The sequence below is a fragment of the Heterodontus francisci genome, unplaced genomic scaffold (genome assembly GCF_036365525.1).
Source record: "Heterodontus francisci isolate sHetFra1 unplaced genomic scaffold, sHetFra1.hap1 HAP1_SCAFFOLD_43, whole genome shotgun sequence".
In the NCBI taxonomy this organism is placed as follows: Eukaryota; Metazoa; Chordata; class Chondrichthyes; order Heterodontiformes; family Heterodontidae; genus Heterodontus; species Heterodontus francisci.
This window is the reverse complement of record NW_027141852.1, coordinates 9,095,970-9,168,058: the sequence shown is the minus strand read 5'-3', so window position 1 is coordinate 9,168,058 and position 72,089 is coordinate 9,095,970. Positions and strand designations below refer to the sequence as shown.

The window sequence follows — 72,089 nt, the reverse complement described above, 5'->3', positions numbered from 1 at the left end:
GAAACTTGTTTCAGATCAGATTGGGAGACAGTGTGAAACCACTCCATTGTACTCATGTCTGAGATTCTGAGGACAGGTGACTGTTAGTGGAAGACATTATTAAGAACTAATTAAATGTACCTAGCAACAGCTAGGACCAATTATTATTTTACATGTTGGGGTGATGGCCATCCAGGGGTTAAAAGTAGGGATCTTGTAAGGTTTCAGTGTGCAGGAACACTAGAAGATCTCAGGGGTAAAGACTCAGATCATCAACCAAGTTCTCCATCTGACGAGGGATCTAGACTGGACAAAGAGGACCGTGACACTCTGAGACCAAGCTCGACCAGTCCCGAGAGCTGTAAAGTTATATTCCCCAAGTTTGTTAAGTATAATTTTACTTTCAATTATGAAGTACTATTTTACTCTCAATAAAAGTTCTGGACTTATTAATCAAGTATCCTGTTGCTTTAATTGGTTAAAGTCATGCCCAAAGTGATTGTCTGCAATAGACTTTCCAGAATTAAAAGATAAGTCTGCAAGGGTTGTGAATATTACAGCCCTGTTTAAAAAGAGAGATAAACCCAGGAACTACAGACCAATTAGTCTAATGTCGGTGGTGGGGAAACTTTTAGAGACAATTATCCAGGAGGAAATTAACTGTCACTTGGTAGAACATGGACTAATAAATGACAGCCAGTACAGATTGGTTAACAGAAGATTGTGTCTGAAATAATTAATGAATTAATTTCTTTGATGAAGTTTCAGAGAGAGTTGACGAGGGTGGTGAGGTTAATGCTACGTGTCTGGACGTCAAAATTGTGTTTGAAAAGGTACAATAAACTAGACTTGGGGCAGCACAATGGCACAGTGGTTGGCACTGCAACCTCAGAGCTCTCGCAACCCAGGTTCAGTTCTGGGTACTGCCTGTGCAGAGTTTGCAAGTTCTCCCTGTGACTGTGTGTGTTTCTGCTGGGTGCTCCGGTTTCCTCCCACAAGCAAAGACTGCAGGTTGATAGGTAAATTGGCTGTTGTAAATTGCTCCTAGTGTAGGTAAGAGAATGGTGGGGATGTGGTAGGGAATATGGGATTATGGTGTAGGATTACTATAAATGGGTGGTGGTTGGTCAACACAGACTCAGTGGGCCGTAGGGCCTGTTTCAGTTTTGCATGTCTCTATGACTTGCTAACAAAATTCAAGCAGATGGGATTAAAGGGGCAGTGGCAGTGTGGATCCAAAATTGGCTGCAGGGTAAAAAGTAGGGTGAATGCTTGTTTTTCAGAATGGAGGGAGTAATACAGTAATGTCCTTGTTGTTGCAATATGTTCAATGTCAGACCCCGAGCTGTCCGAGGGATGGGGCAATTTGTGATGTTCCTGTGGTTGCAATATTTGCAGTGTCTGACCTTGATCTGTCACAGGGACGTGGCATTTATGAGGTCCCTGTGGGGTGCTGTTTGTTTGGTGTATCACACTGACCTGTCCCAGAGAGCGGGAAGGTTGTGATGTCCTTGTGGGTTGCAATCTGTTCAGTGTCTGACTCTGATCTGTATCAGAGATGGGGCAGTGTGTGATATCCTTGTGCATGTCATACAGGCCCACTGGTGTGTGGTTCCATCCTGATGCCAAGAAACAGAGCCCCATCTCTGGGCAAAAAGTCTCACTTCTCAAAGGGTGTCTGGAGAAGACACAGTGGCGCAGTGGTTAGCACCGCAGCCTCACACCTCTAGTGACCCGCGTTTGATTCTGGGTACTGCCTGTGCAGAGTTTACAAGTTCTCCCTGTGACTGCGTGGGTTTCTGCCGGGTGCTCTGGTTTCCTCCCACAGCCAAAGACTTGCAGGTTGATAGGTAAATTGGCCATTGTAAATTGCCCCTAGTGTAGGTAGGTGGTAGGGGAATTGAGGGGATGTGGTAGGAATACGGGATTAATGTAGGATTAGTATAAATGGGTGGTTGATGGTTGGTACAGACTCGGTGGGCTGGAAGGACCTGTTTCAGTACTGTATCTCTAAATAAATAAATAAGAAGGCTGAGGCAGTAAACCTGGACAGTAAATCCGGAGTGGAGTCCTGGAGGCGGTTACCTGTGACTTATCAGGCAGTTTTCCAGCAACTCCTACAACAGAACTGGTAACAAACAGTACTGGTTTTTCCTTTCCTTTGGACAACAAGAGCAATGCTGAGAAGGGGTCCTGATGCTCAGGGTCTCCATACTGTTTGCCCAGGCCTGTGCCCTAGAGAGGACACTCCAGCTTCGTGGTTAAACATGAGCACAACCCGGGAATAAACAGTTACTGATTATAAGCTCTCATTCAATTGGTGTAGAGTATGAGCGCCAGGGGTTACTTCGGACAATGGGAGAGCTCTTAGTGTCTCATTGGACAGCTACCATTCACTCCAAGCTGGGCAGCCCCCAGTCAGTTAGGTGTTGTGAAGCCACGATCTGCTTGCTTCAATGGGTGCTTGGAGCTTAGAGAGTCATCTCTCAACAGGCGGATTGATAATCTATGCACCAAGAAAAACAAACTCAACAAAGAAGACACCAGTCCTTCGCATCACAAGCTGGAATGTGAGGACCATGTGTCCTGGCCTGACCGACAACCTTCTGCAGGTTGATGACACACACAAGACAGTTGTGATCGACAAGGAACTCACAATGCTCAATGTGGACATTGCTGTGCTGCAAGAAACTAGACTCGTTCAAAGTGGATCCCTCAAAGAGAAACACTACACCTTCTTCTGGCAGGGGAAAGCCCAAGAGGCAACTCGTGAGCATGGAGTGGGTTTCACAGTAAAATACACGCCACTTGAGATGAGTGAACCACCCACAGTAGGCTCAGAGAGACTTCTTACTCTTCACTTGTCAACAAGCGTGGGCCCAGTTAATCTCATGTGCATCTATGTCCCGACACTCACCTCCACCCCAGATGTCAAGGATCAATTCTATGTGACACTTGACACTGCCATCAGTAGAATTAAGGGGGATCGCAGTGACTGCAGCAATTATCGGAGCCAGCTACTCAGTTCCACTCACCTGCTCGATCCCTTTCCTCCTGCAAGTTCCTTTGCTTCAGGTATCCATCCAATTTCCTTTTCAAATCATTGATTGTCTCTACTTCTACCACACTCGTGGGTCAGGACATTACCACTCACAGCATAAAAAAATTCCACCTCACCCAAGGATGGGAAATATTTATATCTTCTATATTTCGCTTATTCCCTATCTCTACGAGAATAGAATGGCAGTCAACATGAAAGGGAACCCAAAAATCTTCGAGCAGTATATAAATAATAAGCAGGTAGTCATTGGTGAAGTGGGCCCCATTAGGGACAAAGAGGGTAATATATACTTAGAGCTGCAGGGCAATGTTAATCTAGTTAATAAGTACCTTGTATCAATGATCACTAAGGAAGTGGAATTTGACAAAATATCAGGAGAAGTGGAGAGTGTAGAGGCAATGGAGAGGGTACAAATTGAGAGAGGGAGGTACTGAAAAGGCTGGTTATGCTTCAGGAAGATAAATTACCTGTTCCGGATGGCTTTCATCCCAGATTGCGAAAGGAAATGTGGATGCAGATAACAGAAAGGCTTGCTATAATCTTCCAATCTTCCCTAGATACGGGGGAGGTGTCAGAGGATTAAACAGTTGCAAATGTGACACCCTTATTCAAGAAAGGGTGTAAGGACAGTCCGGCTAACTACAGGCCAGTTAGATTGACAGCAGTGGTGGGTAAGGTTTTAGAAAGAACAATCAGGGAAAAAATCAACAGTCACTTGGAGAGGTTTGAGTTAATTAAGGAGAGTGAGCATGGATTTATACATGGGAGTTCATGCTTGACTAATCTAACTGCATTTTTTGATGAACTAACAGAGAAGGGTTATGATGGGCATGCAGTGGATGTTGTTTATATGGATTTTAAGAAACGACACATAAAAGGATGATTAACAACATTGAGGTTCATGGAATAGGAGGGTCAGTGTCCAATTGGATAGAAAATTGGCTTAAGGACAGAAAACAGCAAGTCGTAATAAATGATTCATTCTCAGACTGGAAGGTTGTCGACAGTGCTGTTCCCCAAGGGTCACTGCTGGAACCACTGCTTTTTACTTGCGACAGATAAATGACTTGGATCTTGGAATATAGAGTAGAATCTCAAAATATGCCGATAACACCAAACTTGGAGAAGTGGCAAACAGTGAGGATGAAATGAACCACCTGCAACAAGACAGTGATAGGCTAGCAGAATGGGCAGACAGGTGCAGATGGATTTTAATAGTGACTAGTGTGAGGTGATGCATTTTAGCAGAAGGAATAGGGAGAGGCAATATATACTTAATGGCACAGTTCTAAAGAGTGTGCAGGAATAGAGGGACCTGTTCACTGAACAATGAACAACGTGAACAATTACTTCTTGTTGTGTGCTCTCAGATTTGTCACCTTCACTGTACTGGAGTGAGGTGACATCTACTGGCAGGAAGCAAGAACTGCAATCAAGCAGCAGAAATTCCATCGTCTGTCAGGGTGAAAGAAACATTGCAATGTGAGGAAATAGTGAATGGGTTTGATTGGGTTGGTGGAGACATGATTCCACTTGTGGTGGAGTCCAAAGCAAAGGCCAGAAATATAAAATTGTCATTATTAAAAGATATGAGGAATTCATGATAAATGTATTTCGGTAGTGAGTGGGTGGAATCTAGATAAAATAGAAAGTGAGATTGGGTGGACAGAAGCAGTGTGAAAGGATGGCTCAAACAAAAGGTAAACGCCCTGAAAGGTGAACTCTGTTTCTCTCTCCACAGATGCTGCCAGAGTTTCTGAACATTTCCAACACTTTCTGTTTTTATTTCAGAATTTGCAAGATGTTGCTTTGCTCTGAACAAAAAATGGATGGTAGGCTTTGGCTGACAGTGAAATTCCACAGGAGCTAATAGGAAGTTCTGATATCAGTGGCATGTTCATCTAGGGGTATGATCCTTGATTACGGTGAGTGATTAATTAATGTGTGAGAGATCCTGGGTTCAAATCCTGGACAAGTCCTTCTTCTTTGGCATTTTTAGTTTAAGGTCATTGATTGGTTTCAGCCTTGCAGAAGGCGGAATTGATTTCCATATGGAGCCTGCTCGAGGACTAGAGAGCTGGATTCAAAGAGCTTGATTAACTAAATGTACAGATAGCCAAGTGGGAATATAAAGTTGTTGCAGTAATTGGGACCTGACTCCAAAAACAACAGGACGGGGTTCTGGACTGGAATGGAATGGAATTCTTCAGTGTTTCTGTTGTTTGGCTTGCATTGACTCATCGATTTTCTTGTTTTTCACTTTGTCTATGCCTTTGAATAATTGTGGATCCTTCTTCAGATTGTCATCTTTCACCAGGTAGTTCTGACCTCTGATGATGATGATCGTAATGAGCTTCAACTCACTGATAGTTTTGGAACTGAACAGATTTCCTTTGCTTGAGTCTACAACATGGAACTCAGTCTGACATGTGGACCCATGGGAGGATTTGAATGCCACCCCTGCGTTGGTGAATACAGTTGCATCCATCCAATAAGAGACCGAGTAGAAGTGACAGTTCAGTCAGTCGAACATGAGACTTTTAATCTCAGGGTGGTGAGTTTGAGTGCCATTTTGTTTTTCCCTTTTTTAAGGCTTCATTAGCAGAGAGTAAAAGGAGTGTTTGAAATGAAATTCAGCAAAAGTATGAGAAAGTCTCACTTTGATTCGGGACTCATCTCTCTGCAGCATCTCGCTGTGAAAGATTGAACTTCATCTCATTTCATTCCCAGCTCGGGGTCAGTGCGGCTCAGTGGGACTTCTGGCTGTCTCCTGCTTCACAATCCATCAGTGCTGAGAAAGCAATGGGGAATATTATTCACGGCTCTGTAACCTGAGGACACCGATTTAAGGTGAATGGCAAAAGAACCAAAGGCAACATGAGGAAAAACTTCTTTTGCACAGCGAGTGGTTAAGATCTGATATGCACTGCTTGAGAGTGTGATGGAGGCTGATTCAACCATGGCTTTCAAAATGGTATAAGATAATTATCTGAAGTGGAAAAATTGCATGTTTTCATGGAATACATGAGTCTGTGGCATGAGCTGAGTTGCTCGTGCATAGAAGCAGCACAAGCACAATGAGCTGAATGGCTTCCTTTTGTTCTGTAACTATTCTATGATCGATGATTCTTTTCAGAGTGAAATCAACACTCACATACAAGAAACTGACAGGTACACTGTAAACTTCGCATTACCAGACAAGAAATTGACAGATACAGTGTGAAACCCACAGTCACGTAGCAGCAGTTGGCAGGTAACGTGTAAAAATCTTTCTTTCATATCCCAACTGCAAGGTACAAAGAAAATTAGGTACAAACCCAGGCTCACACTTCAAAGACTGAGAGATACAAAGCAAAACACATATTCACCTACAAGCACAGAGACGAAGACACACTCAGAGGAGGTGCAGATTAAATACACATGCATGTAACAGAAACTGATAGGGATAGAATCAAACCCTTTCTCACTTCTCAGAAACTGATAGATATAGACAAAAGCTGATCCTCACATACAAGTTGTTGAAAGATATGTGGTGAAACTCACAGAGCAATAGCAGAAACAAACAAGTACTGAATAATACCCACAGTCACAGACCAAAAACTGAAATATACTGAGTTAAACACCACTTTCTCACACCAGAAACTCATGGCTACAAAGTTAAGCTGACTCTATCCTCCCAGGCACTGACAGGTGCAAAAGAAAACACTCACGACGATTCCAGGTCATGAAATGTACGTAATAAAACCTTTCAGCTGAAAGAATAGCATTAATGACAGGTGTGATACCCAGAATGCTCAGCGGCCTAGAATCCGCCCTATCTGTGACAGGAGCGGGGCGCGCAGGCGCGGTAGAGAGCTTTGTCAGCAGCAAGATCTGCGGGTTCGGAGTTGGAGCGGGATATTCACAAAGTGCGAGAAGACTTTGCGGGCTCACACAGCTGGAGCAGGGCCTCAGGGCCACAATAAGATGGAACAATCCCATCTGTATCCCTGCGGATGGCGGTGGTGAAGCTTTTCCCGGTGAGGCTTCCCGCAACGGCGTCTATAAATGGATAAGAATTGGGGACTGGGCAGGGAGCGTCTCTAAATGAATAAAATTTGGGTACTGGTCAGGGAGCGTCTGTAAATGGATAAGAATTGGGGACTGGCCAGGGAGCGTCTGCAAATGGATAAGAATTGGGGGACTGGGCAGGGAGCGTCTCTAAATGAATAAGATTTGGGTACTGGTCAGGAAGCGTCTGTAAATGGATAAGAATTGGGGACTGGGCAGGGAGTGTCGATAACTGAATAAGAGTTGGAGACTGGGCAGGGAGCGTTTCTAAATGAATAAGATTTGGGGACTGGGCAGGGAGCGTCGATAAATGCTTAAGAATTGGGGACTGGTTCGGGAGCGTTTTTTTATTCGTTCGTGGGATGTGGGCGTCGCTGGCTCCATCTCAGCTCGAGTAATGTGTCCAGTTCTGGGCACCAGGCTTTAGAAAGGACATCAAAGCTTCTGAGACAGTTCAGAGGAGATTTACTAGAATGATACCAGAGATGAGGGGTGTCAGTTCTCTGGACAGGCTGGTGAAGCTGGGATTGTTCTCCTCAGAGTAGAGAAGGTTAAGGGAAGATTTAATGGAGGTGTTCAGAATCATGAAGGATTTTCATAGGGTAGAGAGGGAGAAACTGTTTCCACTGTCCTGGGGGTCAGTAACCAGAGGACACAGATTTAAAATAATTGGCCAAAAATGTCAAGGGGAGGTGAGGAGAGATCTTTTTACCCAGTAACTGATTCGGATTTGGAATTAATTGTCTGACAGGGTGGTGGAAACAGATACAATTATAACTTTCAGAAAGGAATTGGACAAATATTTCAAAGTGAAATTCTCCAGGATTATGGGGAAATAGGCAGGGGGTTGGACTAATTGCATCTTTTTGTCAGAGAGTCAGCAGAGGCACAATGGGGCCGAATGGCCTCCTTCTGTGCTGTATGATTCTATGAACATAAGAACGAGGAGCCGGAGTCGGCAAGTCAGCCACTCGAGCCTGCTCTGCCATTCAATACAATCATGGCTGATCTCATCACGGCAGTTCTTGTTTCTTGCCAGTAGATGTCACTTCACTCCAATACAGTGAAGTTTACAAATCTGAGAGAGACACAACAGGAAAGAATTGTTCACATTATCGTGAATGTGTGGGATTTAGAAATACTAGGAGTGGAGACGAGTTATTACTTGTCTGCTCGATCCCCATAGCCCTGTAAAATTATTTCCTTCAAGTGCCCATTCAAATTCCTTTTGTAATCCTCGATTGTCTCCATTTCCACCGCCCTCGTGGGCAGCGAGTTACAGATCATCACCAATCAGTGTAAAAAAGTTCTTGCGCACATTCCCCCTGTATCTCCTGTCCAAAACCTTCAATCTGTGTCCCCTAGTCCTTGTACCAATAGTTAACGGGAACAATGTTTCCTTGCCAATTTATTTAAAACTGTCATAGCCGAAAACACATCTATCAATTCTCCCCTCAATCTCCTTTGATGCAGGGAGAACAACCCTAGCTTTTCCAACCTAACCTTGTAACTAAAATCCTCCATCCCTGAGTTCATTCTGGTGAATTTCCTCTGCATCCTCTCAAGGACGCTCACATTCTTTCTTAAGTGTGGTAAGCAAAACTGGAAGCAACACGCCAACTGGGGCCGAACCAGAGCTTGATAATGGTTCAGCACAACTTCCCTACTTTGTACTCAATGCCTCTTTTCTTCAAGCCCAAGATCCCATATGCTTTGCTAACCAATCTCGCAATATGTCTTGCCATGTTCAAAGATTGATGCACATGAACCCCAAGTCCCTCTATTCCAACACACACTTTAGAACTGTGCCATTAAGTAAATATTGCCTCTCCCTATTCCTTATGCCAAAATACATCACCTCACACTTGTCACTATTAAATTCCATCTGCCACCTGTCTGCCCATTCTGCTAGCCTATCATTGTCCTGTTGCAGGCAGTTTATATCATCCTCACTGTTTGCCACTCCTCCAAGTTTGTTGTCATCGGGATATTTTGAGATTCTACTCAATATTCCAAGATCCAAGTCATTTATCTTTAGCAAAAAAGCAGTGGTTCTAGCACTGACCCTTGGGGAACACCTCTGTCGACTATCCTCCAGTCTGACAAAAAATCATTTCATAAGACTCCCTGTTTTCTGTCCTTAAACCAATTTTCTATCCAATTGGACACTGACCCTCCTATACCACGAACCTCAATTTTGTAAACCCCACTTTTATGTGGTACCTTGTCAAACGCTTCCTTAAAATCCATATAAACAACATCCACTGCATTCCCTTCATCAAGCTGCTCTGTTCGTTCATCAAAAATGCAGTTAGATTAGTCAAGCATGAACTCCCATTTATAAATCCATGCTCACTCTACTTAATTAACTCAAACCTCTCCAAGTGACTGTTGATTTTTTACCCTGATTATTCTTTCTAAAACCTTACCCACCGCTGCTGTTAATCCAACTAGCCTGTAGTTAGCCGGACTGTCCTTACACCCTTTCTTGAATAAGGGCGTCGCATTTGCCACTGTTTACTCCTGGCTCCTCCCCCGTATCCAGGGAAGATTGGAAGATTATGGCAAACTCTTCCATTATCTGCATCCGCATTTCCTTTCGCAACCTGGGATGTGAGCCATCCAGACCAGGTGATTGATCTACCCTAAGCACAGCCAGCCTTTTTAGTACCTCCCTCTCTCAATTTGTACCCTCTCCATTGACTCTACTCTCTTCACTTCGACTGATATTTTGTCAAATTCCACTTCCTTAGTGATCACTGATACAAAGTACTCATTAAGTAGATTAACATTGCCCTGCACCTCTAAGCTTATATTATCCTTTTTGTCCCTAATAGGCCTGACTCAACCTCTTACTACCCACTTATCATTTACATGCTGCTCGAAGATTTTTGGGTTTCCTTTCATGTTGACTGCCAGTCTATTCTCATAGAAATAGAGAATAAGCAAATATAGAAGATGTAAGTATTGCCCATCCTTGATGAGGTGGAACTTTCTTATGTTGTGGGTGGTAATGACTTGGCCCACGAGTGTGGTGGAAGCAGAGACAATCGATGATTTGAAAAGGAAATTAGATGGATACTTGAAGGAAAGAAACTTGCAGGAGGAAAGGGATCGAGCTGGTGAGTGGAACTGACTAGGTTGCTCCGGGGAGAGCCAGCATGGACGTGATAGGCCAAACGACCACCTTCCGTGCTGTAAATGACTCTGTGTTGTTTCTCAAATTCAATCCACTGGTGCTTGGTAAATAATTTCAAAGTAAATTGTGCAACTGGAAAATCAGAACCAAGGAAAGGGACGCATAAGGAAGCGAAATTGCTGAAACCCGGGATTGAACCAGGAATCTTTGGATCTTCAGTTTAACGCTCTCCCAACTGAGCTATTTCAGCCCTACATTAACAGTGGCTTGTTCTCCTTGTTTTGGAAGAAAATACATACATTCAAGTTTTCCAAAAAATTAAAGAACACAACATGTGAGTAATATTCCCCATTGCTTTCTCAGTACTGATGGATTGTGAAGCGGGAGACAGCCAGAAGTGCCACTGAGCCGCACAGACCCCGAGCTGAGAATGAAATGAGATCAAATTCAATCTTTCATAGTGAGATGCTGCTGAGAGGTAAGAGTCCTGAATCAAAGCGAGACTTGCTCATTTCAAACACTCCCTGTACTCTCTGCTCATGAAGCCTTAAAAAAGGGAAAAACAGAATGGCACTCAAACTCACAACCCTGCCATTAAAAGTCTCATATTCGACTGACAGAACTGTCACTTCTACTCGGTCTCTTATTGGATGGATGCAACTCCAACGCAGGGATGGCATTCAAATCCTCCCATGGGTCCACATGTCAGACTGAGTTCCATGTTGTAGACTCAAGCAAAGGAAATCTGCTCACTTCCAAAACTATCAGCGAATTGAAGCTGATTACGATCAACATCATCAGAGGTCAGAACTACCTGGTGAAAGAAGACACTCTGAAGAAGGATCCACAATTATTCAAAGGCATCGACAAAGTGAAAAACAAGAAAATCGATGAGTCAATGCAAGCCAAACAACAGAAACACTGAAAAATTCCATTCCATTCCAGTCCAGTTGTTTTTGGAGTCAGGTCACAATTACAGCAACAACTTTATATTCCCACTTGGCTATCTGTACATTTAGTTAATTACAAATTGTCGACAAGCTCTTTGAATCTAGTTGTCTGGTCCTCAAGCCAGCTCCGTATGGAAGTCAATTCCGCATTCTGCAAGGCTGAAACCAACAGATAACCTTAATCTAAACATGCCAGCAGACCAGGGCTCGTCCGGGACTTGAACCCACGATCTCTCGCATGTTAATTAACCATATTTCCTAAGCGAGAATCATGCCCCTAGACCAAGGAGCCACTGACAGGTCAGGCTTTATTAGCTGCTGTGGAATTTCACTGGAACCCCCCAGCCAATCATCCATTATTTTTCAGATCAAAGCAACATCCTGCAAATGCTGAAATAAAAACAGAAAGTGCTGGAAATGTTCAGCAGCTCTGGCAGCATCTGTGCTGTGAGAAACACAGTTAATGTTTCAGGGCACTCACCTTTTGTTTCAGCCAACCTTTCAGACTGCTTCTGTCCATCCAATCTCACTTTCTATTCTATCCACATTCTAACCATTCACTACGTTACTACATTTTTCATGAATTCCTCATTTCTTTTATTAATGACAATTTTGTGTTTCTGGCATTTGCTTCAGACACCACTACAAGTGGAATAATGTCTCCATCTACCCAATCAAACCACTTCGCTGCATCCTCACATTGCAATGTTTCTTTCACCCTGACAGACTGTGGAGTTTCTGATGCTTGATTGCAGTTCTTGCTTCCCGCCAGTAGATGTCACCTCACTCCAATACAGTGAAGTTTACAAAGCTGAGAGAGACACAACAGGAAATAATTGTTCACATTCTAGTGAATGTGTGGGATTTAGAAATACTAGGAGTGGAGACGAGTTATTATTGCACTCTGCTATAACATCTTTTATAATGGACTCCAGCATTTTCCGCACGACTGATGTCAGGCTTCTTTTGGGCCCCCTTATCTCGAGAGACAATGGATACGCGCCTGGAGGTGGTCAGTGGTTTGTGAAGCTGCGCCTGGAGTGGCTATAAAGGCCAATTCTGGAGTGACAGGCTCTTCCACAGCTGCTGCAGAGAAATTTATTTGTCGGGGCTGTTGCACAGTTGGCTCTCCCCTTGCGCCTCTGTCTTTTTTCCTGCCAACTACTAAGTCTCTTCGACTCGCCACAATTTAGCCCTGTCTTTATGGCTGCCCGCCTGCTGCCTGAATGCTGGCAACTGACTCCCACGACTTGTGATCAATGTCACACGATTTCATGTCGCGTTTGCAGACCTCTTTGTAGCGGAGACATGGACGGCCGGTGGGTCTGATACCAGTGGCGAGCACGCTGTACAATGTGTCTTTGGGGATCCTGCCATCTTCCATGCGGCTCACATGGCCAAGCCATCTCAAGCGCCGCTGACTCAGTAGTGTGTATAAGCTGGGGGTGTTGGCCGCTTCAAGGACTTCTGTGTTGGAGATATAGTCCTGCCACCTGATGCCAAGTATTCTCCGAAGGCAGCGAAGATGGAATGAATTGAGACGTCGCTCTTGGCTGGCATACCTTGTCCAGGCCTCGCTAACCGGTATATAATTCGCTGTTTTCTTTCTGCCTCTTTTTTTAAATAGTGGAGTTACATTAACTACCGTCCAATCCATTTGAACTGTTCCAGAGTCTACAGAATTTTGAAAAAAGACCAGAAATGCATCTGCGATGTCAAGGGCCACTTCCTTAAGTACTCTGGGATGTAGATTATCAGGCCCTGGGGATTTATCGGCCTTCAATCCCATCAATTTCCCAAACATTCCCTACTAATACTGATTTCATACAGTTCCTCCTTCTCACTAGACCCTATGATCCCCAACATTTCTGGGAGATAATTTGTATCCTCCTTTGTGAAGACAGATCCAAAGTATGTATTTAATTGGTCTGCCATTTCTTTGTTCCCCATTATAAATTCCCCCGTTTCTGACTGTAAGGGGCCCACATTTGTCTTCACTAATCTTTTCATCTACACATATCTATAGAAGCTTTTACAGTCAGTTTTTATGTTCTCTACTAGCTTACTCTCATACTCTATTTCCCCCTGCTTAATCAATCCTTTTGTCCTCCTCTGCTAAATTCCAAACTGCTCACAATCTTCAAGTTTGCTGCTTGTTCTGGCCATTTTATATTTCTCCTCCTTGGATCTAATACTTTCCTTAATTTCTTTTGTAAGCCACAGTTGAGCCACCCTTCCTGTTTTACTTTTGCACAGACAGGAATGAACAATTGTTGTAATTCATCCATGCGCTCTTTAAATGCTAGCCATTGCCTATCCACTGTCAACCCTTTAAGTAACGTTCCCCAATCTATCATAGCCAACTCACGCCTCATACCTTCATAGTTTTCTTTGTTTAGATTCAGGACCCGAGTCTCGGAATCAACTCTCTCACTCTCCATCTTAATGAAGAATGTTATCATATTATGGGCGCACTTCCCCAAGGGACCCCACACAACAAGATTGTTAACTAATCCTTTCTCATTACACAATACCCAGTCCAGAATGGCCTGTTCTCCAGAGGTGTTTTACACCTCTATCAATTCTCCACTCAATCTCCTTTGAGAAAGGCAGAATAATCCTAGCTTTTCCAACCTAACCTTGTAACTAAAATCCCCCATCCCTGGATCCATTCTGGTAAATCGCCTCTGCGTCCTCTCATGGACCCTCACATTCTTTCTGAAGTCTGCTGAGCAGAACTGGAAGCAACACTCCAATTGGGGCCTAACCAGAGTTTTATAATGGTTCAGCATAACTTCCCTGCTTTTGTACTCAATGCCTCTATTTATAAAGCCCAAGATCCCATATGCTTTGCGAACCACACTCGCAATATGACTTGCCTCCTTCAAAGATTGATGCACATGAACCCCAAGTCCCTCTATTCCAGAACACTCTTTAGAACTGTGCCATTAAGTATATATTGCCTCTCCCTATTCCTTATGCCAAAATACATCACCTCACACTTGTCACTATTAAATTCCATCTGCCACCTGTCTGCCCATTCTGCTAGCCTATCACTGTCCTGTTGCAGGCAGTTCATATCATCCTCACTGTTTGCCGCTCCTCCAAGTTTGGTGTCATCGGCATATTTTGAGATTCTACTCTGTATTCCAAGATCCAAGTCACTTACCTTTAGCAAAAAAAGCAGTGGTTCTGGCACTGACCCTTGGGGAACACCACTGTCGACTATCCTCCAGTCTGACAAAGAACCATTTAATAAGACTCGCTGTTTTCTGTCCTTAAACCAATTTTCTATCCAATTGGACACTGACCCTCCTATACCACGAACCTCAATTTTGTTAACCGCCCTTTTATGTGGTACCTTGTCAAACATTTCCTTAAAATCCATACAAACAACATCCACTGCATTCCCTTCATCAACCTGCTCTGTTAGTTCATCAAGAATGCAGTTAGATTAGTCAAGCAAGAACTCCCATTTATAAATCCATGCCCACTCTCCTTAATTAACTCGAACCTCTCCAAGTGACTGTTGATTTTTTACCCTGAATATTCTTTCTAAAACCTTACCCACCGCTGCTGTTAATCGAACTAGCCTGTAGTTACCCGGACTGTCCTTACACCCTTTCTTGAATAAGGGTGTCGCATTTGCCACTGTTTAATCCTCTGGCACCTCCCCCGTATCCAGGGAAGATTGGAATATTATAGCAAGCCCTTCTGTTATCTGCATCCGCATTTCCTTTCGCAACCTGGGATGTGAGCCATCCGGACAAGGTGATTTATCTACCCTGAGCACAGCCAGCCTTTTTAGTACCTCCCTATCCTAATTTGTACTCTCTCCATTGCCTCTACTTTCTTCACTTCAACTGATATTTTGTCAAATTCCACTTCCTTCGTGATCACTGATGCAAAGTACTCATTAAGTAGATTAACATTGCCCTGCACCTCTAAGCTTATATTATCCTTTTTGTCCCCAATAGGCCCGACTCAACCTCTTACTACCCACTTATCATTTACATGCTGCTCGAAGATTTTTGGGTTTCCTTTCATGTTGACTGCCAGTCTATTCTCATAGAAATAGAGAATAAGCAAATATAGAAGATATAAGTATTTCCCATCCTTGATGAGGTGGAATGTTTTATGTTGTGGGTGGTAATGTCTTGGCCCACGAGTGTGGTGGAAGCAGAGACAATCAATGATTTGAAAAGGCAATTGGATGGATACTTGAAGGAAAGAAACTTGCAGGAGGAAAGGGATCGAGCTGGTGAGTGGAACTGATTAGATTGCTCCGGGGAGAGCCAGCATGGACGTGATAGGCCAAATGACCACCTTCTTTGTTGTAAATGACTCTGTGTTGTTTCTCAAATTCAATCCACTGGTGCTTGGGAAATAATCTCAAAGTAAACTGTGCAACTGGAAAATCAGAACCAAGGCAAGGGACGCATAAGGAAGCGAAATTGCTGAAACCCGGGATTGAACCAGGGACCTTTAGATTTTCAGTCTCACACTCTCCCAACTGAGCTATTTCAGTCCTACGTTAACAGCGGCTTGGTGTCCTTGTTTTGGAAGAAAATACATACATTCAAGTTTTCCAAAAAATTAAAGAACACAACATGTGAGTAATATTCCCCATTGCTTTCTCAGTCCTGATGGATTGTGAAGCGGGAGACAGCCAGAAGTGCCACTGAGCCGCACAGACCCCGAGCTGAGAATGAAATGAGATCAAATTCAATCTTTCATAGTGAGATGCTGCTGAGAGGTAAGAGTCCTGAATCAAAGCGAGACTTGCTCATTTCAAACACTCCCTGTACTCTCTGCTCATGAAGCCTTAAAAAAGGGAAAAACAGAATGGCACTCAAACTCACAACCCTGCCATTAAAAGTCTCATATTCGACTGACAGAACTGTCACTTCTACTCGGTCTCTTATTGGATGGATGCAACTCCAACGCAGGGATGGCATTCAAATCTTCCCATGGGTCCACATGTCAGACTGAGTTCCATGTTGCAGACTCAAGCAAAGGAAATCTGCTCAGTTCCAGAACTATCAGCGAGTTGAAGCTGATTACGATCAACATCATCAGAGGTCAGAACTACCTGGTGAAAGAAGACACCCTGAAGAAGGATCCACAATTATTCAAACGGATCGACAAAGTGACAAACAAGAAAATCGATGAGTCAATGCAAGCCAAACAACAGAAACACTGAAGAATTCCATTCCATTCCAGTCCAGAACCCAGTCCTGTTGTTTTTGGAGTCAGGTCTCAATTGCTGCAACAACTTTCTATTCCCAGTTGGTTTTCTGTACATTTAGTTAATGACAATTTTGTCGACAAGCTCTTTGAATCCAGTTGTCTGGTCCTCAAGCCAGCTCCGCATGGAAGTCAATTCCACCTTCTGCAAGACTGAAACCAATAGATCACCTTAATCAAAAAATGCCAGCAGTCCAAGGCTCATCTGGGATTAGAACCTTGGATTTCTTACATGTTAATCAACCACATTCCCTAAGCAAGAATCATACCCCTAGACCAACGAGCCACTGACCAGTCAGGTTGCTTTCGCTGCTGTGGAATTTCACTAGAACCCCCCAGCCAATCATCCATTTTTTTTTCAGATCAAAGCAACATCCTGCAAATGCTGAAATAAAAACAGAAAGTGCTGGAAATGTTCAGCAGCTCTGGCAGCATCTGTGCTGAGAGAACACAGTTAACGTTTCACGGCACTCACTTTTTGTTTCAGCCATCCTTTCAGACTGCTTCTGTCCATCCAATCTCACTTTCTAATCTTTTCACATTCTAACCATTCACTACGTTGCTACATTTTTCATGAATTCCTCATTTCTTTTATGAATGGCAATTTTGTATTTCTGGCCTTTGCTTCAGACACCACCACAAGTGGAATCATGTCTCCATCTACCCAATCAAACCACTTCGCTGTATCCTCACATTGCAATGTTTCTTTCACCCTGAAAGACTGTGGAGTTTCTGCTGCTTGATTGCAGTTCTTGCTTCCCGCCAGTAGATGTCACCTCACTCCAAAACAGTGAAGTTTACAAATCTGAGAGAGACACAACAGGAAATAATTGTTCACATTCTAGTGAATGTGTGAGATTTAGAAATACTAGGAGTGGAGACGAGTTATTATTGCACTCTGCTATTACATCTTTTATAATGGACTCCAGCATTTTCCCCACGACTGATGTCAGGCTAACCGGTATATAATTCGCTGTTTTCTTTCTGCCTCTTTTTTTAAATAGTGGAGTTACATTAACTACCGTCCAATCCATTTGAACTGTTCCAGAGTCTACAGAATTTTGAAAAAAGACCAGAAATGCATCTACTATTTCAAGGGCGACCTCCTTAAGTACTCTGGGATGTAGATTATCAGGCCTTGGGGATTTATCGGCCTTCAATCCCATCAATTTCACAAACATTCCCTACTAATACAGATTTCATACAGTTCCTCCTTCTCATTAGACCTTATGTTCCCCAACATTCTGGGAGGTAATTTGTATCGTCCTTTGTGAAGACGGAACCAAAGTATGTATTTAACTGGTCTGCCATTTCTTTGTTCCTCATTATAAATTCCCCCGTTTCTGACTGTCAGGGACCCACATTTGTCTTCACTAATCTTTTTCTCTACACCTATCTATAGAAGCTTTTACAGTCAGTTTTTATGTTCTCTGCTAGCTTACTCTCATACTCTATTTCCCCCTTCTTAATCAATCCTTTTGTCCTCCTCTGCTAAATTCCAAACTGCTCACAATCTTCAGGTTTGCTGCTTGTTCTGACCATTTTATATCTCTCCTCCTTGGATCTAATACTTTCCTTAATTTCTTTTGTAAGCCACAGTTGAGCCACCCTTCCTGTTTTACTTTTGCACAGACAGGAATGAACAATTGTTGTAATTCATCCATGCGCTCTTTAAATGCTAGCCGTTGCCTATCCACTGTCAACCCTTTAAGTAACGTTCCCCAATCTATCATCGCCAACTCCCGCCTCATACCTTCATAGTTTCCTTTGTTTAGATTCAGGACCCGAGTCTCGGAATCAACTCTCTCACTCTCCATCTTCATGAAGAATTTTATCATATTATGGGCGCACTTCCCCAAGGGACCCCACACAACAAGATTGTTAACTAATCCTTTCTCATTACACAATACCCAGTCCAGAATGGCCTGTTCTCCAGAGGTGTTTTACACCTCTATCAATTCTCCACTCAATCTCCTTTGAGAAAGGCAGAATAATCCTAGCTTTTCCAACCTAACCTTGTAACTAAAATCCCCCATCCCTGGATCCATTCTGGTAAATCGCCTCTGCGTCCTCTCATGGACCCTCACATTCTTTCTGAAGTCTGCTGAGCAGAACTGGAAGCAACACTCCAATTGGGGCCTAACCAGAGTTTTATAATGGTTCAGCATAACTTCCCTGCTTTTGTACTCAATGCCTCTATTTATAAAGCCCAAGATCCCATATGCTTTGCGAACCACACTCGCAATATGACTTGCCTCCTTCAAAGATTGATGCACATGAACCCCAAGTCCCTCTATTCCAGAACACTCTTTAGAACTGTGCCATTAAGTATATATTGCCTCTCCCTATTCCTTATGCCAAAATACATCACCTCACACTTGTCACTATTAAATTCCATCTGCCACCTGTCTGCCCATTCTGCTAGCCTATCACTGTCCTGTTGCAGGCAGTTCATATCATCCTCACTGTTTGCCGCTCCTCCAAGTTTGGTGTCATCGGCATATTTTGAGATTCTACTCTGTATTCCAAGATCCAAGTCACTTACCTTTAGCAAAAAAAGCAGTGGTTCTGGCACTGACCCTTGGGGAACACCACTGTCGACTATCCTCCAGTCTGACAAAGAACCATTTAATAAGACTCGCTGTTTTCTGTCCTTAAACCAATTTTCTATCCAATTGGACACTGACCCTCCTATACCACGAACCTCAATTTTGTTAACCGCCCTTTTATGTGGTACCTTGTCAAACATTTCCTTAAAATCCATACAAACAACATCCACTGCATTCCCTTCATCAACCTGCTCTGTTAGTTCATCAAGAATGCAGTTAGATTAGTCAAGCAAGAACTCCCATTTATAAATCCATGCCCACTCTCCTTAATTAACTCGAACCTCTCCAAGTGACTGTTGATTTTTTACCCTGAATATTCTTTCTAAAACCTTACCCACCGCTGCTGTTAATCGAACTAGCCTGTAGTTACCCGGACTGTCCTTACACCCTTTCTTGAATAAGGGTGTCGCATTTGCCACTGTTTAATCCTCTGGCACCTCCCCCGTATCCAGGGAAGATTGGAATATTATAGCAAGCCCTTCTGTTATCTGCATCCGCATTTCCTTTCGCAACCTGGGATGTGAGCCATCCGGACAAGGTGATTTATCTACCCTAAGCACAGCCAGCCTTTTTAGTACCCCCCTATACTAATTTGTACCCTCTCCATTGCCTCTGCTTTCTTCACTTCAACTGATATTTTGTCAAATTCCACTTCCTTCGTGATCACTGATGCAAAGTACTCATTAAGTAGATTAACATTGCCCTGCACCTCTAAGCTTATATTATCCTTTTTGTCCCCAATAGGCCCGACTCAACCTCTTACTACCCACTTATCATTTACATGCTGCTCGAAGATTTTTGGGTTTCCTTTCATGTTGACTGCCAGTCTATTCTCATAGAAATAGAGAATAAGCAAATATAGAAGATATAAGTATTTCCCATCCTTGATGAGGTGGAATGTTTTATGTTGTGGGTGGTAATGTCTTGGCCCACGAGTGTGGTGGAAGCAGAGACAATCAATGATTTGAAAAGGCAATTGGATGGATACTTGAAGGAAAGAAACTTGCAGGAGGAAAGGGATCGAGCTGGTGAGTGGAACTGATTAGATTGCTCCGGGGAGAGCCAGCATGGACGTGATAGGCCAAATGACCACCTTCTTTGTTGTAAATGACTCTGTGTTGTTTCTCAAATTCAATCCACTGGTGCTTGGGAAATAATCTCAAAGTAAATTGTGCAACTGGAAAATCAGAACCAAGGCAAGGGACGCATAAGGAAGCGAAATTGCTGAAACCCGGGATTGAACCAGGGACCTTTAGATTTTCAGTCTCACGCTCTCCCAACTGAGCTATTTCAGTCCTACGTTAACAGCGGCTTGGTGTCCTTGTTTTGGAAGAAAATACATACATTCAAGTTTTCCAAAAAATTAAAGAACACAACATGTGAGTAATATTCCCCATTGCTTTCTCAGTCCTGATGGATTGTGAAGCGGGAGACAGCCAGAAGTGCCACTGAGCCGCACAGACCCCGAGCTGAGAATGAAATGAGATCAAATTCAATCTTTCATAGTGAGATGCTGCTGAGAGGTAAGAGTCCTGAATCAAAGCGAGACTTGCTCATTTCAAACACTCCCTGTACTCTCTGCTCATGAAGCCTTAAAAAAGGGAAAAACAGAATGGCACTCAAACTCACAACCTGCCATTAAAAGTCTCATATTCGACTGACAGAACTGTCACTTCTACTCGGTCTCTTATTGGATGGATGCAACTCCAACGCAGGGATGGCATTCAAATCTTCCCATGGGTCCACATGTCAGACTGAGTTCCATGTTGCAGACTCAAGCAAAGGAAATCTGCTCAGTTCCAGAACTATCAGCGAGTTGAAGCTGATTACGATCAACATCATCAGAGGTCAGAACTACCTGGTGAAAGAAGACACCCTGAAGAAGGATCCACAATTATTCAAACGGATCGACAAAGTGACAAACAAGAAAATCGATGAGTCAATGCAAGCCAAACAACAGAAACACTGAAGAATTCCATTCCATTCCAGTCCAGAACCCAGTCCTGTTGTTTTTGGAGTCAGGTCTCAATTGCTGCAACAACTTTCTATTCCCAGTTGGTTTTCTGTACATTTAGTTAATGACAATTTTGTCGACAAGCTCTTTGAATCCAGTTGTCTGGTCCTCAAGCCAGCTCCGCATGGAAGTCAATTCCACCTTCTGCAAGACTGAAACCAATAGATCACCTTAATCAAAAAATGCCAGCAGGCCAGGGTTCATCTGGGATTAGAACCTTGGATTTCTTACATGTTAATCAACCACATTCCCTAAGCAAGAATCATACCCCTAGACCAACGAGCCACTGACCAGTCAGGTTGCTTTCGCTGCTGTGGAATTTCACTAGAACCCCCCAGCCAATCATCCATTTTTTTTTCAGATCAAAGCAACATCCTGCAAATGCTGAAATAAAAACAGAAAGTGCTGGAAATGTTCAGCAGCTCTGGCAGCATCTGTGCTGAGAGAACACAGTTAACGTTTCACGGCACTCACTTTTTGTTTCAGCCATCCTTTCAGACTGCTTCTGTCCATCCAATCTCACTTTCTAATCTTTTCACATTCTAACCATTCACTACGTTGCTACATTTTTCATGAATTCCTCATTTCTTTTATGAATGGCAATTTTGTATTTCTGGCCTTTGCTTCAGACACCACCACAAGTGGAATCATGTCTCCATCTACCCAATCAAACCACTTCGCTGTATCCTCACATTGCAATGTTTCTTTCACCCTGAAAGACTGTGGAGTTTCTGCTGCTTGATTGCAGTTCTTGCTTCCCGCCAGTAGATGTCACCTCACTCCAAAACAGTGAAGTTTACAAATCTGAGAGAGACACAACAGGAAATAATTGTTCACATTCTAGTGAATGTGTGAGATTTAGAAATACTAGGAGTGGAGACGAGTTATTATTGCACTCTGCTATTACATCTTTTATAATGGACTCCAGCATTTTCCCCACGACTGATGTCAGGCTAACCGGTATATAATTCGCTGTTTTCTTTCTGCCTCTTTTTTTAAATAGTGGAGTTACATTAACTACCGTCCAATCCATTTGAACTGTTCCAGAGTCTACAGAATTTTGAAAAAAGACCAGAAATGCATCTACTATTTCAAGGGCGACCTCCTTAAGTACTCTGGGATGTAGATTATCAGGCCTTGGGGATTTATCGGCCTTCAATCCCATCAATTTCACAAACATTCCCTACTAATACAGATTTCATACAGTTCCTCCTTCTCATTAGACCCTATGTTCCCCAACATTCTGGGAGGTAATTTGTATCGTCCTTTGTGAAGACGGAACCAAAGTATGTATTTAACTGGTCTGCCATTTCTTTGTTCCTCATTATAAATTCCCCCGTTTCTGACTGTCAGGGACCCACATTTGTCTTCACTAATCTTTTTCTCTACACCTATCTATAGAAGCTTTTACAGTCAGTTTTTATGTTCTCTGCTAGCTTACTCTCATACTCTATTTCCCCCTTCTTAATCAATCCTTTTGTCCTCCTCTGCTAAATTCCAAACTGCTCACAATCTTCAGGTTTGCTGCTTGTTCTGACCATTTTATATTTCTCCTCCTTGGATCTAATACTTTCCTTAATTTCTTTTGTAAGCCACAGTTGAGCCACCCTTCCTGTTTTACTTTTGCACAGACAGGAATGAACAATTGTTGTAATTCATCCATGCGCTCTTTAAATGCTAGCCATTGCCTATCCACTGTCAACCCTTTAAGTAACGTTCCCCAATCTATCATCGCCAACTCCCGCCTCATACCTTCATAGTTTCTTTTGTTTAGATTCAGGACCCGAGTCTCGGAATCAACTCTCTCACTCTCCATCTTCATGAAGAATTTTATCATATTATGGGCGCACTTCCCCAAGGGACCCCACACAACAAGATTGTTAACTAATCCTTTCTCATTACACAATACCCAGTCCAGGATGGCCTGTTCGCTAGAGGTGTTATACACCTCTATCAATTCTCCACTCAATCTCCTTTGATATAGGCAGAATAATCCTAGCTTTTCCAACCTAACCTTGTAACTAAAATCTCCCATCCCTGGAACCATTCTGGTAAATCGCCTCTGCATCCTCTCAAGGACCCTCACATTCTTTCTAAAGTCTGCTGTGCAGAACTGGAAGCAACACTCCAATTGGGGCCTAACCAGAGTTTTATAATGGTTCAGCATAACTTCCCTGCTTTTGTACTCAATGCCTCTATTTATAAAGCCCAAGATCCCATATGCTTTGCTAACCACTCTCGCAATATGCTTTGCCACCTTCAAAGATCGGTGCACATGAACCCCAAGTCCCTCTATTCCAGCACACTCTTTAGAACTGTGCCATGAAGTATATATTGCCTCTCCCTATTCCTTATGCCAAAATACATCACCTCACACTTGTCACTATTAAATTCCATCTGCCACCTGTCTGCCCATTCTGCTAGCCTATCACTGTCCTGTTGCAGGCAGTTCATATCATCCTCACTGTTTGCCACTCCTCCAAGTTTGGTGTCATCGGCATATTTTGAGATTCTACTATGTATTCCAAGATCCAAGTCACTTACCTTTAGCAAAAAAAGCAGTGGTTCTAGCACTGACCCTTGGGGAACACCACTGTCGACTATCCTCCGGTCTGACCAAGAACCATTTAATATGACTCGCTGTTTTCAGTCTTTAAAACAATTTACTATCCAAATGGACACTGACTCTCCTAATCCATGAACCCCAATTTTGTTAAACACCCTATTATGTGGTACTTTATATAATGCTTTCGTAACATCCATATAAACAACATCCACTGCATTCCCTTCATCAGCATTCTCAGATAGTTTGTCAACAAATGCAGTTAGATTTGTCAAGCATGAACTCCCATTTATAAATCCATGCCCACTCTCCTGAATTAACTCAAACCTCTCCAAAGGATTTGATTTTTTTCCCTGACCTGTTGATCTCGTGCTGATAGCAAGCTCACCATAGAGCATGTATTTGGCAATGTGACCGTCATCCATTTGGCCCAGTCAACAGAGTCACCGCTGACTCAAGAGGGCAAACATGCTGTGGATCCCTGCACGCTGGTGTACTTCCGCATTCGGCACTCTGTCCTGCCAGGAGATGCCCAGTATCCATCTGAGGCAGTGGAGGTGGAAGCTGTTCAGCCGCTTTTTTTGGCTTGTATAAGTTGTTGATGCTTCTCTACTATAAAGGAGGTTGCTGAGAACACAAGCCTGGTACACGTGGAGCTTTATATTTTCGGTCAGTTTGCTGTCGGTTCACACTTGTCTTCTCAACTTTGACATGACAGCTGCAGCATTGGCAATCCTGGTGCTGATTTCAGCATCAAGGGCCAGATTGCTGGTGATTGTTGATGGAAGGTATGTGAAGCTGTTGACAACCTCCAAAGTGAGGTTGTCGATGTTGATGGAAAGTGGAGTCTCTACGTCCTGGCCCGTAACTTTCATCTTCCTGATGCTGATTGTCAGTCCAAATTCTTTGCAGGCCAGGGAGAACCGATTTACAAGCTGCTGTGACTGAACTTCATTATGGGATGTCAGCACAGCATCATCAGCAAATAGCAACTCACAGACTAGGAATTTACCCACTTTGGTCTTGGCGCACAGTCTTGCCAAGTTGAACAGCTTGTCGTCAGCTCTGATGTGCAGGTGAACACCCCCATCTGAGTCATTGAAAGTGTACAATAGCAGCATGGAGAAGAATATGCCAATTATAAAGGATGTGATAACTAGACAGTTCGAAAATGATGACATGATTGGGCAGAGTCAACATAGATTTATGAAAAGGAAAACAGGTTTGAAAAACCTGTTGAGATTTTTGAGGATGTTACCTATAGAACAGATAAAGGAGAACCAGTGGATGTGTGGTATTTGTATTTTCCTTTGGTAAGGTCCCACACAGCAGGTGAGCAAACAATATTAGAGCACATAGGCTTGGGGATAATATACTGATATGCATTGAGAATTGGTTAACAGACCGAAAACAGAGAGCAGGAATAACGGGTCCTTCTCAGGATGGCAGGCTGTTACTATTGGGGTACTGCAAGGATCAGTGTTGGAGCCACAGCTGTTAACAACCTATATAAATGATTTGGATGTGGGAATTAAATGTAATATTTCCAAGTTTGCAGATGACACAAAGCTCGGTGAAGTATGAGTTGTGAGGAGGATGCAGAGAGGCTTCCAGGGGACCTGGAGAGGCTAAGTGAATGGGCAAGAACATGGAATATTTTGTGAATAAGCGTGAAGTTATTCACTTTGGTAGAATAAACAGAAAGACAGAGTATTTCTTAAATGGTGAGAGGTTGGGAAGTGTCGATGTCCAACCAAGGGTGTCCTTGTTCCTGAGACACTAAAAGCTCTTGTGCAGGTGCAGCAATCAATTAGGAAGGCAAATGGTATGCTGTACCCACACGAGGGGTCATGAGTACAGGAGTAAAGATGTCTTGCTGCAATTGTATAGAGCCTTGGTGAATCCGCACTGGAGTATTGCGTACAGTTTAGTCTCCTCATCTTATGAAGGATACACTTGCCATAGAGGGGGTGAAACAGAGGGTCAACAGACTAATCCATTTTTTGCATTTATTTCATTTCATCTCAGTTTGTTCAGTTTGCTTACCTACTGTTTTTTTCAGGTTTGTACTTGCTGCTGTTCAATATTCAGTCCGTTAACACCTAATCTGTACTAATGCTTTGTCTTTCAACACACCATTAACATATTGTTTGCCTTTGCTGCATGACCTTTTGGTCAGCTATGTGGCCTTGTCCAATCTACACCTTCTCCTTTGTTATCTCTTGCCCCACCCCCACCTCACTTGCTTATAACCTGTGACTTTTCTAATATATGTCAGTTCCGAAGATGGGTCACTGACCGGAAACGTTAACTCTGCTTCTCTTTTCACAGATGCTGCCAGACCTGCTGAGTGGTTCCAGCATTTCTTGTTTTTATGTCACCAGACTAATCCCTGGGATGGTGGGATTGTCTTATGAGGAAACTGGGCCTGTATTCCTTAAAGTTTCGAAGAATGAGAGGTGATCTGATTGAAACTGACAAAATTCTTACAGGGTGTGACAGTGTGGATGTAGACAGGATGTTTGCCCTGGTTGGTGAGTCTAAAACTAAAGGACATCGTCTCAGAATAAGGAGTAGGCCATTTAAAACTGAGATGGGTGGAATTTCTTCACTCAGACGGTGGTGAATCATTGGAATACTGTGCCCCAGAGGGCTGTTGCAGCTCCATCATTGAGCATGTTCAAGACAGAAATTGATAGAAATCTTGATACTCATGACATCAAGGGATATGGGGATAGCATGGGAAAGGGGCTTTGAGGTAGGTGATCAGCCATGATCGAATTGAATGACAGAGCAGGCTCGACGGGCTGAATAGCTTACTCCTATGTTCCTCTGTTCCTAAGAGATTTGGCGCCAGCGCGCATCCCTGCTTTACCCCACTGCTGATCTTGAAAGCGTCTGATGTTGCTGCATTGTAACTGATGGAACTGTGCATGTTCTCGTGGAAAGAAGAGATGATGCCCAAGAGGTCAGGAGGGCAGCCAATGTTCCATTGCAGTTTGAAGAGGCCGTCTCTGCTGACAAGATCAAAGGCCTTAGTGATGTCAGTAAAAATGTGTGAGGCTCTGTGGCGCAATGGATAGCGTGTTGGACTTCTGAATAATGATTAAGATGATATTCAAAGGTTGTGGGTTCAAGTCCCACCAAGTCAGATTTTGGACCAGAAACAGAGGAGCACAACGGAACAACAAATGAAGAAATGCGCCAAAAGCACAGACTCGGAGACAGAGCGAGAGAGAGAGGAGCAGAGCAGGGGAAAAAATCGAGGAGTGACGGCACAATGGAGAGTGAGAGCAGGGAAACAGAGAGCCGCTGGGATGAGGATACAGGATTTGGTTCTTTCTTCGGTGCAGTGGAAGGAGCTGTTTGGTGAGGATCTGGTAAGCTGTGACATCACAGGCAAGCAGGTAGTTGATTGGTTTGGAAGAACCGACCTGCTTGATGCGCATCTGGTAAGTGATTAAGATCCATTTTAGTCCTAACGATTAAAATAGTAAACAAACTAGTGGTAAGTTTAATAAAATATGCAATAAAATGAATAATTGAATAAAATATTTAAGTAGTTAATTGAAACACGTTAAGGATGACAGGACAGGTGATGTGTCACAGCTGCAGCATGTGGGAGTTCCTGGATGCCAGTGTGATCCAGGGCAAACACGTCTGCAGTAAGTGTTTGCGGCTCAAAGAGGGAGAAAAAAGGAATGTAGTGGTAGTAGGGGACAGTATAGTAAGGTGGATTGACTCTGTTCTCTGCAGCAAAAGCAAGAGTCCAGACGGCTGTGTTGCCTGCCGGTGCCAGGATTCAGGACATCTGCTCAGGGCTGGAGCGAAACATACAATGGGAGGGGGAGGATCCAGTCGTCGTGGTCCATGTCGGTACCAACGACATAGGCAGGACAAAGATAGAGGTTCTGCAAAGTCAGTATGAGGAACTAGGCACCAAATTAAGAAGCAGAACCTCAAAGTTAATCATCTCTGGATTATTACCTGAGCTATGTGCAAATTGGCAGAGGACAAATAAGATTAGAGAAAGTAATGTGCGGCTGAAAGACTGGTGTGGTAGTAGTGGGTTCTGGTTCGTGGGGCATTGGCACCAGTACTGGGGAAAGAGGTGGCTGTACCGTTGGGACGGTCTACACCTGAACCGTGCTGGTGCCGGTGTTCTAGCGAGCCACATAACGAGGGAAGTAGAGACGGTTTTAAACTGAATAGTGGGGGCAAGGGATTAAATTTGGGAAGATATGGTGAATCAAGGAGGAGAGACAAGGCAAGAGAGAAAGGTATAAATATGGGAAATGATAAACAGACTGTGACAGGAAGGGACAGAATGTACAAATCTAAGAGTAAATCGACAGATAAGGCTAGAGGTGACAAAAATAATGAAAGGACAAAACTAAATGCTCTGTATCTGAATGCATGGAGCATTTGAAACAAAACAGATGAACTGGGAGCACAAATAGAATAAATAAGTACGATCTGATAGTCATTACAGAGACATGGCTGCAGGGCGACATAGATTGGGATGTGAATATTGGAGGTGACATGGCGTTTTGGAAGGACAGGCAGCTAGGAAAAGGTGGCGGGGTAGCTCTGTTAATTAATGATGGTATTAGCGTAATAGAGAGGGATGACCTGAGTTCTGGAGATCAGGATGTAGAAGCAGTTTGGGTACAAATGAGAAATCATAAAGGCAAGAAGTCACTTGTGGGAGTGGTGTCCAGGCCACCTAACATTAACCACACTGTCGGATGGGATATAAAGGAAGAAATAATGGCAGCTTGTCAGAAAGGTACTGTGATAATTATGGGGGATTTTAATCTACATATAGATTGGAAAATTCAGATGGGCAGAGGTAGCCTAGATGAGGAGTACATAGAATGTTTTGGGGATAATTTCTTGGAACAATACATTCTGGAGCCAACCAGAGAGAAGGCTATACTAGACCTGGCATTGTGCAACGAGATAGGATTAATTAATGACCTCATAGTTAAGGTGCCCCTAGGTAGTAGCGATTATAATATGATTGAATTTTACATTCAGTTTGAGGGAGAGGAGAGTGGGTCCCAGACTAGTATTTTAAATGTAAATAAGGGCAATTATAAGGTCATGAAAGCAGAGCTAGCTAAAGTGAACTGGCAAATTAGGTTAAGGGATAAGTCAATAGAGATGCAGTGGCAGACATTTAAGGGGATATTTCAGAATACACAGAATAGATACATTTCAACGAGAAAGAAAAGTTCCAAAGGTGGGACTCACCATCCATGGTTCAGGAAAACAGTTAAAGATACTATCAAACTTAAAGAAAAAGCCTATAATTGTGCAAAGGTGGGAGGCAGGTCAGAAGATTGGACAGAATATAAAAAACAGCAAAGAATGACTAAAAGATTGATAAGGAAGGTAAAATTAGAGTATGAGAGAAAGCTCGCAAGGAATTTCAAGACAACTAGTAAGAGTTTCGATAGATATTTTAAAAAGAAAAGAGTTAACAAAGCGACTGTTGGTCCTATAGAAAGTGTGTCTGGGGAATTAATAATGGATAATTAAGAGATGGCAGATGAATTGAACAGATACTTTGCATCGGTCTTCACTATTGAGTATACAAATAACATCCCAGTATTAGCCGTATATCAGCAAATTGAAGGGATGGAGGAACTCAAGAAAATTACAATCACCAGGGAAGTGGTACTAAACAAATTGTTGGAGCTGCGGGTTGACAAGTCGCCAGGTCCTGAATTGGCTAGTGAGATAGTTGATGCGCTGTTTTTAATATTCCAAAATTCCCTAGATTCGAGAAGGTTCCGTTAGATTGGAAAAGAGTGAATGTAACTCATTTATTCAAAAAGGGAGGGAGACAGAAAGCAGGAAACGACAGGCCAGTTAGCTTAACATTTGTCTTAGGGAAAATGTTTGGAGCTATTACAGAGGATGTTATAGCAGGGCATTTAGAAAAAATTAAGGTAATCAGGCAGAGTCAACATGGTTTTTTGAAAGGGAAATCATGTTTAACCAATTTATTGGAGTTCTTTGAGGGAGTTACATGTGCTGTGGATAAAGGGGAACCAGTGGATGTATTGTATTTCGATTTCCAGAAGGATAAGGTGCCATATCAAAGGTTATTGCAGAAAATAAAAGCTCATGGTGTCGGGGGTAACATATTGGCATGGATAGAAGATTGGCTAGCTGACAGGAAACAGAGAGTCAGCATAAATGGGTCATTTTCTGGTTGGCAAGAAGTAACGAGTGGTGTGCCACAGGGATCTGTGCTGGGGCCTCAACATTTTACAATTTATATAAATGACTTAGATGAAGGGACCGAAGGTATTGTTGCTAAATTTGCTGATCACAAAGATAGGTAGGAAAGGAGGTTGTGAAGAGGACATAAGGGGGCTACAAAGGGATATAGATAGGTTAAGTGATTGGGCAAAGACCTGGCAAATGGAGTATAATGTGGGAAAGTCGGAAATTGCCCACTATGGCAGGAAGAATAAAAAAGCATATTATCTAAATGGTGAGAGATTGCAGAGCTCTGAGATGCAGAGGGATCTGGGTGTCCGAGGGCATGAATTGCAAAAGTTAAGTATGCAGGTCCAGCACGTAATTAGGAAAGCTAATCGAATGTTATCATTTATCACCATGGGAATTGAATACAATAGTAGGGAGGTTATGCTTCAGCTATACAGGACATTGGTGAGACCTCTTCTGCAGTACTGAGTACTGTACTGGTCTCCTTATTTGCGGAAGGATGTAAATGCATTGGAGGTAGTACAGAGAAAGTTTACGAGACTATTACATGGAATGGGTGGGCTGTCTTACGTGGAAAGATTGGACAAGCTACGCTTATCTCCGCCAGAGTTTAGAAGAGAAAGAGGCGACATGATTTGTTATTTAATTTATTAATTAACAAATTAGCTATCCTCCAGTCTTCCGGTACCTCACCCGTGGCTAACGATGATGCAAAAATCTCTGCCAGCGCCCCAGCAATCTCCTCCCTTGCTTCCCATAGCATCCTAGGATACATCTGATCAGGCCCTGGGGATTTATCCACCTTAATGCGCTTCAAAACCTCCAACACCTCCTCCTTTGTAATGTTGATATGCTGCAGGATATCGCTGTTCCCTCCCTTGAACTCACTAGCTTCCATGACCTTCTCCACGGTAAATACAGACGAGAAATATTCATTTAAGACCTCGCCCATTTCGCGTGGCTTCACACATAGATTGCCACACTGATCCTTAAGGGGACCTACTCTCTCCCTAGCTACCCTTTTACTCTTAATACACTTATAGAATCTTTTAGGATTCTCCTTTATCTTATCTGCCAGGGAAATCTCATGGCCCCTTTTCGCCCTCCTAATTTCCTTCTTAAGTATACTCCTATATCCCCTATACTTCTCGAGGGACTCGCTCGATCCCAGCTGCCTATACCTGACGTATGCCTCCTTTTTTGTCCTAACCAGACCCTCAATATCCCTTGTCAACCAAGGTTCCCTAAACCTGCCAGCCTTGCCCTTCCATCGAACAGGAACATGCTGGCCCTGAACTCTTCCTATCTCACTTTTAAAAGCCTCCCACTTGCCAGACGTCCCTTTACCTGCAAACAGCCTCTCCCATTCAACTTTTGATAGTTCCTGTCTGATGCCATGGAAATTAGCCTTCCCCCAATTTAGGACTTCAACCTGAGGACCAGTCCTATTCTTTTTCATAACTATCTTGAAGCTAATAGAGTTATGGTCACTGGTCCCAAAGTGCTCCCCCACTGCCATATCAACCACCTGCCCATTCTCATTTCCGAAGAGGAGATCGAGTGTAGCACCTTCTCTAGTCGGGCCATCCACGTACTGCTTCAGAAAACTATCCTGGATTCACTTAACAAATTCTTCCCCATCTGATCCCTTAGCACCAAGGCAGTCCCGGTCAATATTAGGGAAGTTAAAATCACCTACTATTACAACCCTAGAATTCCTATACCTATCTGTGATTTCCCTACATATATGCTCCTCCACTTCCCCCTGACTATTGTGGGGCCTATAGTATAATCCCATCAAAGGGATCACCCTTTTATTATTTCTAAGTTCTACCAGTATGGCCTCACTGGACATTCACCCCGGGATATCCTCTCTAAGTACTGCCGTGATGTCCTCTCTAATCAATAGTGCAACTCCCCCTCCTCTCTTACCTCCACCTCTGTCACGCCGGAAGGATCGGTACCGCGGAACATTGAGCTGCCAGTCCTGCCCATCCCTCAACCACGTTTCCGTAATAGCTACAATACCACAATCCCATGTACCGATCCATGCTCTGAGTTCATCTGCCTTACCTGTAAGGATACTTGCATTAAAGTAAATGCAGTTTAGCCCACCAGACCTTCCACGCTCCCTGTCCTGCCCCTGCCTGGCCTGCCTACTGGACTTGCTTGCTTTAACCTCTCCATTTGCCTCAACTATCTCATCGGAGAGACTACTACTTTGGGTCCCACCCCCGCTGCAAGACTAGTTTAAACCCTCCAGTGTATTACTATAAAATCTCCCTACAAGGATATTGGTCCCCTTCCAGTTCAGATGCAACCCGTCCCTCTTGTACAGGTCACCTCTGCACCAGAAGAGATCCCAATGATCCAAGTACCTGAAGCCCTCCCGCCTTCGCCAGTCTTCAGCAACGCATTCATTTTCCTATTCCTCCTATTCCTACCCGCACTAGCACGTGTCACAGGGAGTAATCCTGAGATTACAACCCTAGAGGTCCTGCTCTTTAACCTTCTGCCTAACTCCCTATATTCACTTTGCAGAACCTCATCTCTCTTCCTGCCTATGTCGTTCGTACCAATATGGACCACGATCTCTGGCTGCACACCCTCCCCTTTCAGAATTTCCGGCAGCTGCTCCGAAACGTCCTTGACCCTAGTAATAGGGAGGCAACATACCATCCTGGAGTCTCGTGTGCGGCCACAGAAACGCCTATCTGCACCCCTTATGATAGAATCCCCTATCACAATAGCTCTTCCACCCCTTTTCCTCCCCTGCTGTGCGGCAGAACCCTTTGTGGTGCCACGGACCACGCTGTTGCTCTTTTCCCCTGGGAGGTCATCCCCCCAACAGTAACCAAAGCGGTGTATCTGTTTGAGAGGGGGATGGCCACAGGGGACTCCTGCACTACCTGCCTGCTCCAAATATTCCATCTGGTGGTCACCCATCCCTTTTCTGCCTGTGCATCCATTACCTGTGGTGCGATCACCTCACTAAACATGCTATCCATGACGTCCTCAGCTTCGCGGACGCTCCACAGTGAAACCACCCGCAGGTCCAGCTCCATAATGCAAGTAGCCAGTAGTTGCAGCTGGATACACTTCCTGCACACATGGTCGTCATGGAGACTGGGAGGGTTCCTGAATCCCCACATAGCGCAGGAGGAGCATATCACGGGACTGAGTTCTCCTGCCATGACTTACCCTTAGATTAATTAGTTACTCCCTTAATTATAAAATGCTAATGACACTCGGGGCCTTGTTCTACCCACTACAATCTAAAGTCCTTCATAAGTTACACTGAATAAAAAAAACACTTTAGTAGTACTCATCTTATCAGCAGAGGTTTTTTTTTTCAACTAAAAAACTTTGCCCTTTTCTTTATGATATTTAAATACACTAACAGCAGTGACTCACCAACCAATCACCTTGCAGCTCTCCTCTGACGTCACCATTGGCTTCTTTTTTTTCAAAACTCCAGCACACTGGAAGAGCTCCACTCCACTCCTGGAAGGGAAGAGACTGGGCCTCGATCCTCGGATTGGATTTATAGGCTACGCTCTCGGCGTTCTCCTCATATCGGTCCATATAGGTCTGCTCCGCTCCGCTCCTCTCCGCTCCCGGAAGGTAATTCACCAGCTTTTGCAGAAAAGTACGTCTTAAGCTGTTGCAGTACATGTTCGAAAGATAGTCTAAGCTATTCTGAAGTCATCTTCCAATGTCATCTACATGGAAGCAGGATTTTAAAGGATAAGATGTAGTTTTTAAAAGTCACTTCAATCTTGCTCAAGAGTCTTTACAAAGAAGCCAAGTAAATCTTGATAAAAAGTCATATATATTTAGAGATCTTTTAAAAACCCTTCAATCTTGTTAATAAAAAGTCAGATGTAAATTTAAGAACTCTGATCAGGCCATGCTAAAAACTTACATACAATTAAGAAATAAAATACAACATTTAAAATGTCTGAACTCCCTCTCAAAGTTGACCCCTGCTGCTGCCGGTGTCTTCCTGGAATAGTGGAGCTGTTGTGTCAACAGAAAAGTCCTTCCCGAGCGGCCCAGAGCCTGTTGGTACCGGCTTTAATCCAACCCAGGTAAAAATCAGGGTACATTGTGGGCAATGAGCCCAAATTGTTGAACTACAGGTCCCTGTCACTTTAAAGAGTGGGCTTGTGCGATTATGATCAGAGGCTCCTTCCAAGCACATTTCTCACCACCACAACTTCCAGATGCTGGTATTAGTGTGTGCATGTACCGGCTGTTGCAGTGCTGTTCAGACCCTCAACAGCAGTGAAAGTCTCAGAGTTCACCGCTATTGGGGATGTAAAATCCAGGCCAATATCTCACAGTCCTGTTAGATTTGCTCTCCCTCTGTACAAAATCAAACTCCACACATTGTCTTTCACTCACTCCTGTTTCCAGCCCTGATGGTACAGAAATCCCCTCTCAAAGGTACACAATCCAGTTGATTTCTGATCAAATACCTCCTTCCTCATTCAATAGAGGAAACAGAGACATGAACAGGAATCAGGTGCAAGAAAGTTTCACCAACAGAGCAAAGAAAGGCACCAACAAAAGTTACACCTACTTTCCAAATCATTTCACTGGAATATTCTTTCACTTGTTTTGTCGGATGACTGCAATAAATCTGAAAATGAGCACCATGAGGTTTGTGTTCACTAGTCACTTGTTCTCCTGTGTTTGTCTGTCAGGTTTGTAATTCAGTTTGTGACCAGATTCTACCAATGCTTTTCAACAGCTAGATTGATGATGCTTGTAATCTGTATCCTGTGGAGAATGGGAGAGGAGAATAAAAACATGGTGCATGAACAGGACAGACTGTGTAAAATGGGAGCACAGAAATACTGCCACCTCATTGAAAGTTAATGAGATTTATTCCAAGTCAGACACCTGTCCACAATGAACAAGTGAATACATTAATTGTCCACTTTCAATCTAAATGGGACTGAGGTTCCAACAGAGAAGTTTTCTGGAAAATACCTGCTGCAGTTTTAAAATTGATGAACTGGAACATCTTATACTAACTTTCAAATAACTGTAGTGATTGTATAGTTCTCATAGTGGAGAGAAGGAGTTGTTTATAAATATAAGCAGAAAGACACATTTTTGGATTGGTGAATGAGCTTTATCTTTCTGAAATGTATTTATCCATTGGTTGCAGGTCACTGGAAATTCTTTTTTACATTTCAATTGTAGCAGCAGCAGTTAGCAGCAAAATGTCTGATTAATCAGAGTAGTGGGTCTGGGAAACACTTAAACAGCCGAGACCCTGTAAAACAGAACTCCAAGTAACAGTTTAAATAAGGCACTGAACTGACAGAGCGGTAAAGGCCTGCTCAGGTCAGGAAAAAAAACCCGACCCGAACCTGACAGAACCACATTGGACTCGAGCCCGACCCGGCCCGAGTATCTCCATTTATTCCCACGCCCAAACCGACCCGAGCCTTACCCGACCACCGGAAAGTTCACTTTACCTACCTCCCGATTCCGAATCTACAGGAAGCTGCAGCATGAGCGCAATGACATCATTGAGATGCTCACTTGCTCACTGAGCAGACTCAGAGTTTCCCTCCTTGATGTCCCGGACTCCCAGCTCAGGTTGGCTTTTCAACTTTTGACACTTACTAAACTCAACTTCCCAGCAGAGCAAAATGTAATACTTCCTGTGTGTTTCCGACCCGGACACAGCCCAAACTGGACCCAGCCCGACCCGAACCTGGCCCGACCTGACCTGAGCCCGAAAGCCAGACCCGGAAGAGCGACCCGACATGAACCGGACCCGACACAGGTCGCGGGTCTCGTCGGGTTCAGGTCGGGTGGCAGGCCTTCACAGAGTGGAGGTCAGATGAGGATTGAATTAATTTCAATCACTGAATCTAAACAAGAAGTAAATCTGTCAGGAATGAAACACTTGATTTTATTTGTGAGCTAGTGGCATAATGGTAGCGCGTCTGACTACACATCAGAAGATTGTGTGTTCAGATCACGTCAGGCTCAGTTATGTTTTACAGCAGCTCAAGTTCCTGGATTTTATATCAGAAGAGAGTTCGATCTATTGGAATGTTCAGTGAATGGTTGAATTTCAAGATCAACTTCAATAGATTAAAGTCCTGATTTCTGGTACCGTTCCATTTCCATGCTCAGTTCTTATTTCACACTGTTTTATATCAGAACAATGTTTCAGGGATGTGATGTGTCCATTGTTTGTACAATCGCTCTGTCACCCAGTGTGAGAAATAAAACACAAACCGCCCAGCGTGCGGCTCAAACCCATACCTGGCTCTGTCTATAGGCCGCTTAGTTCAGTTGGTTAGGACGCAGTGTTGATAACAACAAGGCTGTGGATTTGATCCCCATGTGCGCTGACACATGGTCAGTCATTAATTTGACACATTTTTGTAACACTTAAAATCCAACTTTTAGATGCAAACAAGTTTACATAAAATGTCAGAGGGAATTTATTTTGAATAACATCCATTGCATCTTTGTCACTGGTCTGGAGTAACACAGAATTCTTTCCAGTTATCTTCCGTTTGCTGATAAACATTGAACTCGTGGCCTTTCTCGTCAATGGTCACGAGCAGCAAAAACAGACAGAGTGAGTCTGACCGCCCAGAGATGTGGAAAAGGCTTCAGCTTGGGACAAATGCAGCAAATCAAATGTTCACCCGACCCCGAAAGATTCAAAAACTGGGGAAAAGGACACAAGGAGATAGAGAATAAGCTAAAGCACACAATGTAAATATTTCCCATCCTTGATATCTCTCTATTCCAATCCAACCTTCAGAGTTGGGGAAATAATTTCAGTGTAAATTGTGCAGCTCAAGAGTCAAAACCAAAGGGCGATGCAGAATAAAGGAGAACTGCAAAAACCCCAGATTGAACCAGGGATCTTCAGTCTAACACACTCCCAACTGAGCTATTTCAGTCTCACAGGCTTGGGATGATAAGTGGCAAGTAACATTCGCACCACACAAGTGCCAGGCAATGACCATCTGCAACAAGAGAGAATCTAACTATCTCCCCTTGACATTCAATAGCGTTACAATCACTGAATCCCCCACTATCAACATCATGGAGGTTACCATGGGTAGCCATACAAATAATGTGACTACAAGAGCAGGTCAGAGGCTTGGAATCCTGAGGCGAGTAATTACAGTGCAGCTGTTGGCTCCACCCCAGGGGCTGAATTTGTTCTGTAAACCATGAAGCAGCTTCCTCTCAAATCCCAGATTTATCAATAAATCCTCTTACAAAAGCCCCAAAGTGTGATATATTCCTCTCACTCATCCATGACTCTTGACTCCCCAAAGCCTGTCCACCATCTGCAATTCACAAGTCAAGAGTGTGATGGAATACTCTCCACTTGCCTGGATGGGTGCAATTCCAACTCAAGAATCTCAACACCGTCCAGGACAAAGCAGCCCACATGATTGGCACCCCATCTACAAACATTCACTCCCTCCACCATCGGCACACAGTGGCAGCAGTGTGTACCGTCTACAAGATGCACTGCAGCAATGCACCAAGACTCCTTAGACAGCACCTTCCAAACCCAGCGACCTTTACCACCGAGAAGGGCAAGGGCAGCAAATGCAGGGGATACCACCACCTGCAAGTTCCCCTCCAAGCCACACACCATCCTGACTTGGAACTATATCGCCGTTCCTTCACTGTCGCTGGGTCAAAATCCTGGAACTCCCTTCCTCACAGCACTGTGGGTGTACCTACCCCACATGGACTGCAGCCGTTCAAGAAGGCAGTTCACCACCACCTTCTCATGGGCAACTAGGGATGGGCAATAAATGCTGGCCGAGCCAGCGATGCCCACATCGCATGAATGAATGAATAAAAAAGTGAAGTATCCCTTGTGTCATTGTTTTGGTAGAAAATATAACCCTGGTGGAATTGCCCCTCCCAATCACACCTCACTTCATAGAACATAGAAAATGGAGAAAATTTATGGCACAGAATGAGACCATTTAGCAATCGTGTCTGTGCCAGCTGAAAAAGAGCGATCCAGCCCAATCCCACTTTCCAGGTCTTGGGAAAGGGATCTGAACAGATCTCAGAGCTCACATTATGTGAATGTTCTGTTGAAGTGTTGGTGAGCTGATATACCAGGGGAGATTCACACTGTTAGACACAGTGTGAAATACATTCAAGTATTTATAAAACATTACAACATGTGAGTAATATTCCCCATTGATTTCTCAGCACTGATGGATTGTGAAGTGGGAGACAGCCAGAAGTCCCAGTGAACCACACTGACCCTGAGCTGAGAATGAAATGAGATAAAGTTCAGTCTTCAGCAGTGAGATCCTGCAGAGAGGTAAGAATCCTGAATCAAGGAGAGACTTTCTCATACTGCTGTTGAATCTCATTTCAAACACTCCTTGAACTCCCTGCCGAGGAATTCAGAGCTGGATAACGCCTGTAAAATCAGCCTAAAAAGGAAATAAAAAACACCCACCGTGAGGCTCAAACTCAAAAACTTGAGCTTCAGAGTTTCATGCTTTCATCGACTGAGCTCACTAGGCCTGAGACAGTGTCCCCGGCCTGTCTGTTATTGGACGGTGCAGCTGTTGGCTCCACCCCAGGGGCCGAATTTGTTCTGTAAACCATGAACCAGCTTCCTCTCAAATCCCAGGTTTATCAGTAAATCCTCTTACAAAATCCCCAAAGTGTGATATATTCCTCTCACTCATCCAGAATAAAAGTTACATCTTTTGCTCTTTTTACCTTTCAAACATTGACTTCTATTTTACTCAGCATTTATTTCTCTCTCCTTTTTATGTTGTGCATATCCTCATAAACATTTCATTTCAATTATTTATGAGGGATGAAATGAACAGAAAAGATTTTCTGCAATGGTACCAGGGGTGTGGGACAGAGTGAGTGGTTCGGATCTGGAATACACTGCCTGAGAGTGTGCTGGAGGCAGATTCAATCGTGGCTTTCAAAAGGGAATTGGATAAACACCTGAATAGAGAAAATTTGCAGGGCTACAATGAAAGGGCAGAGGAGTGGAATTCGCTGATCTGCTCTTGCAAAGAGCTGTCATGGACATGATGGACTGAATGGTCTCCTTCTGTACTGTTACCATTTGATTCCTTGATTCTAACTCTGTCAAAGTTGTTCTGAACCTGCTCTGCTCCAAGGAGAACAACCCCAGCTTTTCCAGTCTCTGCACATAACTGAAGTTATGAGGAACCATGGGGAACCCACTGTAAACCTTCCTCCAGACAGAAATACAACTGTTCACCACCACACTGTGACCCAGCTGTTCACATGATTTGGATGTGGGGACCAAATGTAGTATTTCAAAGTTTGCAGATGACACAAAACTAGGTGGGAATGTGTGTTGTGAGGAAAATGCAAAGCGGCTTCAAGGGAATTTGGACAGACTTAGTGAGTGGACCAGAAAGTGGCACATGAAATATAATGTGTAAAAATGTGAGGTTATCCACTTTGGCAGGAGAAACAGATGTGCAGATTATTTGTGAAATGGTAAGAGTGTGAATGTACAAAGGGGCCTGGGTGTCCTTGTCAATAAGTGACTGAAAGCTAACATGCAGGTGCAGCAAGCAATTCAGAAGACGAATGATATGTTAGCCTCTATCACAAGAGGATTTGAGTATAGGAGTAGTGAAGTCTTGCTTCAATTGTATATAACCTTGGTTGGACTGCACTTTGGAATACTGTGTGAAGTTTTGTTCCCCTTACATTAGGAAGGATATCATTGCCATCGAGGGAGTGCAACGAAGGTTCACCAGACTTGTTCCCGGGATGGCGGGACTGTCAAATGAAGAGAGATTGGGGAAACTGGGCCTGTATTCTCTCGAGTTTTGAAGAATGAGAGGTGATCTCATTGAAACTTACAAAATATTTAAAGGGATAGACAGGTAGATGAAGCTAAGATGTTTCCCCCGGTTGAGGAGTCTAGAACCAGGGGACACAATTTCAACGTAAGGGGAAAGCCACTTAGGACAGCGATGAGGAGAAATTTATTTCCTCAGTGGGTTGTGAATCTTTGGAATTCTCTACCTCAGAGGGCTGTGGAAGTTCAGTCATTGAGTATGTTTAAAGCAGAGATTGACAGATTTCTAAATACAAATGACATCGGGGAGATGGAGATAGTGTGGGAAAAAGGCATTGAAGTGGACGATCAGTCATCATCATATTGAATGGCAGGGTGGGCTCGATGGGCTGAATGGCCTACTCCTGCTCCTATGTTCCTATCAGTCTGCAAACTTCATATGCATGCTGTCATTGTTCCTTTTATTCCATGGGCTTCAGTTTTACTGGCAGTCTAGTATGTGACATCTTCAAGAAGCTTTTCAATAAGTTAAATAAGGAGAAATTGTTTCCAGTGGCAAAAGGGTCAGTAACCAGAGGATGTATTTATCAGGTGATTGAGAAAAGACCAGAGGCGAAATGAGGAATGATTTTTTATACAGTGATGTGTTGTGATCTGGAATGCACTGTCTGATCAGGACTTGAAAGCAGATTCAGTCGTAACTTTGAAAAGCAATTGGGATAAATACTGGAAGGAAAAATGGACAGATTACAGGAGACAACACTGACACAATGGACCAAATGGTCTCCTTCTTTGGGTATCATTCCATGGTTTTATGAACATAATGTTGATACAATTCGCTGAGTTGGAAGGGAGGTGAACCCAGATTCCGGGTATTCTAAACACCAGACCCAAACCAAATGAACAAGCCTGTTGTTTAATCTCTGTTTTTCACACCAGCTTCTCCTCGCTCTTTCTGTGTTTCCTGCCTGGTCTGTTCCTCTGACCTTCATTCCTGACACTCTATTGAGAATGGCCAACTCACTGCGCCTCTCACTCACACCGTCACTCCACCCCTTCACCCACTTCCAAACCTCTCTGTTCAACAGTACCTCACATCTGCTCCTCTGCTCCATTAATATAACAGGAAAACATTTTCAAACAGACATCTCCAGACAGTGAACGTTCCAGTAAGACAAGGTAAAGAGCAGATTCATTCACTTTAAACACAGAGAGAGCAGCTCTCCCTGTTCAGTCTAAGGAGCAGATCTGGTTTCACTCCCATTAGTCTTAGAGACATGCGCCAGAATTTTAAGGGACCGTTGGAGACGGGAATGGAGGCCGGGGAGGGGGAGGGGGGTGTATAAAATAGGGATGGAAGACGTTGGACCGGATTTTTCTGTCGGCGGCTGACATGGAGGGCAGACTTCGCACATCCACGTGGCAAGAAGGCATTTAAAGTATTTGTGAGTCCAATTGTCAGCAATTTTATTCACTGGATCCAATTGAACTAATAGTGCACGGGAACCACGGGGCTTCAGTGCCACGCCTGGTTAAAGGAGGTGACTGGGAGGTGGGAGCTGAGTGTTGTCTTCACTGGGAAGCTATCGAGAGAGGCAGCAAAACTTGGCAGCAAGGGTGGAGGGGGAAAGGGCATCGGGAAACACTGTCAGGAGTGGGGGCCAATGTGCCAGCTCTGCAGAGGGAACAACACCAGGGTGCCATTGGGGCAGTGCCACTTCATTGAGGGTGACAAGTGAGGTAAATGTGGCTGGGTGTTGTTTACTGTGAAGGCCTTGCACTCAGGGAGGGGCAACCTGTCATGGGCCTCATTCGAGGCTCTCATTGGATTCGAGGCTCCCATTGAGGAGGAGGAGGAGGAGTAGAGAGGAAGGGAGGGAGGCGCAGGCACCAGCAGGGGCACCACAGCAGCTTGGGGGCCCACAGGAAGGCCAGCCTCGAACAGGAGGCTGGAAAAGGAGGCAGAGGAACACGTCAGCCGAGGTTCAACTACCTGCAGATGTCCGATTGACAGTGTCTCCGCAGACTGCACCTCTCCACGGAGGTCGTCACTGATCTCTCTGCCATGATGCAGCTGTGCCCCATGCGACTTGGTGGGCACCTGATGCCAGTGTCACTGAAGGTCACCGTGCCACTGAACTTCTTCACCAGCAGATCATTGCGGGGATCCACTGGAGATATGTGTGGAATCTCACAGTCTGTAGTGAATCAGTGCATCAAGGAGGTTACCAATGTCCTGTTCAGGAGGGCCGGTGACTATGTGCACATTGATCCAAACAGTCAAGCTGAGAGAGCTATAGGATTCGGGGCCATCGCTGGATTCCACCAGGTGTAGGGTGTCATTGACTGCAGCCATGTGACCATCAAGGCTCCTGCAGACCAGCCAGCAGCCTTCAACAGGAAGGGCTTCCACTTGCTCAGTGTGCAATTGGTCTGCGACCACTGCAAATGGATCCCACAGGTGTGTGCACAAATCCCGGGAAGCAGCCACAACGCCTGCATACCAAGGCACTCCCAGGTGGCAGAACCTTTTCGCGGCCCCATCCGCTTTCAGAGATGGATCCTTGGAGACAAGGTCTACCCACTGAGGATATGACTACTGACGTCTGTGAGGAACCCACGCACGGATGCAGAGGAGAGGTACAACACCTGCTGCGGGTCAACCCGAGCGACCGTCAAGGAGGCCATTGGTCTCCTGAAGATGAGATGCAGGTGCCTAGATCGATCCAGTGGAGCCCTTCAGTATGTCCTGGCGAGGGTCTCGCATATCGTGGTGGTTTGCTGTGCACAGCACAATCTGGCATTACAGACGGGTGAGGTGTTGACTAGTGAGGATATCGTGGAGTGTGATGTCTCCTCTGATGATGAGGATGTGGAGGAGGATGCTGCCCATGCAGTGCCAGATGAAGAACCTCAGGCACAGTAGGAAAGGGGCCATGAGATACACACAAGGGAGACATGAGACACCCTTATACATTCAAGTTTCCTTTGAGCCTTACCACCTTCTGGAACCACAGCAATAAAGTCTTAGCTTTAAGCAGCCCTGTTGTCACCTCCTTCATTCTGTTCTGCAGCGTCCAGGTACACATCGCACAGTGACAAGGCCGAAGCTTTGTAAACTCAGGGCTTGGTCCCTCACTTCCAGCCCCTTGGGAGGAAGGGTTTAAATGAAGTCCCAAAGGGTATCAACAATAAGAAGGAGACATAGTGAGAGAACATCATTTCTTTATTCCGTGTGACACCAAACACAACCCTATCCATCTGGAATGTACATTCACCCGTGAACCCCTCAGTGAATCTAGGTGCTCTTCTTAAATCTTTTCCGGGTGCTCCTACGTGGTGCTCCCCCTGCTCTGTCAGCTGAGGTGGAGACAGGCTGCTGACCTTGCTGCCCCATGGCTTGGGATGACATTGGTGGCCGTCCTCTTGCTGCCTGAGGCCTGGAGGGCCCTGGCACACTGAGGGCCTCCTGCACAGGTACAGGGACCCCCCTCTGTCATCGAGGATGATGGACGCAGGCACTGGCATCACTTGTGTCACTGGCAGAGGGGCTTTGGAGCTACTTTCCACACCAGGAGCACCCTGAGAGGAGACACCAGATGTAGCAGCCAGCTGCTCCTCCCCCTTATAAGACACACTTGTACCTCGCTGCTGACCTGAGAGGGATGTGGACCTGGTGAAGAGTTCAGGTGCCTCGTCCCCCCTCTCACCTTGTCACCGCTGGATGGATCTCATGGACAAAGCGATGGAGTGCAAGTCTGCGCGCATCTCCGGCAGCCACTGATTGGTCGGCTGGATCTGGCTCTCCATCAGAGTCACCAATCTCTCAAGGAAGGAAGCCAGACACACCCCCATCAGAGTCAGTGCAGCATGCAAGGCCTGGATGGACTCCTCCATCATCCGAACTTGGGTACACATAACCTCTGGCAATTCTGCCAGATGTTGCCTGACCTCTTGCTGCAGCTGCAGTATTTCCCGTGTTGCTGGTGACACCAGAGGCACGTCATCAGCCTGGGACTCAGCATGGGCCTGGCCTCCCACAGACTTCCAACTGCCAGTGGCCTCGGCTGTCACAGCCTCCGTCAGCTGCCCGGGCCTGTCTGTGACGTGCTCACCAGCTTGTGTGCCCAAATCTAACAGCAAGTGGATACCCACCGAGTGAGGGTTTCTGTGCTGGTGGAGGGTGCAGGGGAATGAGGTGATGGTGCACCATCTGAGGCTCCCTCCTCCTCCTCAGAGGTGTCTGGCTGTCCCACAGTCTCTCCAGCTCTTCGCTCTTGTCGTTCATCCTAGCCCGCATGTGAAAACAGGGACATTGAAGGGTTAGGGTCTGCCCATCGTGACATTCCAACCACCCCTACTGTGCAGCTCCATTGATGCAGTGGTGAACAGATGAGCAGTATGGCTCCTTTGCAGCGGATGCTCCCTTGTGCCCCAGGAGATGTTCACTCACTCTCTTAGGTATGTGTCCCTGTCTCTCCATCAGCTATGGAGCAGCTGCTTTGCTGCCCGGCCTGTTCCATGGCCTCCTCCTCCATCGGGATGAGGACATGGAGATAAGGCATCCACTGCCAGTCTTGACATGCTCTTTCCGATTGTGGGCTGTCTTCTCCTGCAGCCACTATGATCAACAAAGTTAGTCTCCCAGCGGGGACAAGCCCAATATCTCTGATGGTGATAGTCCAGCAGTCCATGATGTGGACACACATATTCCTCCTGCATGTGGCCCCTCTTGACTGATGTGCACCTCCCACCGAGATGCAGCCAAGCCTCAGGCAGCATGTCATGCTGCCCTTCCCCAATACACATGACTGGGTGGTCACTCCCTTTCCACCAAACACTCCCTCTCACTCTGCCATGCGCAATGTCCAAAGGGTCCAAAGTGTTTTGAGTTTGCGCCTGAGCAGCCCGGATCCGGTCATTGACCCACTTCGTGCACTGGATCCATGTCTTGGGGGTGACCCCACGGCTGCTGACTTCACCTACTATCTCAAAGCAGCTTTGCTTGGTCAGGTGGACAGGTCTCCACCTCCCATCCCTGGGGAAGAGGATCTTCCACCTATCTGTTGTCACCTGGAGGCAAACCTGCAGGAAGGCATCGCCAAACCATTGGACCATGGTCACTGCAGGCTCGCATTCAGCTCCTTACCTATCAGGCAGCAGAGACAGCAGAACGGGTCCTGGGGCATCAGTGACAGCAGAACGGGTCCTGGGGCATCAGTGACAGCAGAACGGGTCCTGGGCAGCAGAGGCAGCAGAACAGGTCCTGGGGCAGCAGAGGCAGCAGTACAGGTCCTGGGGCAACGGAGGCAGCAGAACAGGTCCTGGGGCAGCAGATGCAGCAGAACAGGTCCTGGGGCAGCAGAGGCAGCAGAACAGGTCCTGGGGCAGCAGATGCAGCAGAACTGGTCCTGGGGCAGCAGAGGCAGCAGAACAGGTCCTGGGGCAACGGAGGCAGCAGAACGGGTCCTGGGGCAGCAGAGACAGCAGAACAGGTCCTGGGGCAACGGAGGCAGCAGAACAGGTCCTGGGGCAGCAGATACAGCAGAACAGGTCCTGGGGCATCAGATGCAGCAGAACAGGTCCTGGGGCAGCAGAGGCAGCAGAACAGGTCCTGGGGCAGCAGAGGCAGCAGAACAGGTCCTGGGGCAATGGAGGCAGCTGAACAGGTCCTGGGGCAGCAGATGCAGCAGAACTGGTCTGGGGCAGCAGAGGCAGCAGAACAGGTCCTGGGGCAGCAGATGCAGCAGAACTGGTCCTGGGGCAGCAGATGCAGCAGAACGGGTCCTGGGGCAGCAGAGGCAGCAGAACAGGTCCTGGGGCAGCAGATGCAGCAGAACAGGTTCTGGGGCAGCAGATGCAGCAGAATGGGTCCTGGAGCAGCAGAGGCAGCAGAACGGGTCCTGGGGCAGCAGAGGCAGCAGAACGGGTCCTGGGGCAGCAGAACGGGTCCTGGAGCAGCAGAGGCAGCAGAACGGGTCCTGGGGCAGCAGAACGGGTCCTGGGGCATCAGAGGCAGCAGAACGGGTCCTGGGGCAGCAGAGGCAGCAGAACGGGTCCTGGGGCAGCAGAACGGGTCCTGGAGCAGCAGAGGCAGCAGAACGGGTCCTGGGGCGGCAGAACGGGTCCTGGGGCATCAGAGGCAGCAGAACGGGTCCTGGGGCAGCAGATTGGGTCCTGGAGCAGCAGAGGCAGCAGAACGGGTCCTGGGGCAGCAGAACGGGGCCTGGGGCATCAGAGGCAGCAGAACGGGTCTTGGGGCAGCAGAACGGATCCTGGGGCAGCAGATGCAGCAGAACGGGTCCTGGAGCAGCAGAGGCAGCAGAACGGGTCCTGGGGCATCAGAGGCAGCAGAACGGGTCTTGGGGCAGCAGAACGGGTCCTCAGACAGCAGAACGGGACCTGGGGCAGCAGAGGCAGCAGAACGGGTTCTGGGACAGCAGAGGCAGCAGAATGGGTCCTGGGGCAGCAGAGGCAGCAGAACGGGACCTGGGGCAGCAGAGGGCTCTCAGGAAGACACTCCTTTAAACCAGGCAGCAGTGAATGCAGGTCTGGCAGCCCTTTCAATATGGTGGCAGCACCTGCCGTTGTGTCAGATGTCGGTGCCATCGGTGCCTCGTTCCCTACCTCTGGTCCTTGTTTACATGGGCCCCACGCCTCCCCTTCATTAATTGGTCGGCTGCTCCGTGATCGGGGTCGGTCGGCCACATTTCACTCGTGTGGTGACGACACCCACTTCCGGTGCCTCTGCCGAGAGCCGCACCGTTAGTTTAAAATTCAGCCCATGGGGTCAAGAGTGGAAAATCTCCCCTCTGATTCTCTCTACTTAAAATGAAGGAGACACCAAATTAAAACTGATGAAACCAGGGATTGTATCCTGGTTCTTCAATCTAGTGTTCTCCCAACTGAGCTATTCCAGCCTCACTGTGAACTCATCTTCATTGGAGACAAATATAACTCCAGGCGGAATTTCCCCACCCGTTCATTCCTCACTTCAGGGGAATGGGACCCGACCAGATCGCGGAACTCAGATTATGTTAATGTTCTGCTCTTGATATCTTAATATTATCTTGCGTTTGAGCCACTTTTAATCAGGTTCACGGACAAATTCTTCCATCATCCCTTCTCCCACATTCCCTCTCTCTCATTCATTCTTTATTCCTCACAATCCAGAAAGGGTTAGGAATCAGAGCTCACCCCCAAACCCTCTGCACACAGACCTCTGTCTGTTACCCTGTTTGATCCAAGAGACCAGTCAATAAATTACACTCTTCATAAACACAGAAAGGTGCCTCAGAGTGTTGGACAGAGATAAATACACTGAAGTCTTTTGAAAAAAGTTCATCTTACGGGTTGTTACTGAGCCCACAGAGAAGGGCGGGCCCAGGCTCCAGCCCCAGCCCCAGCCTGTGCTGTGTTAGCTGATGCCACCTGGTGTGATACTGAGCCACACGGAGCAGGAAAGGGCCTGGTTGTAGTCATGGCCTGTGTTGTGTTAACTGATCCCACTCAGTGTGGTAGGAGCCACACAGAACAGAATGGGCCCAGGCTCCTTCCTCAGCCTGAGGGATGATAGTTCTTCTCACACGTTGTTGTACAGAGCCCCACACAGAACAGGGAAATTACAGGCTCCATCCCCGGCCTGTGGTATTTTACTTCATCGCACCTGGTATGGTACGGAGTCCCCAGAGCAGGAAAGATCCAGCTTCCATCTCCGGCCTGTGCTGAATTAGCTGATCTGACCTGGTTGGCACTGAACCGCAATCAGGGAAGGATGGGCAGAGGCTCCATGGCCTGTGGTGTGTTAGTTATTCTCATTTGGTGAGGTACTGAGCACCATATAGAGCAGGATGGGCCTGTGCTCAGTGAGCTGATCTCACCTTGTGTGGTCCTGAGACCCACACACAAAGCAGGACAGGCCTGGGCCTCATCCCCGGCCTGTGTTCAATTAGCAGATCTCAGCCAAAAGATTTTGATAAGGTTCCACACAAGAGGCTTCTCGATAAGATTAAAGGCTCTGGTATCAGTGGTAATATATTGATCTGGATTGGGAACTGACTGGCAGACGTAGGCAGAAAGTAGTTACAGATGGATCTGGATCTGTTTGGAGACCAGTTACCAGTGGTGTCCCACAGGGATCGGTGTTGGGACTGTTGCTCTTTACTATTTTTATTAATGATCTGGATGTAGGTGTAGGGGGCACCATCTGTAAATTTACAGATGATTTGAAGATCTGTGCGAGTGTTTAGACTGTGGACGATACTCGACTGTTTCAGGCTGATCTTAATGTGTTGGGAGATTGGGTTCATGACTGGTAAATGATGTTTAATTTGGGTAAGTGCAGTGTTATTCATGTGGACAGGGCGAATGCTCAACATTCATACACCCTTCAGGGAAAAACAATAAAGCAGGTGGAGAAAGAAAATAATTTTGAGCAGAGATCTGGATGTTCTCGTGCACAGATCTCTAAAGTTACAGCAGCAATGCTGTGAAGTGATAGTTGTAGCAAATAGAGGGTTGGGCTGCATTCAGAGGACAATTGAGTATAAAATGAGGCATATTCTTGCATGGGATGTGAGCGACACTGGCAAGGCCAGAATTTGTTACCCATCCCTAATTGTCCTTGACAAGGTGGCGGTGAGCTCCCTTCTTGAATTGCTGCACTCCATGTGGTGTAGGTACACCCACAGTGCTGTTAGGAAGGGAGATCCAGAATTTTGACCCAGCATCAGTGCATGAACAGCGATATATTTGCAGATCAGATGGTGTGTGACTTGGAGGGGAGCTTGCACATGGTGGTGTTTCCATGCATCTGCAGCCCTTGTCCTTCAAGGTGGTGGAGGTCTTCGGTTTGGAAGGTGCTGTCTGCGGAGCCTTGGTGAGTTGCAGCAGTGCATCTGGTAGATGGTACACACTACTGCCACTGTGCGTCAGTGATGAAGGGAGTGAATGTTTAAGGTGGTGAATGGGGTGACAATCAAGCCAGCTGCTTTGTCCTGGACAGTGTCGGGTTTCTAGAGTATTGTTGGTGCTGCACTCATCCTGGTTTGTGCCTGTAGATGGTTGACAAGTTTTGGAGAGTCAAAAATCACAAAATTATTGCAGTGCAGAAGGAGGCCATTCGGCCCATTGTGTCTGCATAGAATCATAGAACATAGAAAGTTTACAGCACAGGCAGGCCAAAAAACGAGCCACCCAGCTGAATCCCATTGCCCAGCATTTGGACCGTAGCCCTGCAGGTTCAGGTACTTGAGGTGCACATCCAGACACCTTTTAAATGAGTTGAGGGTTTCTGCCTCAGCTACCCTTACAGGCAGTGAGTTCCAGACTCCCACAGGCCTCTGGGTGAAAAAACCTTTCCTCATCTCCCCTCTAATTGTTCAACACATCAATTTAAATCTATGCCCCCTAGTCACTGACCTTCCTACTAAGGTAAATAGACCCTTCCCATCCATTCTATCCAGACCCCTCACAATTTTGTACATTTCAATCAAATCTCCCCTCAGCCTCCTCTATTCAACCCCAGCTGATCCAATCTTTCCTCATCGCTGCATTTTTCCAGAGCTGGCAACATCCTCGTAAATCTCCTCTGTAACCTCTCTAGTGCAATTACATCCTTTCTGGAATGAGGTGACCAGAACTGCACACAGAACTCAAGTTGTGGCCTAACTAATGATTGATACAGTTCCAGCATAACCTCCCTGCTCTGATATTCTATACATCGGCTAATAAAGGAAAGGATGCCATAAGCCTTCTCAACCAACTTATCAACATGTCCTGCTACTTTCAGGGATTATTGGACATTCACTTCAAGGTCCCTCACTTCCTCTACACCTCTCAGCATTCACCCATTAATTGTGTATTCCTTTGCTGTGTTTGACCTCACCAAAGGCATCACCTCACACTTCTCCAAGCTGAGTTCCATTTGCCACGTTTCTGCCCACCTGACCAGTCCATTTCTCCAGCTCTCCTAATGAGCATTTCACCACGTGCCTTGAGCTGAGTTACTCATCACAGAATTCCCACTATCTGATTTACTCTTGTAGCCAGAGTATGTATATGAATGGTCCAGTTAAGCTTTTGTCAATGGTAACCCCCAGGATGTTGATGGTGGGGGGATTCAGCGATGGTAATGCTGTTGATCGTCAAAGGGAGATGGTTACATTCTCTCTTGTTGGAGATGGTCATTGCCTGGTACTTATGTGGTGTGAATGTTACTTGCCACTTAGCAGCCCAAGTCTGAATGTTGTCCAGGTCTTGCTGCTTCTGGACACAGACTCCTTCAGTATCTGAGATGTCCCGAATTTGTCCTTTTATGAAACCTTGGTCAGGACTCACTTGGAATATTGTATCCAGTCTTGGTCTCCTCACATGATGGGTGATATTGAGGCTTTGGAAAGGGTACAGAGGAGAGACATTCGACGAATTCCCAGTATAAGACATCTTGGTTATCAAGTTAGACTAAAAGAGTTGGGACCCTACACCTTAGAGAAGCCTAGACTGAGGGGTGATCCGATTGAGGTTCATAAATAATGAAGAGTCCAATTTAGCATGGGAGAGGAGTCATAATGATGGCGGATCATCCTCCGCCATTTTCGCCACCTGCAGCGTGATGCCACTACCAGTCGCATCTTCCCCTCCCTTCCCCTGTCAGCATTCCGAAGGGATCGTTCCCTCCGCGACACCCTGGTCCACTCCTCCATTACCCCCACCACCTCGTCCCCGTCCCAGGGCACCTTCCCTTGCAATCGCAGGAGGTGTAATACCTGCCCATTTACCTCCTCTCTCCTCACTATCCCAGGCCCCAAACACTCCTTTCAGGTGAAGCAGCGATTTACTTGTACTTCTTTCAATGTAGTATACTGTATTCGCTGCTCACAGTGTGGTCTCCTCTACATTGGGGAGACCAAGCGCAGACTGGGTGACCGCTTTGCGGAACATCTCCGCTCAGTCCGCAAGCAGGACCCTGAGCTTCCGGTTGCTTGCCATGTCAACACTCCCCCCTGCTCTCATGCTCACATCTCTGTCCTGGGATTGCTGCAGTGTTCCAGTGAACATCAACGCAAGCTCGAGGAACAACATCTCATCTACCGATTAGGCACACTACAGCCTGCCGGACTGAACATTGAGTTCAATAATTTCAGAGCATGACAGCCCCCCTCTTTACTTTCATTTTTAGTCATTTTTAGTTATTTTTTCTTCCTTTTTTTTGGCATTCCTTTTTACATTTTTTGCATTTATTTCATTTCATCTTAGTTTGTTCAGTTTGCTTACCCACTGTTTTTTTCAGGTTGTTTTTCTTCAGGTTTGCACTTGCTGATGTTCTATATTCAGTATATTCACACCTAATCTGTACTAATGCTTTGTCTTTCAAAACACCATTAACATATTGTTTGACTTTGCTCCGTGACCTTTTGGTCAGCTATGTGGCCTGGTCCAATCTGCACCTTCTCCTTTGTTATCTCTTGCCCAACCCCCACCTCACTTGTTTATAATCTGTGACTTTTCTAATATTTGTCAGTTCCGAAGAAGGGTCACTGACCCGAAACGTTAACCCTGCTTCTCTTTCCACAGATGCTGCCAGACCTGCTGAGTGAATCCAGCATTTCTTGTTTTTGAGTCAAAACTTTATATTGGAAAAGGCCAGATGGCACCCGGATCACATTAAATTTCATTTTTAGTGGTGGGTTAATGTACCAGGATGGCCGAGTGGTTAAGGCATTGGACTTAAGATCCAATGGGCATGTGTCTATGTGGGTTCATACCCCACTTCTGGTATCTGTGCTTTCAAAATGTTGCTCATTTGTTCCCTTACTTTTGCCTTGCACCATCATCTCTTCTGTCACTCTTGCCTTCCAACTGATCACAGCTTCCTATTATTTGATCTGCCCCAGCACCGTTCCTTGGCTCTGCGCTTGCTTATAAACTTGTAAATCTTTAACTTAATCTCCTCTGTACCCTGACAATGACCTTCTCATCCTTCCTGGATTGTGGTTCCTCACAGGATTCGCTGCCTCTCCGACTCCTCTCCAGGTAACTGAAGGCCCTGAGCCTTGGTCTCGCTTTATACGCTAGCTGGTAGTTGATTCCTTGCAGGTCTGCCACCGCTCAGGAGAAGCTCAAGACCCAGATCAAGCAAAGTATCAAGAGGAATGTGAACAAAGGCTCCCTGGTGCAGAGCAATGGACAGGGCGCCTCCGGCTCCTTCAAAATCAGCAAGAAGGAAAACCCAGGGAAAAGTGGGAAAGAAGGTGAAGAAACCAGCAGCCAGGAAATCTTTAGTGAAGAAACCAGCAGACAATAAATCTTCAGTGAAGAAACCAGCAAACAAGAAATCTTTAGGGAAGAAACCAGCAGACAAGAAAGTGACAACAAAGAAAGTAACAGCCAAGAAAACGAGCAGCAAGGCGGCGGCAACGCCAAATAAGGCGGTGAAGAAAGCAGCGCTTCAGAAAAAGTCTCCTGCGAAGAAGGTCAAAAAAGGCAAGAGTGCGGCGGGCGGAAAGGCGCTGAAGAAAGTGCAGACATGGAAGAGCAAGGTCAAGCCGAAAGCAGCGAAGTCTCAGAAAGCAGGGTCTGGAAAGAAGTGAAAGCGCGGGAAACTTGTAAACATCTGAACACAAAGGCTCTTCTCAGAGCCACCCACATCTCTCAGGAAAGAGCTGATCCCCTGATCAAATGATCCCTGTCCAGGCCCCGCCTGCAGATTCCACATGGAAATGATTTGGAGTAAATCCAGGATCCCTGGTGACTCCCCTCCACCCAGCCCTTTCCCCACTCTCTGTCATAAAACAGAGGGATGTCCGGCCCTCACTCTAACTGGAGATGTGTTCGGTGCAGTCTCAGTTCACAAATTCAGGGGGAGAGTTTGTAAGACAGTAACACTGGCGGAGAAACCCCACCTCACAACTCAAACCCCAACACATGAGTTTCTCCAATTCAGCTGGAGTCGGGTGAAAACAGGAGCTGGGATAGGCTGTGATCGGGAATGTTAGGAATGGATTTGTTCAGGGAGGAACGTACCTGGAATCTCCGAAAATAATAGTTCATTATTTCCCCAGATGACACATTCTGCAGTGAGAGTGAAAAGTCTCTTCACTGCTTCACATTTACTAATTGTTTGGTTCGAGATGAATAATGAGTCAGAAAGAAATGACAGGATCTGAAGCTTCTCTCACACCAGCCCTTGAATAACTCAGTGTGAAGTGTCCAATGTGTGAAGCTACTGCCAGGGTTTGTCAATCTGAACAGTTTCAGCTCAGTTACTGGGGGCCTGGAATCCCCGCAGTTTGACTCTGTCTCTGATTGGTCACCCGCTTCTCAATCCAATTCTTAACCAATAGGAGAATCACATATAAGTAAATAGAAGTTCTCATTGGCTCAGATTTTCCAATTGGAAAAAGCCTGGCAGTTCCAGAGCAGGAAGGAATTGAAGTGATGGAAAATTTCAATTTTCAGGCAACAATTTTAAAACCTCTCATTTTATGTTCTGTTGTACTGTATTTACCGTCACAAAATCCTGACGCGATTTTAGGAATCGTTTTCATTCGTCAATCTGTTAACTGTAAGCGGCGGGAGGAAGGTCCGGTTCAGCAATTTAAAACGGGACAAATATCAGCTTCCACTCTGTAAAAGGAACAAATTAGCGACGAACCGCTTCTCACAGGCTTCTCGGGGACTGACAGAAACGAGCGGTTTCTGATCTTTTCTCCTGAAAGAGGCGGATAATGCTACAGGGAGCAATGAACTGCCCTTCACTTTCTGGCTGCTAATACACCCCTGACTTTAAACAGTTCAAACAGCGACTGATGCTTCTGCCGGAAAATGAGCAGATTCACCAGAATGATCCCGGTCCATCATGGCCAAAGACATCCAGCTGGCCCGCCGCATCCGCGGGGAACGCACCTTAAACCCAGCTTCAGTAACAAGTGTAACAAGGGCTCTTTTCAGAGCCACCAAATCAGCAAAGGAAAGAGCTGCCATCTCTGTTCATCATTAAACCCATTAGATTGGAGGGGCGGCCACATGGTTTCTGTTTTGTCACATCACTTTCCCGAAAGGCCTGCAGGACTGAGAGCTGATCTGGAATTTAGAAAGCAGCATTACCGGAGACTCATTGCTGCTCAGCACAATCTCAACCCCGCTCCTGGGATCTGTTAGCTGGCATTTGGGGAAAAGAAATGGATCCCAGTTTTATTTGGAAGGCATTAATGGAGCCGGGTCCGTTCACATGAGGGTTATTTACAAACATTACCCAATGAGTTCACTAATATTTGAATCCATTGGAGATCAGTACACAGGATATGTAAGGCAGCTCGGTCACTCTGACTGAAACCGCCAGTTCCCCGGGGCTGCAGACCCTGACACTGCGGGGAGAGAATCCCCGACTCTATCCCGCCGCCGGGGGAAACAGACAGCTCTGTGTCCCAAGAATAGGGAGGGCCGGGGGGAAGGCACACCTGAGAGCACTGCAATGGACTCAGCTCCTGTGTGTGCACAACTCTCACTGATTCCGTCCTCTGGGAACAGTGCGGTCTAAACAGATGAGGTTAGGAGAGAAACACACAGCCCGAGAATGTCCTCTTCCTTCCTGCATTTACTCTGTTCCGGGAGCAGATTCTCATTGAGAAGCGGCGCTCAGATCACCGGAGAGAAAAAAAAAACACAATTCAAACTGTCCAAATGAAAAACAGAGAATTAACCCGGACACTTCCATTATTAAATTAATTCATCAGCTCCGAACCAGTTCCCGTTAATGTACCGGGATAATCTCGGGATTTATAAAATCGAAGGCAGCGGGATTTATTAAATTGTTGATTCTGACACCCTGTAGTTCACTTCTTCACTTAACTAGAGGGGGAGATGTGTGAGCAGAGAAACAGAGCGAAATCCAGAGAGGGAACTGAAAACACACCTGGACAGATGTGAAACAGGTCAATCCACTGTTCCAATAACTCCATCTCTGATTCCCTCCTGACAGTAACCAGTCCTTTCACAGAGACTGTGGGTGGCTCTGAAAAGAGCCTTTGGTTTATTTGATGACATTTTGGCCGCTTTACTTTTTCTGGGAGCTCTGAGCGCTGGTTTTCTTGGGCAGCAGCACGGCCTGGATATTAGGCAGCACCCTGCCCTGAGCGATAGTCACTCCTCCCAGCAGCTTGTTGAGCTCCTCGTCGTTGCGGACGGCCAGCTGCAGGTGTCTGAGGATGTTGCCCTCAGATTAGGAGATTATCTTCTTGTTGTCCCGGGCTGCGTTCCCGGCCAGCTCGAGGATTTCAGCGGTCAGATACTCGAGCACAGCAGCCAGATAGACCGGGGCTCCGGCACCCACACGCTCAGCATAGTTACCCTTTCTCAGGAGCCTGTGAACACGGCCCACCGGGAACTGCAGTCCAGCCCGGGAGGAGCGAGACTTGGCCTTGGCTCGAGCTTTCCCGCTGGTCTTTCCTCTTCCAGACATTTCCACAATCTCACAAATACTTTCACAAAGAATGAATAATTTCCTTAGCATTGATAGAACGTCGCAGGTAGTCAGGATGGCCGAGCGGTCTAAGGCGCTGCGTTCAAATCGCAGTCTCCATTGGAGGCGTGGGTTCGAATCGCACTTCTGACACCTTGTGTTTTGACTGCACTGGAGGCGTTTGGGAGCAGCGGTGAAAAGCAAAAAGAAAGCAGGAAAGAACATGGACAAACAAAGGAACAATGGAACCAAAGATGTTGCAACAAAACATGAGAGTTGGAGGCAACCAAGCAAACAGCAGGGCACATAAAAGATCAAAAATGTAACCTTTGTATCGGGGTGGAATATGTTGCCAATATGCTTAATGAATACTTTACTGTTTTCCCGAATGAGAGGGTGATGCAGATATTGTTATGAAGGAGGAGGAGTGTGAAGTATTGGACGTGATAACTTAAGGAGAGAGGAAGTATAAATGGGATGAGCATCCTTGAATGTGGAAAAATCACCAGGACCAGATGAAATGTACCCCAGGCTGTTGAAAGAAGCCAGGGAAGAAATAGTGGAACGTCTGACCATCATTTTCCAATCCCTCACTGGATACAGGTGTGGTGCCAGAGGATTGGAGGTCTTGTAAAGTTGCAATAAAAGCAAAATACGAGGCAGATCAAGCATGGCTGATCCTTTCGAGTAGAGAAACAGGGCTGAATTCCCTGAACCAGTGCTACAGCTTTCAGAATAGAAGGAGCCTATACACACCTGATGGTTTCCACTTAAACAAAAGAGCTGGAGGTGTTGACGGTCAGAACAGATAAAATGTGGAGGAGTGTTTGAAGCAGATGCTGTGTGGTTACTGTAGTTGTACTATGGAGTTATTTCAAGGAGGTGATTCTGAATGTAATGGATCAACGTGGACCCGTCCAAGGCAAAGGTTCTAAACTTCCCTGTGGTCCAGCCTGGTTGAATGAAACTGAAGAAAACAAATCACCCAGAAGTGGAAAAGAAATATAAGGCCATGAAAGCACAGAATTCAGATGGATGCAATACCAGATGGTATGGCAAGTGTGTAAAACAGCAACAGACTGGTGAATAAAACTTTCCCATTGAATGAGACAAGAGAAAAGAAGGGTAATAATAGTGTCAGGTGAGTTGTGACACGATTCACATTCCACCTTGATCTGAATAGGACTGTTGAAGGGAGTGATTGAGAAGAATAGAGGAGAAATGAAAAGAAAGGAGAAATAAACAAAAGGTATTTGATTTTAGAATGCTTGTTTTTGGAAATGACAGACTGTAAAGTGTGTGTGTCAGAAGATATAGAGCGAAGTTGGGTATGACAAGATCACAGGAAAGTTGTGCCCTGAGACAAGGTGTGTGTTGACAGGAAAGCTGCTTTCTTTTGCACAATATGTATTTTATTCATATAATTTGTGCAATTACATTGCAAAGCAGTTCAAATTTAATATTACATAAGGTACAATACAGATCAGTTTCCTTCAATAATGTACATGATGTATCTCACTATCCCTGCCTGCACAGGTTATATTTACAGTATTTACATTACACATCAAACATTCTCTGGTGCAAACAGCCCGAGGGGTTTTACACGGGTTCCAGCCCCTTACTGTACTGTGGCCTACTAGGGCCTTCGACTGCAGCCTTTCCCCATTGAGTCTCCATGGTGGCTTCCCCAAGCTTTAATGCCGTCCCACAGCACATAGTCTTGGACGTTGCAATGTGCCAGTCTGCAACACTCGGTCATGGACAGCTCTTTGCACTGGAATACCTGTCCCACGGCCGGGCTCGTTCTCAATAGAGATCGTTTCAAATGAACATTTCGTAAATCCGTGCTGTCCCTCTCACAATAAAGAGAACAGGATGTCTGGCAGATTCAGTGTGAGACAATAACACTGCCGGGTAAAGGCCGCTTTCCAACTCCAATCTTAACACAGGAGATTCCCCAAACAGCTGCAGTAAGGTGCTGTAAACTACTGGAAGCGGAGGTGTGTGGAAATGGTGATGTTACTGAGGAGGTTTCTTAGTATAGAATGGACTATGTTTTGGTGGGAATATTACTGAGTGTTAATTGCATCGGGACCATATTTAAAAGCTCCGGCTTTCTGGAAAGCCTTGACTATGAAGGCCGAGTCTGGAAGGGTTTGTGTGGAGAGCTGGGTTTCGGTTCTACTGTTAATAAAGGGTTTGAAATTGGCAGCCCGGAGGAAACTGGAGGTGGAGCTGAAAGATGAGGGGCCATTCTCTCTCTGTCTGTCACTCTGGGTGTCTCCTCCATCGAGCTCTCTGTTTAATCTTCACTCTTGTCTCTTCCCCTCCCTGCTTTCACTCTGCCTTTCTCAGCCAGGTCCAGGTGGCCTGTATAAAAAGGAGCCTGACAGAATCAGTCTCTTTTATTGTGCACTGATTTGAGGAAAGAATCAACATGTCTGCCAGTAAACAAGAGTATGCTCCAGGCTGGCAGCATGTTAGAATCCATGAGGAAAGGCATCATCACCCTCATTGACAAGCAGAAGGGGGAGAGGACAGAAATCAGAAATTGGTGGCCCAATTTCTGCTTAATGCTGACTACAAGATTCTGTCAAAAGACATAGCCAGTCGATTCAAGTCTGCTCTGGAGTTGGTGATTCACCCTGATCAGACCTATACTATACCAGGCAGGACAATCTCTGATAGCTTTGCGCTACTCAGGGATATGATCACCTATGTACGGGACAGGAGGGTGGACACCTGCCTCATCAGCCTGGACCAGGAGAAGGCTTTTGACAGGATATCGCACACTTACATGATGGATGTGCATTCCAAAATGGGGTTTGGGGAGGGAATCTGCAATTGGATCAAACTATTCCACACAAACATCAGTAGTGCAGTCTCAATCAATGGGTGGGAATCAGAAAGTTTCCCGATCCAATCTGGAGTCAGACAGGGCTGTCCTCTCTCCCCTGTCTTGTTTGTTTGCAGTATTGAACCCTTTGCTGAGTCTATTAGGAAGAATGCGAGCATCAGAGGGGTGACAATCCCAGGCAGCGGAGGCACTCAGGTTAAAACCTCCCTGTACATGGATGACGTCGCCGTTTTATGCTCGGATCCACTGTCTGTGCGCAAAGTGATGAGCATCTGCGACCAGCTCGAAATGGCCTTGGGAGCCAATGTTAAACACGGCAAGAGCGAGGCCATGTTCTTTGGGAACTCGGCTGACCGATCCTTTGTCCCCTTCACCGTTAGGTCAGACTACCTGAAGGTGCTGGGAATATGGTTTGGTAGGGCTGAGACGTGCACCAAAACCTGGAAGGAGCGAGGAGCCAGGGTACAACATAAGCTGAGCATGTGGGAGCAGCGATCGCTCTCCATTATGGGTAAGAACCTGGTCATCAGGTGCGAGGCGCTCACATTGCTGTACGTGGTGCAGGTCTGGCCCATACCGCATTCCTGCGCTGTGGCGATCAGCTGAGCCAATTTCCGCTTCATCTGGGGATCCAAAATGATCCGAGTCCGGAGGGACACGATGTTCAAACCTTTGGATAAGGGCGGGAAAAATGTACCCAACGTCGCCTTCATCCTTATGGCTACCTTTGTGTGCGGCTGCATCAAGCTGTGTGTAGATCCCCAGTTTGCAAACTTCAAGTGTCACTACGTGCTGAGGTTCTATCTGTCCCCAGTGTTGCAAAGGATGGGCCTGGTCATATTGCCGCGGAATGCTCCATCAAGTTGGACTGTGCCGTACTGCCGATCCTTCATGGAAAAGTTTCTGTGATAAAAAAACACCTTTGACCACCAATCCATCAGGCAGTGGTCTGCACGGAATATCCTCAAGGCCCTACTGGAAAAGGAGATGGTGGATCCTGTCGGATGGTCCCCTGAGCAGAAGTCCAAAGTCATTTGGCAGAATGCCTCATCACCAGAACTTTCAAACAAGCACCAAGATGTAGCCTGGCTGATGGTGAGAAGAGCCCTCCCCGTCAGATCATTCATGCACACCCGAAGTCTCGCCCCCTCCGCACAGTGCCCCCGCGTTGGCTGTGGTGGGGAAGAGACGGTCGCCCACCTCCTCCTGGAATGTGCCTTTGCAAAGCAGGTGTGGAAAGAGATGCACTAGTTTTTGTCAAGGTTCATCCCAAGCAGCTCTGTAACACAGGAGTCTGTGCTCTACGGGCTGTTCCCAGGGACGCACACCGAGACAAACATCAACTGCTGCTGGAGGACTATCAATTCGGTGAAAGACGCCCTTTGGTCTGCCCGAAACTTGCTGGTCTTCCAGCGCAAATAGTTGTCCACCACCGAATGTTGCAGACTGGCACATTCCAAGGTCCAGGACTACGTGCTGAGGGACGCACTAAAGCTTGGGGCAGCCGCAGCAAAGGCTCAATGGGGAAAGACCACAGTGTAATGTTCCCCCACCAAGCTGGACTGAGGGGCTGGATCCATGGGAAACCCCTCGAACTGTATCGTTAAAATTCTCAATTGCTGTAAATGTAAAACTGCAATTGACATGACAATTGTGAAACGGAAGGGTTGGGAAGAAACTCATGACAGCAGTGAAGGAAACTGATCTCCCTTGAAATGTTTGTATTTTTTGATGCTGTTTTAAACTGTTTGGCAATGTAATTGTTACAGGTTTTTATGAATAAAGTATATTTTGGAAATAAAAAAAAAGTTTGCGGCTCAAAGAGTGAGAAAAAAGGAATGTAGTGGTAGTAGGGGACAGTATAGTCAGGTGGATTGACTCTGTTCTCTGCAGCAAAGAGCAAGAGTCCAGACAGCTGTGTTGCCTGCCGGTGCCAGGATTCAGGACGTCTGCTCAGGGCTGGAGAGAAACATACAATGGGAGGGGGAGGATCCAGTCGTCGTGGTCCATGTCGGTACCAATGACATGGGCAGGACAAGGTTAGAGGTTCTGCAAAATCAGTATGAGGAACTAGGCAGCAAATTAAGTAGCAGAACCTCAAAGTTAATCATCTCTGGATTATTACCTGAGCCATGTGCAAATTGGCATAGGACAAATAAGATTAGAGAAAGTAATGCGTGGCTCAAAGACTGGTGTGGTAGTAGTGGGTTCTGGTTCGTGGGACATTGGCACCAGTACTGGGGAAAGTGGTGGCTGTACCGTTGGGACGGTCTACACCTGAACCGTGCTGGTGCCGGTGTTCTAGCGAGCCACATAACGAGGGAAGTAGAGACAGTTTTCAACTGAATAGTGGGGGCAAGGGATCAAATTTGGGAAGATATGGTGAATCAAGGAGGAGAGACAAGGCAAGAGAGAAAGGTATAAATATGGGAAATGATAAACAGACTGTGACAGGAAGGGACAGAGCAGACAAATCTAAGAGTAAATCAACAGATAAGGCTAGAGGTTACAAAAATAATAAAAGGACAAAACTAAATGCTCTGGATCTGAATGCATGGAGCATTCGAAACAAAACAGATGAACTGAGAGCACAAATAGAATAAATAAGTACGATCTGATAGTCATTACAGAGATCTGGCTGCAGGGCGACATCGATTGGGATGTGAATATTGGAGGTTACATGGCATTTAGGAAGGATAGGAAGCTTGGAAAAGGTGGTGGGGTAGCTCTGTTAATTAATGATGGTATTAGCGCAATAGAGAGGGATGACCTAAGTTCTGGAGATCACGATGAAGAAGCAGTTTGAGTTGAGATGAGAAATAATACAGGCAAGAAGTCACTTGTGGGAGTGGTGTCCAGGCCACCTAACATTAACCACACTGCAGGATGGGGTATAAAAAAAGAAATAATGGCAGCTTGTCAGAAAGGTACAGCAATAATTATGGTGGATTTTGATATCCATATAGACTGGAAAATTCTGATGGGCAGAGGTAGCCTAGATGAGGAGTCCACAGAATGCTTTTGGGATAATTTCTTGGAAAAATAAGTTCTGGAGCCAACCTGAGAGCAGGCTATACTAGACTTGGCATTGTGCAATGAGATAGGATTAATTAATGACCTCATAGTTAAGGTGCCCCTAGGTAGTAGCGATCATAATATGATTGAATTTTACATTCAGTTTGAGGGAGAGAAGAGTGGGTCCCAGACTAGTATTTTAAACTTAAATAAGGGCAATTATAAGGGCATGAAAGCAGAGCTAGCTAAAGTGAACTGGAAAATTAGGTTAAGGGATAAGTCAATAGAGATGCAGTGGCAGACATTTAAGGAAAATTTCAGAATACACAGAATAGATACATTTCAACGAGAAAGAAAAATTCCAAAGGTGGGACTCACCATCCATATTTAATGAAAACAGTTAAAGATACTATCAAACTTAAAGGAAAACCTATAATTGTGCAAAGGTGGGAGGCAGGTCAGAAAATTGGGCAGAATATAAAAAAAACAGCAAAGAATTACTAAAAGATTGATAAGGAAGGTAAAATTAGAGTACGAGAGAAAGCTAGCAAGAAATATAAAGACAACTAGTAAGAGTTTGGATAGATATTTTAAAAAGAAAAGAGTTAACAAAGTGAGTGTTGGTCCTATGGAAAGTGTGTCTGGGGAATTAATAATGGATAATTAAGAGATGGCAGATGAATTGAACAGATACTTTGGATTGGTCTTCACTATTGAGGATACAAATAACATCCCAGTATTAGCTGTAAGTCAGGAAATGGAAGGGAGGGAGGAACTCAAGAAAATTACAATCACCAGGGAAGTGGTACTAAACAAATTGTTGGAGCTGCGGGCTGACAAGTCGCCAGGTCCTGAAGTGGCTAGTGAGATAGTTGATGCGCTGGTTTTAATTTTCCAAAATTCCCTCGCTTCGGGAAGGTTCTGTTAGATTGGAAAGTAGCCAATGTAATTCATTTATTCAAAAAGGGAGGGAGACAGAAAGCAGGAAACGACAGGCCGGTTAGCTTAACATCTGTCTTAGGGAAAATGTTAGGAGCGATTACTGAAGATGTTATAGCAGGGCATTTAGAAAACATTAAGGTAACCAGGCAGAGTCAACATGGTTTTGTGAAAGGGAAATCATGTTTAACCAATTTATTGGAGTTCTTTGAGGGAGTTACATGTGCTGTGGATAAAGGGGAACCGGTGGATGTATTGTACTTCGATTTCCAGAAGGATAAGGTGACATATCAAAGGTTATTGCAGAAAATAAAAGCTCATGGTGTCAGGGGTAACATATTGGCATGGATAGAAGATTGGCTAGCGAACAGGGAACAGAGAGTCAGCGTAAATGGGTCATTTTCTGGTTGGCAAGAAGTAACGAGTGGTCCACAGGGATCTGTGCTGGGGCCTCAACCTTCTACAATTCTCGAAATGACTTTGATGAAGGGACCAAAAGTATGGTTGCTAAATTTGCTGATGACAAAGATAGGTCGGAAAGTAGGTTGTGAAGAGGACATAAGGGGGCTACAAAGGGATATAGATAGGTTAAGTGACTGGGCAAAGACCTGGCAAATGGAGTATAATGTGGGAAAGTGGGAAATTGTCCACTTTGGCAGGAAGAATAAAAAAGCATATTATCTAAATGGTGAGAGATTGCAGAGATCTGAGATGCAGAGGGATCTGGGTGTCCTAGTGCACGAATCGCAAAAGGTTAGTCTGCAGGTACAGCACGTAATTAGGAAAGCTAATAGAATGTTATCATTTATCGCCAGGGGAATTGAATACAATAGTAGGGAGGTTATGCTTCAGCTATATAGGGCATTGGTGAGACCTCTTCTGCAATACTGAGTACAGTACTGGTCTCCTTATTTATGGAAGGATGTAAATACATTGGAGGTAGTACAGAGAAGGTTTACTAGACTAATACATGGAATGGGTGGGCTGTCTTATGAGGAAAGATTGGACAGGCTAGGTTCGTATCCACTAGAGATTAGAAGAGAAAGAGGCGACATGATTGAAACATACAAGATCCTGAGGGGTTTTGACAGGGTGGATGTGGAAAGGATGTTTCCCCTTGTGGGAGAATCTAGAGCTAGGGGTCACTGTTTAAAAATAAGGGGTCACCCATTTAAGACAGAGATGAGGAGCAATTTTCCCCCTCAGAGGGTCGTGAGTCTTTGGAATTTTCTTCCACAAAAGGCGGTGGAAGCAGAGTCTTTGAATATTTTTAAGGGAGAGATGGATGGATTCTTTATCTGCAAGGGGGTGAAAGGTTATCGGAGGTAAATGGAAATGTGGAGTAATCAGTTCAGCCATGAGCTTATTGAATGGTGAAGCAGGCTCGAAGGGACGAGTGGCCCACTCCTGCTCCTAATTCGTATGTTCATATGTAAAGACAATGTAGAGTGGTCTGTACTGTTCACAGTACTTCTCCTGCAACTGCCGAAGTGAGACAATCATGTCGACTGTCGATCTACCAGCTCTGAAGCTGCACTGAGACTCAGGATAGATGTGTGATGCCAGGGTCTGCAATCTGGTCAGAGCAATGCGAGCAAAGACCTTCCCCACAATACTTAGCAAGGAGATGCCTTGCTAATTGCTGCAGTCACTGCGATTCCCCCTTATTGTTGTACAAGGTGACAATGTTTGCATCACGCATGTTTTGAGGTGCAGATCTTTCCTTCCAACAGAGACACAGAAGTTCATGGAGATGCTGCAGTAGAGCCGCTTTTCCACTTTTGATGATTCCAGGTGGAATACCATCATTTCCCGGGGCTTTACCACTGGCAAGATGGTCAATTGCTTTGTTGAGCTCCACTATGGTGGGGTCACTGTCCAGCTCCTCCATGACAGGGAAGTCTGGAATGGCACTGAGAGCCACTTCAATGACAATATTCTCCGTTATGTAGAGTTTAAGGTAATGCTCCACTCACCTTTCCATCTGCTTGTTAACAGATGATTCCACTTTGACACCGCACTGAGACCTTGAGCATTGTTGTCTGAAAGAGCCTGATCGAGGATGTTGAGGAACTCCTGGGTCCTTTCTGGATCAGTGGTTCCTCAAGTGTTGATCTGAGGACGACGTTCTTCTTGGATGGATGAAGCTTCATTGGCTGAAGCCTGACCTTGTTACACACCAGGGAGTGCTCAGTGTCACAGTCAGCGCTGTGATAGCTGTGAGTGATGAGGACACTGCTGAGGGTGGTATGTCTGGTGATGATAAGGTCTAGCTGGTGCCAGTGGTGTGATCTCAGATGTCTCCAGGACACCCTGTGGCACAGCTTGACCTGGAAGTAGCTGTTCATCACACAGAATCCATGGTGACAGCATAGCTCCAGCAACCTCTGTCCATTTTCATTTATCTTGCCAATCCCCTGGTGCTCTATGCTCGTTGGCCAAGCTGCAGTCAGTACCCAAGCTTGTGTTGAAGTCTCCGAGAAGGTACAGTCCCTCAGTGCTGGGAATTCTACTGATGGCAGTATCAAGTGTCACATAGAATTGATCCTTGACATCTGGGGTGGAGGTGAGTGTCGGGACATAGATGCACATGAGATTAACTGGGCCCACGCTTGTTGACAAGTGAAGAGTAAGAAGTCTCTCTGAGCCTACTGTGGGCGGTTCACTCATCTCAAGTAGCGTGTTTTTTACTGTGAAACCCACTCCATGCTCACGAGTTGCCTCTTGGGCTTTCCCCTGCCAGAAGAAGGTGTAGTGTTTCTCTTTGAGGGATCCACTTTGAACGAGTCTAGTTTCTTGCAGCACAGCAATGTCCAGATTGAGCCTTGAGAGTTATTTGTCCATCAAAGCTGTCTTGTGTGTGTCATCAACCTGCAGAAGGGTGTCAGTAAGGCCAGGACACATGGTCCTCACATTCCAGCTTGTGATGCGAAGGACTGGTGTCTTCTTTGTTGAGCTTGTTTTTCTTGGTGCATTGATTATCGATCCGCCTGTTGAGAGATGACTCTCTAAGCTCCAAGCACCCATTGAAGCAAGCAGGTTGTGGCAGGACAGCACCTAACTGACTGGGGGCTACCCAGCTTGGAGTGGGTGGTAGCTATCCAATGAGATGCGATGATCTCTTCAACTGTCAGAAGTAACCCCTGGCGCTCATACTCTGCACCAATTGAGTGAGAGCTTATAATCGGTAACCGTTTCTTCCCGTGTTGTGCTAATGTTTAAGCACAAATAGTGTCCTCTACACGGCACGTTAGTACTGAACACAAAATGGCTCCTTTGCTCATGTGTTAATTATAAAATGGCTTTCTTGACCTTGTTAGTTATTACAATGGATACATTATAAAAATGGTCAAATTAAACTAAGATCGAACTACCCAAGCTTACCTGCATCCTCCAGTCCTCTGGCAACATTCCCATATTTAAGGAGGATTGAAAGATTGTGGTTCGAGTCTCTGATATTTCCACCCTTACTTCCCTCAGCAACCCAGGATGCAGCCCATTCAAACTGGGTGACTTTTCCACTGTGAGAGCTGCCAACCTTGTAATTGTCTCCACTTTATCTATTTTCATCCTGTCCATTTTCTTCACTTCCTCCTCCTTTACTGTGACATTTGCAGCATCCGCTTATTTTATGATACTTAATTAGTGCCTCAGCCACACCCTCTGCCTCCACAGGATCTCCTAATTGACTCACGCTTTCATTGACTGTCCATATGTTGGTAAAAGACTTCAGTGTTCCCAGTTATGTGACCTGCTAATCTTTTCTCATACATTCCCTTGCTGATCTCATTTCCTTTTTCAGCTCTCCTCTGTACTTTCTGTATTCTGCTTGCCTCTCTACTGCATATGAATCCTCACATGATTTCGATATTAATGATTTTTGAACTATTTTGTTGAAGGATTGAGTTTTGTAAATTTCTCCCTCGCTCCCCTCATGATCAGGCAGAAAGTTTAACTGCTGTGTTTTCAAACAGCAACAGCTTTATTTGAAAAGCCATTGGGACAGTATTCCGGGTTTTAATCCAGTCACAAATCTGGTTCTGATGTCTTGTGGCTCCAGCTGTCACATGACCTGTCAGAGGATGACCTCATAATTGGCCCAGTCATGGAGCTGTGGGTTGATGTTTAAATTGTTTCAAAATAATTTTCCAGAAGGACAATCAAAATGAATCGATATATAAAAGGTAGATTTTGTGAATTTGTGCTTCCAGTGGAAATCCCTGCAGAGTCTGCTGGTTTTCATATCCCCAATTCCCCACAGGAAGCTCTGTGTCGGAATCTGTACTCATTATATCAATATTATACAGAATCATTTCATGGGAGACCCCAGTGTGAATTGTAAACAGGTGGTTCAGTTTTAACTTTCAAAGTAACACAGAAGAAAAATACTGCAGATGCTGGAAATCTGAAATAAAAACAGAAAATGCTGGAAATACTCAGCAGGTCTGGCAGCACCTGTGGAGAGAGAAACAGAGTTAACGTTTCAGATCTGTGACCTTTCATCAGAACTGGGCTGAAATTGTCTGAGGGCCAAGTGGCCTCTTTCTGTGCCTTAAACTTTCTATGAGTCTAAGATTCGATGAGATTCTGGAATCAATTTCAGGGTCGATGACATTGCACTCTGTAAGGATAGGAAGATGGAGATTATTAAGTACAGTGCAAGAATATAGATGCTTTTACATTATTTTAATCAAAATTGATTTAAACTTTGTGTTCACGAATCCTATCTTTTGATCACAATGACACTGATAACAATGGAAAAAGCAAGACTTGCATTTCACGGCCACAGGACGTTGCAAAGCCTTTTACAGCCAATGAAGGACTTTCCAAGTGTAGTCACTGTAGTCGTGTAGGAAACATGGTGGCCAATGTGCGCACAGCAAGCTCCCAGAAACAACAACGTGATAAAAACGAGATAATCTGTTTTGAAGTGATGTTGATTCAGGGTTAAACAATGACCAGCATCCCAGAAATAATTCCCCTTCTATTCTCTGAAATAGTGCCATGGTACCTTTAACATCCACCTGAGAGGGCAGAGGGATCCTCAGTTTTCTGTCTCACCTGAAAAACAGCATTTCTGATAGTGCAGCACTGCCTTAGTACTGTACTGGAGTGCCAGCCATTTTTAAAGGGCTGTTAGTCCTACTGGAAAATATTTAAAGGAAGATTAAATGAAATGAAATAAATACATTGCTTTTGCCTCTCTCCCATCCCCCCAATAACAGTTAAATTAATTATTTGCCCTTCCCTCCCAAAACCTACCTTTACTATCTGACCTTCCGCCCAAAACTGCACAAACTGTAAACTATAACCCTTCCCACCATCCCCTACACCCATGACATTAATTTGACTCCGTCCCCCCACCCCCACACTGAGAAACTTACCTTCTCCCCCCTCCCCACCAGTGTTGCACCTCATTTGCCCGGGTGGGGCTCCGAAGGCACGGCAGTGCCGGCCACTGGGCTGAAGATCGCAGCGGAACATCATGAAGTGATGGGATAATAATTAATGCAGGTTTGTGGTCCCGTTGCAGAGCGGTGAAGGTCCCCACAAGGCCTCGCCGTCGCCGGCAATATCGAGCCAGGCCCTGCCGGCGTTGAGGTCCGTGGCGGGTCTCATCCGGGGCCATCTTCAGGCGGCCCCCACCCCACCCCCACCACAGATCTCGACGTCGAGGGCTCTATAGAATCCAGCCCATTGTTTCTGTCAATCTCAACTCCACAAGGATTTGCCTGTTAATTGTAGAAATATTAAAGCTCTATAACCTTTTGATAAAAGGGTTCAAATCCATTTCCAAACAAATGATAGTTCTCATTGTATATAGAACATGTTTTCTTACATACAAACATACCAATTAGGAGCAGGAGTAGACCACTCGGCCCCTCGAGCCTGCTCCACCATTCAATAAGATCATGGCTGATCTGATTGCAACCTCAACTCCACATTCCCAACTGCCCCTGATAACCTTTCACCCCCTTGTTTATCAAGAATCTATCTACCTCTGTCTTAAAATATTTCAGAATTTCTGTCGTCCAGCAACTCTCACTTTATTTCCTGGATTTCACCTAAAAAATGTATTTCCACACTTTGGATATCCTGTACTTCATTCATGTTTTTGCTCTCTGGGGATTTCCCTTTAATTATATTCAGTGCTGGTATTTTACTGCCACACACTGACTGAAAGTGTCCCAACTTTCTGCAGGAAAAACACTCAGCTTCTTTGGCGAGGCAGTTTTCCCACTTGTGTCTCTCTCGGCCGCACCTACTGCAATTGGTTGCAGCTACCAGTAGATGCTCTTCCCGTCTTTCTTGTCTTTTCCCACTAATTTTTCCTTTTGTTTTCTTAACAAATTCAATTGAGTCTGCAACTCTCGAGATCAGACTCTCCCTGTCCCCTCGAACAACGGATTGGTTAAACTTTCTAACCTCTGCTTGGCTGCTCAATTGATACTCTTTCGTTAATGTGAGATCAGCCCTGGACTGTAGATGATCTGAAAGGGTGTTGTCTAATACCCCGAACACAATCCTGTCTCCATTCAGCTCTTCCCTTAAGTTGCCGTATTCACAAACCTCCGTGAGATTGTACAAGTCATTGATAAATGAATGAATACTCTCCCCTTTCTGTTTTGTACGCTTATTAAATTCAAAGTGATTCCTGACAATGCAGCAGCCAGCCGACGTCATCAGAGCGCTCCAAGCTGCGCACATGCACAAACAGTCTCCTGCGCTCTGAGATGCTGTGCATGCTCAGCCTACGTCTTCCAGGAGGAAGTGGCGCATGCACGGGAAAACTCTCTACCCCCTCTCAGCCACTCACTCCAGGCCGCTCACTGCCCGCTCCTCGCTACCCCGCTCCCCCGCCCTCCGGCCGCTTGCTACCCCCCCCACCCCCGCACTGCCCTCTCTCCGTCCACTCACGCCCCGCTTCCCCCCCACGTCCCTCCAGACACTAGCTCTAAGCCATGCTGCTTCCCTCCTCTCGGCCTCTCGCTCCAATATTCGATCATTCTTCACTGCACCACCCGATAAAGCAAGGCGAGCCTCGAGGGGTGATGGGGCAATGTTGGAGCGAGTGGCCGAGAGGAGGGAAGCGGCAGAGCCCATGGCCTGGAGTGTGAGCAGCCAGAGAGCAGGATGGGGGTGGTGGTGGGTGAAGCGGGGAGTGAGCAGTCAGAGAGTGGGATGGGGGGAAGCGGGGAAAGATCGTCCGGAGAATGGGATGGCACTGTTTAAAGGGGATTTGAGGAAAAAATGTTTCACCTCGAGGGTGGTTGGAATCTGGAACACATTGCCTGAAGGAGTGGTAGAGGCAGGAACCCTCACAACATTTAAGAAGTATTTAGATGAGAACTCAAAACGCCACAGAATACAAGGCTACGGCCACGTGCTGGAAAATGGGATTAGAATAGATAGGTACTTGATGGCCGGCACGGACACGATGGCCGAAGGGCCTGTTTCTGTGCTGTATAACTCTATGACTCTATGAAACCTCACTGAATTACAGAGGGTGTGCAGCACTGTCAGAGGTGCTGTCCTTCTGATGAGACTTCAAACAGCGCAACGTTCTCCGAGTATCAACCAAAACATGTCCATTGTGTAGATATGTGCCATATTTGCTTATGAAATGACAGTCACTGCTCCGAAAGTAATTCACTTTAGGTGAATTAAGATGACTTGGTACTATATAATGCACAAGAAGGAGCGGGGGACTGTTGGGGGTGGGACGGAGGCGGCGATGGCAACCTTTGAGGGGATTTTTGGGTCGAAGTTGTTTTCTGTGATAAATTGAGGAGCTCCATCTTTAAGCCTGGCAGTTGCCTGAATGTCACAGACAGTGACATTTCAGTGGAAGAGGCTGCATTTGCGCATGTGCTAGTACAGCGTCACCTGGTGGTTGCGTTGTCAGCAATGCAGCGTTTTAACTTTGGCTCCACGATGACATTTTTTTCCTCAATTAAAATAGGTTGAGTGCCTTAATAACTTCTTCACATGTTGCCTTCTGTTCTTCATGAGGATGTTGCCTGCACACTCCCTTCATTGCAGACAATAGCGTACTGACCTGTTCCATGTCTGGCTTCTGCACGAGACCCGATGCAGTCCGATACCTTGCAAACCTCTGGAACCATCTCGGCCAGTCCTCGGCTTGGTTCAGTCCAGTGACCTTTTCAAAGGTACAGGCAAAGATTTCTCCATCTTCGCTTTGGTTTACTGTGGCCCCCATATAATATTCTGATATCTGTCAAGGCTTAGTACAGAATTTATAAGAATCTGACGGTTAAAATAACCTGGGTTTACTCTGCACATCTTGCATTGAAGGTTTCATCTACAACTCTCCATGAGGTGCCGTACAGATTATATTACAGCACTTCCTGTGATGATGCACATAGTCTATTTATATAATCTGCCCAGCAACAACCCAATGTCCACTCATATTATTGTACAGATGTGAGAAAAGATTGAGGATGGGAATGGAACGTCTGAATGAAGATTTCATGATGCTGATGATGGAAATGAGGCTGATCTGTTCCCCATTCCACAATCCCTCTTCATTTCTGTGCATGTTTCTCGATGCTGTTTCAACCAAATTGAAAAAGAATCACAAATCCTCCTCTGGAGCCTCAGGTGTCCATTCAGGGAAGGCATGGTGGCCAAGTGGTAAGGCGTCAGTCTCGTAAACTGAAGATCACGGGTTCAATCCCCGTCCATGCCTGATGATTAGTTTATCACTTTAAAAGTGATGTTTCCGGAAAAGATGTCCGTTGCATTTGTGTCGGCCATCTGGAAATCAGTGTCATGTTGCACTTTATCCTGGACACTGGGAAGAACATGACGAGAAGCCACATGGTTCCTCGAGCCTTCTCTGCCATTGATTGAGTGAAAATATCTGAGGTCCAATTACAGAACCTTATGACTGTGCATTTGCTTGATATTGAACAGAGCTATTCTATTTATCCCACATTCCGCACTCCGGTCCTTTCCCCCATTGCCCTGTTATATTTTCCATGTCAGGTACATATCCAATTCCATTTAGAGTTAACATTGAATCTGCTTCCACTGACCTTTCAGGATTGCATTCCAGACCAGAACAACACACTGCTGAAAAAACAATCTCCTCATCACAACTCGAATTCTTTTGTCAATTACTTTAAATGTGTTTCCTCTGGTTACTGACCCTTCTGTCACTGGCAACACTTTCTCCTTCTTTACTCTATCAAAACTCTTCAGGATTTGCATTTCCTGCTGCCTTTGCTGATATAACAAGGCTGAGCACACATCACCAAAAGGAATACGATTGGCTCTGAATCACATTTATCCTTCCTGTCAATCTGATGTGGACCTTGTATTTTCCCGGAACCAAACAACCTGAGCAACAAGTGTGGGTTCCAGCGATTCCCACCGCTCTGAGAGAGAGAGGATGTGATAATGAGCCAGATAGAAGAAAGGAGTGAGATAGAGAGTAAAATAGCCCTGGTCTGTTGCTACTAACCCCCGGCCCCCCACTTAAAATGGCATCATTTTCTCCTGCCTCTCCACATTCTAATCCATTGATTAATGCAATCCTTTCATCTGGAACATAGAACATAGAACAGTGCAGCACAGTACAGGCCCGTCGGCCCACGATGTTGTGCCGAACCTTTAACCTACTCTCAGATCAAACTACCTGCATACCCTTCATTCTACTATCATCCATGTACCTATCCAAGAGTCGCTTAAATGTCCCTAATGTATCTGCTTCTACTACCACCGCTGGCAGTGCATTCCACGCACCCACCACTCTCTGTGTAAAGAACCTACCTCTGACATCTCCCCGAAACCTTCCTCCATCACCTTAAAATTATGCCCCCTGGTGATAGCCCTTTCTGCCCTGGGAAAAAGTCTCTGGCTATCCACTCTATCTATGCCTCTCATCATCTTGTACCCCTCTATCAAGTCACCTCTCATCCTTCTTCGTTCCAATGAGAAAAGCCCTAGCACCCTCAACCTTTCTTCGTAAAACATACCCTCCAGTCCAGGCAGCATCCTGGTAAATCTCCTCTGCACCCTCTCTAAAGCTTCCACATCCTTCCTATAATGAGGCGACCAGAACTGAACACAATATTCCAAGTGTGGTCTAACCAGGGCTTT

The 72,089-nt window shown here is 45.5% G+C and overlaps 4 non-coding genes across 4 annotated transcripts; 3 read left to right on the top strand and 1 right to left on the bottom strand.

The window, feature by feature from the left end:
- Positions 1–20,257: 20,257 nt before the first annotated feature.
- Positions 20,258–20,330, bottom strand: trnaf-gaa (transfer RNA phenylalanine (anticodon GAA)). Its single transcript has one exon. It is a non-coding gene; the product is annotated as a tRNA-Phe (tRNA).
- A 31,058-nt stretch (positions 20,331–51,388) lies between these two features.
- Positions 51,389–51,471, top strand: trnal-uaa (transfer RNA leucine (anticodon UAA)). Its single transcript has one exon. It is a non-coding gene; the product is annotated as a tRNA-Leu (tRNA).
- Positions 51,472–55,223: 3,752 nt separating this feature from the next.
- Positions 55,224–55,306, top strand: trnal-caa (transfer RNA leucine (anticodon CAA)). Its single transcript has one exon. It is a non-coding gene; the product is annotated as a tRNA-Leu (tRNA).
- Positions 55,307–70,602: 15,296 nt separating this feature from the next.
- On the top strand, positions 70,603–70,674 carry trnat-cgu (transfer RNA threonine (anticodon CGU)). The gene has a single exon. It is a non-coding gene; the product is annotated as a tRNA-Thr (tRNA).
- Positions 70,675–72,089: the final 1,415 nt, after the last annotated feature.